Raw genomic sequence first — 72,089 nt, forward strand, 5'->3', positions numbered from 1 at the left:
TTGGCTATTGCTGAGCCCATTCACAACGTGGATTTGCCATTTTGCAAGCTCCGCAGCCTTGGTCTCATCAAGTATTGCCAAACACAACACAAACAATAACACCACACACTGCTTGGTCATACGTCTAGTTTTCATTTGGTTCATCATAATGCACTTGTAAACCACTTTGAGATTGCTTTTAAAATTGGGATGTTGCATGATCAATAGTGTAATGGATTTTTATACAACCTCATTTCAGAAAAAATCTATATAATAGCTGTTAGTTATAATATAGCAATATTTTTTGATAGGGATGTGTCTGTTTCACTAGAATAGCAGTCAATTATAAAATAACAATGTAGCTGCTATGGGGATATACATAAAAAAATAGGCAACTAGATTTCTTTTGATTTTTATACGTTGTTACAAGACTTTTTTAAAGGAGGGAAAGTTTCAAGAATTTAATTTATAAAAGATTATGTATTTTTCATTAGTTTAAATTGTGAGATTCTCTTCACAAAACTTATTCTCATTCAAATTTATTTTGTGTTTTTCATTTCTCTTTAATCATAGGGATGTCGACAACTTTATGTTTTGGGGTGGGAAGCTTGTATTGTGATGTTATACTATGCTTCATACCATTATTACTACTGGTACTCATAAAAAAACAAAAGAACGAAAAGAAAGAGACGCTTCTCCTTCTAGAATAAAATAGTATCCTTTGCAGTCATGACATTCTCCCATGTTTTCAAATTCGTGAAATGTTAACTTAGGAAGAAACTCTTATTAAACTTAAACCTATAGGGCCTTCCTTTGTTGTTCTTATCAAGTTGGATGTATAAGGTCATTTCAGAACGAAGAAGAGATCCCATTAGCTCATCAACTTTAATTTTAGCAATATCTTGATTCCCTTCAATAGCCACTTCCTGTCAAATCTTTTAGGCAGGGATCTAATAACTTTTCTAACATGCTTTCCTTCTTAATACGTCTCTCTCGAGACAAGTGATTCATTTGGAATATAAAGAAGACAAACATAAAATTCAACAATGGTCTAATCATCAAGCATTTTCAAGTTTTGATAATGTAAGGTAAGTAATTGAAGTTTTGACATTTTAACTTTGGATGTTCCCTCATGAGCTACATGTAGTATGTCTCAAGCTTCTTTTTCAAAGATGAATGAATTGATTAACGAAATGTAACTTTATCAACAACATTGAAAATAACACTAAGTCTTCATGAGCTTTAAGAGGAAGCTTCTTCTTAGGCTGCAATCCACTTCTTTTCCAGTTAGAGAGCATTAACACAATTTTAGTTTGCATCACTAGCGGAGTCCAACTATTGGGCTAACCACTCTTCACTAGGCCTAAATACTCAAGATCAACGCTGGAAGAATGAAGAAAAGGCTCGAAAATATTTTTTTCAAATCCTCGATACTTGAAACTCGATGCTCGATGAGAATTCCCTTCTTCGTCTGGAAAGTCTCTATTAAATCCTCGATGGAACTTGATGACAACTAAACTAATACTCATTCTTACTCGATGATTCTTGAATGATACTCGGTGCGACTTTAAGGTGAAAACGATCAAGTCGACGTAAATAGAGAAGATCGATGCACGATTGAACTTGATACTCAGATGATTCGATGCGATTTGAATGGTGAATGAATGGTGCGCAATTTGCAGTAAAGAAAGCGATCGTATGAATAAGAAAGATAAGGTGAGAAGGTGAGACATAGTGTTTACGTGGTTCAGTAAGATTGCCTACGTCTACAAGAAGATCTAAGTTCTTTACTAATGAAGATTGCGTACAATTTTTGTTGTTTATAGAAAAGTAGGAAAAATTATGATAACTCTCTATGTTTTCTTTTAAGAATAAGAGGTATTTATAGAGTATACTAGCTGTAAAGTTAGTTATAAAAAAAATAAAAAAACTAAGGTATTTAAGTCAAATCTTCTTCGAATTTTCCACCTTGACTCCACTGCCTTGCAATCTTCTAATCTTTCTGATTCTGGCCATTCTATCTACCCTGTGTCTGGAAGCTCAAAACTAACCTGTTCTACACATTTGAACAATTTAAGCTTTGAAATAGGTTTCGTTAACATGTCAGTTGCATTGTCTGAAGTATGAACCTTTAAAATTTCTATCTCCCCTGTCTCAATTTTATCTCTAATGAAATGATACTTGATATCAATGTGCTTAGTTCTAGTGTGGTATTTTAGGGTTTCAGGATAAATGGATAGCACTTTGGTTGTCACAGTAGAGTTTCACCACTGTTTTATCTATTCCAAAGTCTTTCAGCAATCCCTTAAGCCACAATGCCTCCTTGATTGCTTCTGTTAAAGCCATATATTCAATTTCAATTGTAGATAAGGCTACTATAGGCTATAGTGTTGCTTTCCAGCTAATTAGATTAGGATCATATAGGAAAAGGTAACCTGTTAAGGACCTCATTTTGTCCAAATCACCAACATAGTCAGCATCCACATATCCATAAAGTTCTAAGTTTTGTTCAGTTGATCTTTGGTAGACTAATCTTGAGTTTTTAGACCAGACCAAGTACCTTAGGATCCATTTAGTAGGCTCCAAGTGTCTCTTACCAGGATTAGACATATATCTACTAACTAAGCTAGCTGAATATGAGAGATCAGGTATGGTAGAAATCATTAAATACATTAGGCTTTCGACTGCTTTACTATAGGGTATGGCAACCATTTGTTTCTGATGTTATTGGTTAGAATCTTTAGGAGAGTTAGCTAAGGAAAGCTTAAAGTGTTGAGCAATAGGTAAGCTCAAAGGTTTTACATCATTCATGTTGAACCTGTTAAGGATCTTCTCATAGTAATTGGACTGATTGATGCTTAGGATAGACTCCTCTTTGTTCCTTTGGATCTCTATTCCTAGAACCTTGTTTGCTTCTCCCAAGTCCTTCATATCAAACTCCTTTTTTAAGAGGTTTTTAACATGGGTTAGACCTCCTTTGGACCTACCTGCCAGCAACATATCATCTACATATATGAGTTGGTAAACTTTTTCCTTGTAAGAACCTGTATTTACATAAACACATATGTCAAATGAACTTCTTTTGAATCTAATACTAGAATTATAGTCATTAACTCTCTTATACCAGCACCTAGGTGATTGTTTTAACCATATATAGACTTGTTGAGTAAGCAATAGAGATTTTCTTTTCCTTTTACTTCAAATCCTTTAGGTTGCATCATATAGATTGTCTCCTCTAGATGTCTATGAAGAAAAGCAGTTTCGACATCTAGTTGATACAATTCTAAATTATTTTGAGCAACTAAGGATAGAAGAAGTCTTATGGAGGTTTGTTTGACAACGGGAGAAAAAATCTCAGAATAGTCTATTCCTTCCCTTTGAAACCAATCTAGCTTTATACCTAGGATTTTGATCACAGGATACTCCTTCCTTAAGTTTGGAATTCCATTTAGAGGCAACAGGTTTGTAACCCTTTGGTAGAGGATCTAAAGACCAAGTGTCATTCACCTTTAGTGAATGCATCTCCTCATTCATAACTTTAATCCAATACCTTGCATTAGCACAACTTGTTACTTCCTCAAAGGTTGTTGGTTCTTGGTTAGTAGGAGCTAAAACAACATTCAAAACCAGATTCATATGGTTCATTTCAGTATATCTAGCTGGAAGTGTAATTGTTCTCCTTTGTCTATCCCTAGCTTGAAGGAAATTAAACGTGAGGATTTCCATGAGCAGCGGAAAGATTGTTCCAAATTCCATTTGAATTGAACATAAATAATTACAGTACAAGAATGGACACTAACAGGTCATGCCAACACAGAATTACAACATGCTAAATGATAGAATCAAGGGATAGAGTAGGCATACCTTTGAAAAACCATTCTTCAAACTCCCTCGATCAATCTACAAGCGTCCATACCAACACAGCCCTTGAACGCAATGACCGGTGCAACACGATCACGAGCACGAACACAACAAACACAATGATCATGAACCCAACGAACGGCCTTCGGCTCCTCGAAACCAATCGAGTTGAGTGAGGACACCACCAAAATGTTTACCTTGGTATTCTCGTGTGAGAATCCAGGAGTTGTGAGCTCTGTATGAACTTGGCTTCAAGATGAGATTGAAGGACAATGATGGTGTAGACGATCGAGCAAGTGGGAGATAGAAAGTTGTCTATCGTATAGACAATATGCTAGATTGTGTAGTAAATGGCAGCCTATCATATAGACAAAGTCAAGTGATTGTTTAGCAACGATCAGCTGAATGAACTATCGTATAGTCAAAGTCCATGATTGTTTAGTCTCTCTATAGCTATCGCTTAGTGAAACAATTTCACTTGATAGCTTCTCCGTGAGTTCTTTCCGTAAGTAGTAACCCTCTAAAATTAGGAAAACATTTTTTCTTTTATTTCACAGTTACCATAAAACCATCAATAACCTCCCACTCAATTGATTATTAGAGAAAAAGAAACTAATTATCAAATAATTAATATTATTATAAATAAATATGATAACCAATTTACCATGTTATATTTATAACCTATGGTTTTAATATTTCATCTCATGAATCATACAAACCATAATTCTTTTTCTATTTTATGGTACTTAATATAAATCATATTTACATTAATCCTCTACTTGATGTATCTCATACATCACACCAATTATATCATATATAATTGAATTTTCTCATGTTAATTTGAACACTTCAAATCAACCCCAAGAACTGATTATCAACTTGAATCCATTGAGCTACCAAGGGGACCTTATGGACCTGTAGCTTGAAGCTCCAACGGTACGTGAATAACTAACTAAACTCTTTAGTCACGAGATCCACCATCTGTTAACTACCGGACATTCCACTAAAAATCGATAGTTGCACTCTTCTCACTATAGACATATTTTTGTGTCAATATCAACCAATCAACAGTGCGATAACCCTTCACAAATCGCTCGTAAGTATAGTTGGGCCAATTTACCATTTTGTCCCTGTAGTTACATCTAACTCCTTAAGTACCACTGATTCCTCTAATGAACATAAGTCATAGTCCTACTATGACTGACTCTCTTCCAAAGAGAGGATGTGGCCACTATGTTCAAGACCCAAAATCAACCCTTAAGGGAGCAATCTATCTACTTACCCCTACTTTGACGAATGAGTGAATTCTATCTTGTGCAACTGAGTTCCTAACTCCCCAATTAGACAAATCCCCAAAAAGGTAGGCTTGTTGAGTTGGACCACCCTCAAAGGCAGGAGTTCCTAAAACACACAGGATTAAGATCATGTCACCTATGGTCATTTTAGGTGAGATGGAAGTCTCAAGTATCAACGGTAGAATATAAAGAGACGAATCATCTCGTGGTCCGATCTTATACAAACTCTTTGTATAGAACACTCCCGCTCGCATGTTGCCACATGAATGGTTAGGATCAGACCATCTGTAGTACTTCACAACACTTGTAAACCTCTACAAAGCAGGCTGTATCCGTAGTGTCACTAGGATAAGTTATCCCTCCTTAACACTTATACTACATACCTTTTAGATTATTACGTAAGGCATGATCCAGTTGTATATCTCATATACATGCTTAAGTTTACATACAATAACCACGGATCTTTGTTTATTGGATATGAGTAAATGCAAAATAAAATATCTCTTATTTTATTCATAACAATGTGTACAATGTTTACAAACTACGAGACTCTGGGAGAATTAGGACACCAATCCCAACATAGTTAAGACATACTCACTTAAATCAGGCTGTTCACTTGTTGTCTTCTCATGTTCCCCAACATCCTCCTCAGTTTCCCCTATGTCACTAGGTTGGCTAGACTCTATTGGTTGCTCAGTGGGTAACCCTACCTTAAAACTTTTGTTAGATGACTCTTCTTCATCCTCAAGCTTTTTCTCCTTTAGATGACTTTACTTCATCCTCAAGCTTTTTCTCCTTTTGCATAAACATCTTTTCTTCCCTAAAGGTGGTGTCTCTGCTCACTATGAACTTCCTCTCAACCGGATGCCACATTTTAAACCCTCTGACACCCTCTGTTAAGCCTACAAACTTGCACTTGACTGCTTTGACCTTTAACTTTCCCTTATTTTGGTGTACAAATCCTACACATCGAAAGACCTTGAGGTTATCTAGGTTAGGAGGATGATTAGTCCACTTTTCCTTAGGGGTAAGCAACTCTAAAGATGTGTGAAGGCATTTATTCAAGGTGTACACTACATAGGATGTAGCTTCTACCCAATTATTTTTCTCTAAGATAGCATCAAAGAGCAAACACCTAATCCTTTCCATTATGGTTCTATTTAACCTCTCAACAACCCTATTTTATTGAGGTGTATACCTCACTGTTCTATGCCTAGTTATACAATTCTCACTACAAAAATTATCAAAGTATTCATTGCAAAACTCAAGCCCATTATCAGTTCTAAAGTATTTTAACCTTTTCGATGTTTGATTTTCTATCATGGCTTTCCATTCCTTAAACTTTCCAAAAACTTGGTCCTTAGTTTTAAGAAAGTATAACCAACTCTTCCTAGAAAAGTCATCTATAAAGGTTAGAAAACACCTTGAGCCACTAAGGCTTAGTGTAGAAGATGGTCCCCATAGGTCAGAATGGACATAATCCAATGTTCCTTTGGTGGTATGATGAGATTTTGTAAAACTTTGTTCGATTGCTTTACCTAGAATGCAGTGTTCACAAAAGGAAAGGTGCTCACTGATACCTTTGGGCAGTATTCCTTGCTTGGACAGTGCTTGCATCCCTTTTTCACTAATATGGGATAGTCTTTTGTGCCACAAGTCAACCTCTATTAAGCTTGCTATTGAAACTGTGTAGGCACTCGTCATCATCTCTACTCCTCTCATAATATAAAAGTCATTGTTCTTTTCGTCAATTAGCACAACCTTGGAATCCTTGATCACCTCAAGAACTCCACATTTTCCTCTGCATTCACACCCAACGGAGTCCAACATGCCCAGAGATATCAAGTTTCGCTTGAGCAAAGGTATATGTCTCACATTTCTTAGAAGCTTAATTGATCCATCCTTTAGCTTCAAGGATACTGAACCAGCCCCTTTGATCTTGCAGGCTTCATTGTTTCCCATGTACACAAATTCTCCATCTACATCCTTATAAGTATTAAACCAAGGTCTGAAAGGTGTCATATGATAGGTACAATCGGAGTCAAGTACCCAATCATGCTTCCCAAGAGGACTAATTTGGTTGGTTTGATTTCTAGTGGAGGCTAAGGCATCAGAATAAAAATAGGAACCTTCAACCATTGAAGCTTCTGGTTGTTTTCCCTTCTGATCCTTCTTTTTTTCTTGATTTTTCCATTTCAGGCTATAAAAATCTCTCATCAAGTGACCTTTCTTCTTGCAATAGTTGCATCTCAGCTTGGTTTTAGGTTTGTGCTATTCACTTGACTGATTTTTATTCCCCTTAGACTGATTTTGCTTGTTCTTCCCCTTAACAAACAACCCCTCTACACTAGTCTGCTCCTTCTTGACTGACTGAAGCTCTAACTCTCTAGTTCTTAATGTTGAAATGATGGCATCAAAGGTAACTGATTCTCTGCTATATTTCAAGGCATTCTTCACCTTCTTGTAGGCTTCGGGTAGAGAGTTTAATAACACAAAAGCTTCATTTTCATCGCCAGTTTTCTCGCCAAGGCTCTTGATCTATGAAATTATTCTCTTAAACTCATCCAAATTATCTGAAAGAGGCTTGGAAGAATCCATCTTGAACGTGAAGAACTTCTCCCTTAGATACATCTTGTTGGGGACATCCTTGGTTGCAAAAGACCTTCCAGCTTGACCCACATCATGTAGGTCCTGTCTTGATCAATCACTTGTCTCAAAATATTATCATTAAGATTAAGAACCAGTGTCCCATATGTTGTAAGCTCCATGTCTTCCCTTTCTTGAGCTGATATAGTAGATGGTAGAGTTAACAGGTCTAAAAGGGCCTTTTGTGCTCTCTATTGTCCCAGAATAGCTTTGATCTTGGCCTTTCATAGGCCAAAACTTCCCTTCCCATCGAACTTCTCAATTTCATACCTTGCAACAACCATTCCTGATCTGATGGAGTATCGAGTCTAGACTTCTTGAGTATCTTGATGCTCCAAGAAAAATGACCTTGATGATTTTCAAATGCTCTGATACCACAAATTGTTGGGCTAGTCACTCTTCACAAGGCCCAAATACTCAAGATCAACGCTGGAAAGATGAAGAAAAGGCTCAGAAATATTCTGCCAAATCCTTGATACTCTGCTCAACGTCTTCCTACTAGATGCTACATGAGACTCGATCTTACTTGAAGATTCTTGAACCATACTCGGTCCGACTCGAAGGTGAAAACGATCAACTCAATGCAACGCGATAGAGAAGACTGATGCACGATTGAACTTGATACTCAGATTATTCGATGCGATTTGAATAGTGAATGAATGGCACACGATTTGCAGTAAAGAAAGCAATCGTTTGAACAAGAAAAATAAGGCAAGAAGGTGAGACACAGTGTTTACGTGGTTCGGCAAGATTTCCTATGTCCACGGGAATCTGAGTTCTTTACTAATGAAGATTACGTAAAGTTTTTATTATTTACAGAAAACTAGGAAAAATTATGATAACTCTCTCTATTTTGTTTTAAGGATCAAAGGTATTTATAGAGTATACCAGCTGACCATTTACAAAGTTAGTTATAAATAAATAAAAAAACCTGAGGTATTTGAGTCAAAGCTTCTTCACCAACATGCTATGGGGGGCAGTGTGACTAGAGAAAGATACTTCACTACAATAAAGTTAAGCAATTATAATGTCGTAATTATGTTATGAAAGGAAACATCTACATATACTAATAAATAACTTAACTTTAGTGGTATTGTGAGGGGTTTTATGTTGTGAATGATTCCTCCTTGTGTTTAACTCTTCATTTTGTCCAAATGATGACCCAAAACTTTGATTATACTTAAAATACTCAATAGGTGAACAATAAACAAATAAACTCATGAATGTAATGACGTTCGATAAAAGAAGCTTGCTTTCAGATGGTTTGTGGGGATAGTCTTCACTTTGAGAAGCAGTTTAAGATAAGCAAGAATGACATTGTTAGGTCTAGAGAATAGAAAAGAATACCAAGACCATCATGTGTTTAATTTAGATTTCAAATTTTGGGCCTAGGGCTTGAAACTTAAATCTTTATTTGGATGGTAACAAAAAAGGAATGTTGTAAGCTTGGTTTTTTAAACCTTTTTTAAATTGCATTTCAGTTTAGATTAATTAAATCTCTAATTTGATACAATCGATTTTAAAGTAAATTTGTAATTTATCATAAATAATAGATCAGTTATTATTTTCAAACAGGGGGTTTTTCAAAAATTAAAAAAAAAATAAACTATTTACACAAAATAGCAAAATTTTAGTCTTCTTTGATAGAGGCTGATAGGAGTCTATCAGTCTATTAGTGATAGAAACTGATAGAACTCTATCACTGATAGATACTGATAGAAGTCCATCAGTATCTATTATTGTTTGTTTTTTTTTTTTTTTCCTATTTCTGTAGATAGTTTGTCATTTTTCCTATTTTGAAAATGAACATGCAAATAATGGAAAAATGAAATGAAAAGAACAAAATGATTATGAGACATGTAAAGTTGAACAAGATTTTTAGTACAACAAGATTAATTTTCTTTTTGGTGAATACTAAACCTCTAAATTCCATTAAATTCCATTTAAGAGAAATAAGATGTACAAAATGGATGTAGATAATTTTCATTTTCTTTTTCCCTTCTATTTAGTGCAATAACACATATGAAGGTATGAACATTATGTAAACCTCCAACTTCAAGAAAAAAAATTACATGTCAATTATTTTTTAGATATCTTTACTCATATTTTGTTGATGCGGCCACTTAAACACACAGAAAAAAAAAACTTCACAGTACCCAAGACCTTAAATTGATCCAAACCAATCCTTTATAATAATGGAGTAATGTGTTTTTGGTGCATAGTTATTCCCACTTATGAATCAAGACATCTTTATGATTAGTGTTGTCTTTCGAATAAATTCCATCATCTTTAGCAAGCCAAATGCAATTAGAAATCCAAATTGATGTGCTCTCAATCCAAAAGGCTTGAATGATGAATGTTGTGCATTTGGCTTCTGCAAGTTTCAGATTTTCATTTGGTTCATCATATTGCACTTAGAAAACAACTTTGAGATTTTCTACAAAAATTTGGGATGTAGCATGACCATTAGTGTAATGGATTTTTATGCAATCTCGTTTGTAAAAAAAAATCTATATAAGTCTATACTATTAAGAGAAGTTAGTTATAAAATAACAACATTTTTGGATAGTAATGTGTTTGTTTCTCTAGTATAGCTTGTCAGTTATAAAAAAAAACAATGCAGCTGTTTATGGGGATATACGAAAACAAAAAATTAGGCGACTAGTTTTCTTTTGATTTTTATACGTTGTTATGAGACTTTTTTTAAAGGAGGGAAAGTTTCAAGAATTTAATTTATAAAAATATTATGTATTTTTCATTCTCTCCATATGATTCTCATTCCTATTTATTTTGTGTTCTTCATTTCTCTTTGATCATGGGGATGTCGACAACTTTGAGTTTGGGGGTGGGAAGCTTGTGATATTGTATTATACTTTATACCATTATTACTACTGAGACTCATTAAAAAAAAATCAAACAACCAAAAGAAAGAGACGCTCCTTCTTCTAGAGTAGAATGGTATCCTTTGTAGTCATGACATTCGCCCATGTTTTCAGCTACATGAAATGTTAACTTAGAAGAAACTCATAGTAAACTTAAACCTATAGGGTCTTCCTTTGTTGTTCTTCTCGGGTTGGATGTGCAAGGTCATATCAAAAGGGAGAAGAGATCCCATTAGCTCATCAACTTTAATTTTAGCAATATTTTGATTCCCTTCAATAGCCACTACCTTCATGTCAAATCATTTAGGCAGGGATCTAATAACTTTTCTAACAAGCTTTTCCTTCTTAACACTTCTCTCTTAAGACAAGTGATTCATATGGAATATAAAGAAGACAAACATAAAATTCAAAAATGGTCCAATCATCTAGCATTTTCAAGTTTTCGAAATGTAAGGTAAGTAATTGAAGTCTTGACATTTTAACTTTGGGTGTTCCCTCATGAGCTACATGTAGTATGTCTCAAGCTTCTTTTACAAAGATGAATGAATTGATTAACGAAACGTAATTTTATCAACACCATTGAAAATAGCACTGAGTCTTCATGAGCTTTAAGAGGATGCTTCTTCTTGAGCCTCCGTCTACTTCTTTTCCAGTTAGGGAGCATTAACACAATTTTGGTTTGCATCTTTAGCGAAGTCCAACTTATGTTTAGGGGACAATGTGACTACAGTAAGAAAATTCACTAAAATAAAGTTAAGCAATTACAACGTTATAATTATATTTTGGAAGGATATATCTATAGAGACTAATGAATAACATAACTTTAGTGGTACTGTGGGGGATTTTTATGTTGTGAATACTTCCTCCTTGTGTTAAACTCTTTTCATTTTATCCAAATTATCAACCAAAACGTTGATTGTACTTCAAATACTCAATACGTGTAAAATCAACAAATAAATTCATGAATGTAATGGATTTCATTGAAAGAAACTTGCTTTCAAATGGTTTGTGGGTATAGTTTTCACTCTGAAAAGCAGTTTAACACATGCAAGAATGACATTGTCAAGTCTTGGAACAAATACCAAGGCGATCATGTGTTTAATTTAGATTTTGAACTCTTTGGCCTAGGGCCTAAAACTTAATTCTTTAAATTGTATTTCAGTTTGGGTTAATTAAATCTCTAATTTGATACAACCGAGTTTAAAGTATATTTGTAATTTATCATAAATAATAGACCATTCATTATTTTCAAGTAGGGGGTTTTCCAAAAATACAAAAATAAGAAAAAATATTTACATTAAATAGAAAAATTTTAATCTTCTTTGATTGAGGCTCATAGAAGTCTATGAGTGTCTATCATTTTTTTTTTTTTTGCTATTACTGTAAATATTTTATCATTTTTTTTATCTGTGAAAATTTTTCTTTCAAATATCTGAATAATACATAACTCCTAAACGAAAATATTAAAACAGTTAAAAGATATGGAAATCATGCTGCCCATAACATACGACAAGACTAGCCTTATGAACCTGTAACTTAACCTTATATGTCTTTTTGTTTCAAAAGAAGTGAAATCGCTTATATGCAATTATGCCTCCTTAACATGACGTTCTTGATCCGCCACAGTCTTTACCAATAAAGTGTACCTTCCTTTTTAATAACTCAATTTTAGGAATTTCAAAGTTAAATATGTTTGCCTAAAAAATAAATTCTATGTTGTGAGATCTTTTGAGCATCTTCCACGAGAAGCAAATGAGTGTCAGATCAAAGAATACGATAAGGACTCGTGTTGAAAATGTCGAGGACATTAAAAAGAGAGAAAAAAGATGGGGCGAGGGCTTCTTTTTCCTTTTCCCTTTTTGTCTTCTTTTCCCCCTCATTTTCCATTTCTTTTTTTATTTAAAAAAATTCTTTGACAATTTTTCAAGTTATTTTCTAATTTATTGTCTCAAAATATTTGGATAAAAATTTTGAAACAATAAGATCGGGGTTTTAAATATTAAATTCTAATGCAACTAATATTACATTTCCAAGATTGTAAATTTAAGACGATTAAAATCTTCTTATCCTTAACTTAACCTCCTTAATTATTATTCACTTATAAAACAGTATTTCAAGTGACTAACAATTTTAAATTTACTCAATTTATATTGCTCTTAGATTAATACCATGAGAACCAAGAACTAGAAAGACAAATCAATGTACAAATAATGGAAAAATGAAATGAAAAGAAGAAAAGAATTGTGAGACGTGTAAAGTTGAACAAGATTTATAGTACAACAATAATAGTTTTCTTTTTTCTAAATACTAAACCTCTAAATTCCATTAAGAGAAATAAGATAGTATAAAAGAGATGTTAATTTTCATTTTCTTTTTCCCTTTTATTCATTGCAATAAACATACAAAGGTATGAACATTATGTAAACCTCCAATTTCAAGAAAAGAAATTACATGTTAATTACTTCTTAGTTATATTTACTCAAATTTCGTTGATATGGCCACTTAAACACCCAGGAAAAAAAAAACTTCACAGTAGTTAAAACTTTATATTGATCCAAACCAACCCTTTATAATAATGGAGCAATGTGTTTTTGGTGCATAGTCATTCCCACTTATGAATCAAAACATATTTATGATTAGTGTTGTCTTTTAAATAAACTCTGTCATCTTTAGCAATCCAAATGAAGTTAGAATCGTAGCACATATTATAGAGCCAAACTGATGTGCTCTCAATCCAAAAGGCTTGAAATGATAAATGTTGTGCATTTGGCTTCTGTAAGTAACACCAGAACAACATCGTATTCCAAAAGTTTACTCTAAATCTCCAATTGAATTCACTCCCAACATTTAGTTTGTGTTCTCCTAAATCATTTCTTTGGATTTACAATGAACATATAGGATTTGGCCATTCCTTAGCCCATTCACAATGTGGATTTTCCATTTTGCAAGCTCCACAGCCTTGGTCTCATCAAGTATTACCAAACACAATTCAATTGGGTTGTATGACCTAAAACTCGTAGTTTTTGTAAATAAGTAAATTTTAGTACATATGAAGTTATTCAAGTGAATTAATTGTTTATTCTAAATCCAATTAAACTACGAACCCTTGGCTATTATTATGAGTACTTGGACTTTATGTGGAGACATAAACAGGATCAAAGTTCGAGTAAGTAGCCTAAATAGTCTATAGTACATGGATCAAGTTAGGTACCTCTTCCTGGAGACACTATTGAATACGGCTCGCTTCATGATTGTTACAAATGTTGTAAGGTATCATAAATGAAGTGATCCTGATTTGTTCATGTAGAGACATGTGACCGGGGGTATTCGACATAATAAGATTGTGTAAGACTGACCCTGAAATAATCACTTTTATGTATTAACACCGTTTACGATTAACACTGATTAATTTCACTTAACGATGACTTAGATAACTTGATCTGAATCTTGAGCTATCTATGAACTCCTGTTTATTCAGAATTATCCCTTGATCTGCATAGGTGAGAGTAAGCTCAATAGCACTGCTTAATATTCCTCCCATTTTAGGGATAAGACTGGGTAAATAGCTGGAGACATAGAATTTGCAAGACGGAATTCACCCCTACCCAACTTAGGGATAGTAGAAAGGTCGTTCTCTTAAGTGCTATTCCCGGGTCTTGAACAAGGGGCCCCATCCTCTCACTGGCCCGAGAGGGAATGAATTTAGTGATTAGATCCTAAATCAATTATTCATTAAGTGGACAGTGGTACTTAAGGAGAAAAGACGTAACTCAGAGGTAAATCGGTAATTGGCTTAGCTGAAGTTATGAACGACCTATGAAGGATTGACTTATCGATGACGGTTATATCAAATGGACACAAATATATCTAGTGAGGAGAATGTAGCTACGGGCTTTAGTGGAGTGTCCCGTTAGTTAACGAATGTTGGTTAACTAGGTTAAAGAGTTTGGCCAGTTAATCTCGGATCGTTGGAGCTCATGATCTGTAGGTCCATTAGGTCCCTCTACTAGCTCATAAATGGACTAAAATCTTAGATAGTGTGGTGAATGAGTTTGAACCGTTCAAATCTTGACTTAAGGAATGAAAGTAAGATATATACGATTAGGAATTTAACGAAAAAATAGAGTTAATTATAATATTTAAATATAACTTAAATATTATTTATATGAATAGGGATTCATATCGTTTTTTTTAGAAAAATCGGGACAAGTGGGAAAAAAATAATATTATTTTATATTACAATAATATTATATTTAATTAAATTAATTAAATATTAAATTATTTGTATTTATTTAATTATTTAATTAATTATTTTTTAAAAAAAATTAAAATTCAATTTTAATTCAATTTTTGGAAATTCATTGAAAAATTGATTTTAAAATTGATTTTTGAAGATTGGATTTTCCCACTAATTTTCCCACTAACTAAGCTAGAAGCTTGGTTGTCTTCTTCACAATTAACCAACAAATTAACCATTTTGTGTTGTCAAATTTTGATGCAATTGGATTGCATTTTATTCTTTAATAAATAGAGATGATTTTGGCATAAAACTGGTTAAGAATTTTGTGAAATAAAAGGTTAATTTTGTAAAATTCAATCCATTGTTCATCTTCTTCCCAACCTTCATTCCTTCTCAAATTCACCACAAATTTGGATCCCACCATCCAATCTAAACCTAGACAATAGTAGAGAAGACTCTTGTGGTGGTCTACAACCAAGTGGTGCTGAAATTCATCAAGAATTGAAGGAGAATTTGGAGCTTCAAGTGTAAGTGTTCTTGAAACTTTGTTTTTCCTTTTTTAATTGCATGTTTAATCCTCTAAATTGAGCATCTTAGAGTGAAAATTGATCAAATCAACTTCTGTTGCATGCTCATTTATCCTGCAATTGGTATCAAAGCTAATTAATTTCACTCAATTTTCTTTGGTGGGGCTTAATTCATGAGATGAATGTTTATAGGAGCTAAATTGGTTTTTCTAGATTTGGCATTTTTTTTACCCTGCATTTGTGGTCAATTGTTGTAATTAATCTAGGCGTTTTGCTCGTTAATGAGTTGGGAAGAGTCTTTATTTTTCTCAAGATTTATCGAGTTGTAATTTGGCTGAATTTCAAAGAGAACCGAGAAGTGCTCATGAAGAAGGAAAACATAGCAGAATTTTTTTTTTCTTTTTCTTCTGGTTGAACTCACTGGAGGAAGAAGAAGATGAAGTTGACCGGTCAAAGGTCAAAGTTTGATCGGCTCAACCTTTTTTGGATCGGTTCAACCCTATTTCAGCCGGTTCAGCCCGTTTTCGAGGTGTTTCAAGCTGGTTCAAGTAGTTTTTTTTAAAAATTATTATTGTAATAATTTAGGTTTTTGCTTGCTAAAGATGCCAAAACTGGTCCAATTTAGCGTGTTTTAAATTTATTTATGCATTATGAATGTATGTTTAAGTAATTTAAATTTATTTGTGCATATAGTATGCCATATAGACTTAAATCCCCACCATAGGATAAACATGTTTCATGCATTTTATGTATGTTATAAATGTTATAATGTATTTTATGCATGATTATTTTAATTTCATGAGTGTTAATATAATTAGTTATATTAATTAATGAAATGTATATATATGTTATGGTTTTTTGAATTATTTATTTTATAATTGTTATAAAATAAATTAGAATTTTAAAATCTATAACAAAGATAATTGCAAAATTGTTAAAATTAGGTCGATATCTTGTAAAATTGTGTTTACAAAACTCACCCAACAAAATCCTGTCTAAGGCTGGAGGTATTTAAGTTGACGGTTTACGGAACACCTCCTACCTGGGATAGAGTTGACGTCTGAGTTAAGTTAACCCGATTAAAATGAGCATGCGAGAGCGGTGTAAGGTGAGTTAAAATGATTTAAATCACTTAAACATCATAGGTTAATACAAACCAGTATAAACGTTATACTTGGATTGTTCACATAGACTTAGGTTGTATATATTTAGCCGGAATATAACCAAGTAAATACCCAATTAAATTACAACACTTCAGTGGGAGATTAATAATGTATATGATACATTATCATTTCTCTCACGTCCCTAAGAGTTCAAACGTGAAATCCCATGCTCGGCTTCGAGTTGCTATTTGGGCAACCTCCCTTCGAAAAGTGTTTTCATGGGTCAATAACAAGGTGAATAGGGGAAGTATTTCATAGTAAGTGGGTGAAGGGTGTGTGTCAACACATCCTACGGTCTCTTCTATTAGGTCACACCGTGAGATTCCTATGTTGCACCTGCTTGGCGTTTATAGGCGCCTATCCCTTCGGAGGGTTTGTAACATAGGATTCGGAACTCCGTGAACTCCAAAAATGGATAGAGTTACTTAGGTCCATTTTTGTTTCTCCTTCAAGGGCTTGTTTTGATTCTGATCTTTGTGATTCGAAAATGGAGGGTATACACTTACAAGACTTACTAAGTGTTATTAAAGTTCTTGACCAAAGAAACGGTAACTAAATACTATAAGAATAAGAGTTAATTTGGTATTAGTATTTAGTCAATAGTTTCTTGATTCAGTGAAGGAGTGGTCGACTGCCCTTCGGTAGAGGCCATTCTGACTCACTGAAGTATCGTTGCAAAATAGATTATGAAATATGGGTACATTATTACTTGCTAAATCAATTGGATTAAAATTTAGAGTAAATTCACTAATTAAACTTGTTCATTTCTTTCAGCAATGAGTACATCTATAGTTCAACTATTAACTTCTGAGAAACTTAACGGTGATAACTATGGAACATGGAAATCTAATTTAAACACTATACTAGTTATTGACGATCTGAGGTTTGTTTTAATGGAGGAATGTCCTCTAGTTTCTGCTCAGAATGCAAACCGAACTGTTCGGGATGCTCATGAAAAATGGACTAAGGCTAATGAAAAAGCCAAAGTCTATATTTTGGCAAGTATATCAGATATACTATCCAAAAAGCATGAAAAAATGGTCACCGCTAAGGAGATCATGGACTCACTGCAAGCCCTATTTGGACAACCATCCTCCTCGGCTATGCATGATGCTATCAAATATGTTTACAATTGCCGGATGAAAGAAGGAATGAATGTTAGGGAACATGTTCTGGACATGATGGTCCACTTCAACATCGCGGAAGTAAACGGGGCTGTCATGAACAAGAAGAGCCAAGTAGGGTTCATCATGGAGTCTCTTCCGAAGAGCTTTTTCCAGTTCAGAACTAACACCATGATGAACAAAATAGATTATAATCTTACCCCTCTTCTCAATGAGTTACAGATTTACCAGTCCTTATTGAAAAATAAAGGTTCTGAGGCAGAGGCAAATGTTGCTACTACCTCAAAGAGGAGATTCCAAAAGGGATCTACCTCTGGAAATAAATTTGTCCCAAAGAATAAAGGTATTCAGAAGAAGAAAGGAAAAGGGAAAGGGAAAACACCTCCTACTACTACTGCAAGAGAAAAAAAAAGCCCGTTGCAGAGAAAGGAAAATATTTCTACTGCAACGGTGATGGGCACTGGAAAAGAACTGCCCAAAGTACCTTGCCGATAAGAAGGTTGGAAAAGAGAACCAAGGTAAATACGATTTACTGGTTCTAGAAACATGCATAGTTGAGAATAATAATTCTACTTGGATACTGGATTTAGGAACCACTAATCATGTTTGTTCTTCTTTTCAGGAAACTAGTTCCTGGAAACAACTAGAACGTGGTGAAATAACTCTTCAGGTTGGATCAGGGGAGCGTATCTCAGCTTTGGCAGTGGGAGATGTAAAGTTATTTTTTGGAAATAGATATATATACTTAGAAAATTTTCTGTATGTACCCTCTTGCAAGAGGAATTTAATATCTATTTCTTATTTGATTGAACATATGTACAGAGTTTCTTTTAAAATTAATGAAGCATTCATTACTAAAAGAGGTGTACAAATTTGTTCTGCAAACTTAAATAATAACTTATATAAGTTAAAACCAACCAGAGTTAAGGCTATTTACAATACTGAAATATTTAAAACGGCCGAAACTCAAAAACAACGGCGACGCGTTTCTTAAAGTACTTATCTTTGGCACTTAAGACTTGGTCACATTAATCTCAATAGGATTGAGAGATTGGTCAAGAATGGACTTCTAAACAAGTTAGAAGATAACTCTCTACTACCATGTGAGTCTTGTCTCAAGGGAAAAATGACAAAGAGATCTTTTATTGGAAAAGGTCTTCGAGCCAAAGAACCCATAGAACTCGTGCATTCAGACATTTGTGGACCAATGAATGTAAAGGCTCGATGAGGGTATGAATATTTCATCAGCTTTATTGATGATTATTTAAGGTACGGTTATATTTACCTAATGAATCATAAATCTGAAACCCTTGAAAAGTTCAAGGAATTTAAGATCGAGGTTGAGAACCAATTAGGTAAAACTATTAAAACACTTCGATCTGATCGAGGTGGGGAGTATATGGACATAAAATTCCAGGACTATATGATAGAACATGGAATTAAGTCTCAACTCTCTACACCTAGTACGCCACAGCAGAATGGTGTATCTGAAAGGAGAAAAAAAAACCTTGTTAGATATGGTTCATTCGATGATGAGTTACGCATCGTTGCCTAACTCCTTTTGGGGATTCGCAATGGAGACCGTGGTTTATATTCTGAATAACGTTCCCTCTAAGAGTGTTTCAGAAACACCCTATGAGTTATGGACAGGGCATAAAGCTAGTTTACGTCACTTCCGGATCTGGGGTTGCCCAGCACATGTATTGGTGCAAAATCCTAAAAAATTGGAACGTCGTTCAAAATTATGCCTATTTATAGGATACCTTAAAGAAACGAGAGGTGGGCTATTTTATGATCCTCAAGATGAAAAGGTAATTGTATCAATAAATGCCAAATTCCTAGAGGAAGACTACATACGTGATCATAAACCACGCAGTAAACTAGTATTAGAAGAGATTTCAAAAAATGCTACAGATAGATCAACAAGAGTTGCTGAGCAAACTGGCCAATCAACAAGAGTCGTTGATAGACCAAGCACATCTACTCCGTCACGTCAATCTCAAAAGTTGAGAGAGCCTCGACATAGTGGGAGGGTTGTTAGAAAGCCTGACCGCTATATAGGTTTAGCTGAAACCGAAGTCACCATACCTGATGATGGCTTAGAGGATCTATTGACCTATAAACAAGCAATGAATGATGTTGATCGAGATCAGTGGGTTAAAGTCATGGACCTCGAAATGGAGTCTATATACTTCAATTCAGTCTAGGAACTAGTAGATCAACCTGATGAGGTAAGACCTATCGATTGTAAATGGATTTACAAACGTAAACGAGACCATATGGGGAAGGTACAGACCTATAAAGCCTGATTAGTAGCAAAGGGTTATACCCAAGTAGAGAGGGTAGACTATGAAGAAACCTTCTCACCTGTTGCTATGATAAAATCAATAAGGTACTTTTATCCATTGCCACTTTTTATAATTATGAAATTTGGCAAATGGATGTCAAGACTGCCTTCCTAAATGACAATCTTGAAGAGAATATCCACATGGTCCAACCAGAAGGGTTCATAGACCAGGGTCAGGAGCAAAAGGTTTGCAAGCTGAATAGATCGATTTATGGATTAAAACAGGCATCTAGATCCTGGAATATGAGATTTGATGCTGCAGTCAAATCTTATGGCTTTGAACAAAACATTGATGAACCTTGTGTATACAAAAGGATCATCAACTCCACTGTAGCATTTCTTGTTCTATATGTAGAAGATATCTTACTTATTGGAAATAATGTAGGATACCTTATTGACATTAAGAATTGGCTAGCAACTCAATTTCAAATGAAAGATATGGGAGAAGCTCAATATATTCTTGGGATCCAAATAGTTCGGAACCGTAAGAACAGAAAGCTAGCTATGTCTCAAGCATCATATATAGACAAAGTGTTGTCTAGGTTTAAGATGCATGATTCCAAGAGAGGTCTTCTACCTTTCAGGTATGGAATACATTTGTCAAAGGAACAATGTCCTAAGACACCTCAAGAGGTTGAGGATATGAGACGAGTTCCCTACGCATCAGCTGTCGGGAGTCTGATGTATGTAATGCTATGTACACGACCAGACATTTGTTTTGCAGTAGGAATTGTCAGTAGGTATCAGTCCAATCCCAAGTTTGCACATTGGACTTCCATTAAGAATATCCTCAAGTATCAAGGAGAACAAGGAACTACGTGCTTGTGTATGGAAATAAGGATCTGATCCTTGCTAGATACACTGATTTCGATTTTCAAACCGATATAGACTCAAGGAGGTCTACTTCGGGATCGGTATTCACTCTTAAAGGAAGAGCAGTAGTATGGAGAAGTATTAAGCAGAGCTGCATTGCCGACTCCACAATGGAAGCAGAATATATTGTTGCATGCGAGGCAGCCAAAGAAGCAGTGTGGCTTAGAAAGTTCCTAAATGATCTGGAAGTTGTTCCAGACATGCATCTGCCAATCACTTTACATTGTGATAACAGTGGGGTAGTAGCGAACCAAAGAACCAAAAAGCCATAAGCGCGGAAAGCATATTGAGCGCAAATACCATCTCATTAGAGAAATTGTGCAAAGAGGAGACGTTATTGTGAGACAGATAGCATCTGAGCACAATATTGCTGATCCATTTACAAAGGCCCTCCTGGCTACTATTTTTTAGGGCCACCTGAAAAGTTTAGGACTACGAGTAGAATAAATAGGACAAGTGGGAGAAATTAAAATTGTGGGTATGGGATGCCCTAGTTTATTGTATTTCTTCCTGTACTCAACTTTGTTGTAACCCACTAGGAGTTTTAGTCCAAGTGAGAGTTTGTTGGGTTATATGTCCTAAAACTCGTAGTTTTTGTAAATAAGTGAATTTTAGTACATATGAAGTTATTCAAGTGAATTAATTGTTTATTCTAAATCCAATTAAACTACGAACCCTTGGCTATTATTATGAGTACTTGGACTTTATGTGGAGACATAAATAGGATCAAAGTTCGAGTAAGTAGCCTAAATAGTCTATAGTACATGGATCAAGTTAGGTACCTCTTCCTGGAGACACTATTGAATACGGCCCGCTTCATGATTGTTACAAATGTTGTAAGGTATCATAAATGAAGTGATCCTGATTTGTTCATGTAGAGACATGTGACCGGGGGTATTCGACATAATAAGATTGTGTAAGACTGACCCTGAAATAATCACTTTTATGTATTAACACCGTTTACGATTAACACTGATTAATTTCACTTAACGATGACTTAGATAACTTGATCTGAATCTTGAGCTATCTATGAACTCCTGTTTATTCAGAATTATCCCTTGATCTGCATAGGTGAGAGTAAGCTCAATAGCACTGCTTAATATTCCTCCCATTTTAGGGGTAAATAACTGGAGACATAGAATTTGCAAGACGGAATTCACCCCTACCCAACTTAGGGATAGTAGAAAGGTCGTTCTCTTAAGTGCTATTCCCGGGTCTTGAACAAGGGGCCCCATCCTCTCACTGGCCCGAGAGGGAATGAATTTAGTGATTAGATCCTAAATCAATTATTCATTAAGTGGACAGTGGTACTTAAGGAGAAAAGACGTAACTCAGAGGTAAATCGGTAATTGGCTTAGCTGAAGTTATGAACGACCTATGAAGGATTGACTTATCGATGACGGTTATATCAAATGGACACAAATATATCTAGTGAGGAGAATGTAGCTACGGGCTTTAGTGGAGTGTCCCGTTAGTTAACGAATGTTGGTTAACTAGGTTAAAGAGTTTGGCCAGTTAATCTCGGATCGTTGGAGCTCATGATCTGTAGGTCCATTAGGTCCCTCTACTAGCTCATAAATGGACTAAAATCTTAGATAGTGTGGTGAATGAGTTTGAACCGTTCAAATCTTGGCTTAAGGAATGAAAGTAAGATATATACTATATATCGACGTTTAATTACGAATTTAACGGACAAATAGAGTTAATTATAATATTTAAATATTAATTATATGAATAGGGATTCATATCTTTTTTTTAGAAAAATTAGGACAAGTGGGAAAAAATAATATTATTTTATATTAAAATAATATTATATTTAATAAATTGAATTAAATATTAAATTATTTGTATTTATTTAATTATTTAATTAATTATTTTTTAAAAAAATTAAAAATCAATTTTAATTCAATTTTTGGAAATGCATTGAAAATTTGATTTTAAAATTAATTTTTGAAGATTGGATTTTCGCACTAACTAAGCTAGAAGCTTGGTTGTCTTCTTCACAATTAACCAACAAATTAACCATTTTGTGTTGTCAAATTTTGATGAAATTGGATTGCATGTTATTATTTAATAAATAAAGATGATTTTGGCATAAAAATGGTTAAGAATTTTGTGAAATAAAAGGTTAATTTTACAAAATTCAATCCATTTTTCATCTTCTTCCCAACCTTCATTCATTATCAAATTCACCACAAATTTGGATCCCACCATCCAATCTAAACCTAGAGAATAGTAGAGAAGACTCTTGTGGTGGTCTATAACCAAGTGATGCTGAAATTCATCAAGAATTGAAAGAGAATTTGGAGCTTCAAGGGTAAGTGTTCTTGAAACTTTGTTTTTCCTTTTTTAATTGCATGTTTAATCCTCTAAATTGAGCATCTTAGTGTGAAAATTGATCAAATCAACTTCCACTGCATGCTCATTTATCCTACAGTTCAAACGAGGAATTCTCCCAAACTACTCGTGAAAATCTGGTGATTCTTGAGCCAAAATCTCCGAAATTGAGTGTAGTTTCTGTATGGGGTGGAAAGAAAATCTAAGAGAAGGGCTATCAAAATCAAAGGAAACCGAGATGTGTTTGCAGAATCGGGGACAACTGAGCAAGGTAGGGTAATCTTAAGCTATTGTTTTGGAATTTGAAGCTCAAATTTTAACTTTAGTAAGTTAAGGCATTTCTAAACAAATTTGTAGAAGAAGGTGTCTGAAAATAAGGTCTAGATTAATGAGTAATCTGAGCTTTAAATGAAAATGGAAACTAGGGTTCGAAGAAGAAGCTAAGAGAAACCTAGGAACTTGCGAGGAAAGAAGGATTCCTACAAATAAACTGTGGGCAGTATTCTTTTAAGGTCTCAAACATATATTTAAGATTATATGTTTATATTGTGAATGAGTAGTTAGAACAAGCATGAGAATATATGGGTCGGGATGGTCAGGGCATCAGCAGACCTAGTTCCTGAGCCCGAAGCAAAATCTCATGGAATGGTCAGGGGGCCATGAGGTCTAGTTCCTAAGCCTATGGGAGGAACCTCATATGAGATGGTCAGAAGGTCGACGAGCCTAGATTTTGAGCCAATAAGAGGAGAAACTATGTGCACAAAGGAGATAGAGCGGATATGTTGAGTTTTAGTTTTAACTATCTATCGTGTGTGTAGGTTGAGAGGAAATAAGACTCGTTAGGCGTGCAAAAGTTGGGAAAGAAAAGGTGAACGCATGGGACATTCATGGGTGAGAATTTGACTAAGGTTGGACAACTCGTTAGATACACACCCAAATAGGGGCATGTTGGACGCATAGGGTGTGGAAAAGGAGTATTTGGATGCATGTTTTAAGAAGGGGGCACAATTGAACGTGTGTTGGAAGAGGAATTGGGATATACTTGCACTAGTTGAGCCAAAAATCTAAGGACGAGGAAGCTAACTCGGAGGTGGACACCTTAAGAAGTTAAGTGGCAACATGATGTGATTTTGACTAAGTGTCAAAGCATGAGGTGGACTCCCAAGGTATGAAGCATGCAAAGTGTAGGAATGACACTTCAAAAGGGAATCATGCATTGGCTGGAGGTAGGAGGAGACATCTAAGCTTTTCATGCAAGTAAGAGGTGTAAAAGGCTTAATGTTGGATCTTGCATGAGGAAGACACTGTTGGATTTTATGTCCTAAAACTCGTAGTTTGTAAATTAATAAACATATTCTGCTTTGTTTTTCAATAAAGTTGTTATTGAAATTGTAATCTTGAATCCAATAAACTAAGATCCTGAGGCTATTTAATGTAGTTTGAACTTTATGTAGTGACATAAATATGGATCAAGTTCAAATATATAACCAAAATGGTCTATAGTATATGAATGAGGTTGGGCGCCTTATTCTGGGGACACTATGGATGCAGCCCACTTTGTAGTTAGTACAAATGATGTGATCCTGAATCGTTCATATAGAGATATGTGAGTGGAGGCATCCTATGCAATGAGTTTTCATAAGATTGAACCATTAAATAGTCACTTTTTACATTCTAAATGTCGTTCTATGTATAAAACTGACTATTTCGTTAATTGATGACCTAGGTAACTTAATCTTAATCCTGAGCTAACTATGAACTCCTATTCACTCGAAATTATCCTTAGATCTGCATAGGTGTGGGCAGCTCATCATTGTTCGCCTAATAAGCCTCCCATTTCAGGGATAAGATCAGATGGATAATTGGGAACATAGGGTGCAAGATGGAATTCACTCCTACCCGTTATAGGAATAGTAGATAGGTTATTCCCTTTAGTACTGAATCCAGGTCTTAAACAAGGGGCCCTACCCTCTCCTTGGCCCAAGAGGGGTTCGGTTTATAGGTTGGACCTTAAACCAATTGTTCATTAGAGGATCAGTGGAACTTAAGGAACAAGATGTAGTCTTGAGGATAAAATGGTTTTTATGACCCAGCCGAGATTACGAACAACCTGTGAAGAATTAGCTTACTAATCATGGTTATATTAAATGGACACAAATATATCTATAGTGAGGGGAGTGCAACTACGGGACTATAGTAGAATGACCTATTAGTTAACGATTGTTGATTAACTCCATCTAAAGAATTCAGCCAGCTAATTTTGGATCGTTGGAGCCCATGATCTATAGGTCCATTAGGTTCCCCTACTAGCTCATATGGAATAAACTTAGAACAGTATGATAGAATGATTTGAATTGTTCGAATTAGGTGAAGAGAGAGAAACCGACAAGTATATGTGATATAGTAGTCGGTTTTCAGTTTAGAGATACAACTTTAATATTTAAATGTGATTTAAAATCAAGAATATGAATACGTTCATATTCGAAAGCTCGGAAATAATGGAAATGGTCAAAGATGTAAAAGTCAAAGAGTTGACTTTTTACTTTGAAAAGTCAAACTTTGACCGACCTTAAATTCAAATATGATTTGAATTTTGAGAAAATGAATGCGGATTCATGCTCGGGAGGTCAAAATTAGTCAACACGGAAAAAATCATAAAAAAGTCAAAGTGTTGACTTTTTTGTCAAAGTTTGACTTCGACAAAATGACTATTTTGCTTTTGACTAAAGTTAGTGAGAAAATCCAAACTTTTGTTGGATAATTCTACTAACAAAATAGTGGGCTAGGTGTTGGCTTATAGTGGAGACATTAAGCTCACTTAGATAGTGGATTCTAGATGTTGGGTTTTGATGAATTGATTTCATGTAATTGTTGCATGACCCTTTTCTATAAATTGGGCTTTCATTTTGAATGAAAAAACTTTTGACATTTTGCAAAATTGTTTTCTACAATTTGGACTGAAAAAAGGAAAACCCAAAAACCAAAAAGGAAAATCCATTTCTTTTTCCATCTCTTTCTCTCTCTCATTTTCTTCATCCACTGGGTCCCACAATCCGGTTTTGAGTCCAGAGGATAGTAGGTCAACTCTAGTGGTGGTCCGGAAGAGTTTGGGTCAAGATTCAGCAAGGAAAAGCGATTTTCGGGAGCTACAAAGGTTGTATCCTATCCTATTAATTTACTATTTTTTTCCTTGATTTGCATACTAGTTTCCTTTTAATTAAAAGCAATTAGAGTGTAATTAAATCCTAATTCTATTGTGTATGTCTCGTGTTCCATCAGACACTTGAATTTTCTTGAACTAGGTGGTGTCATGCGTTGGGAGCTTGAGGTGATGATGAGGATAGTTTTCTAAAGGCCTATAAATACCCCAAGGGAGCCTCATTTCCTATCCCAACTCAAAATCTCCTAAAGAGGACTCAAAATGGGAAGTGTTGGAGAGGATTAGGGTTCCGGGGGTATGGTATGCATTGGAATGGACCAACCATCCGTCCATGAAGGTGTCCAGGCATGCAAAGTGTTGTTCTGGGCGTCGAGATCAACCCAGGCGTTGGGGAAAGTTCTCACAGCATAAAGTCTTGCTGTAACACCAAGTTTAAACGAGGAGTTCTCCCAAACTACTCGTGAAAATCAGGTGATTTTTTAGCCAAAATCTCAGAAATTGAGTTTAGTTTTTATGTGAGGGCTGACGCAAAGAAAATCTAAAAGAATGGCTGTCAAAATCAAAGGAAATCGAGGGGTGTTCAAAGAATCAGGAATAGTCAAGCAAGGTGGAGTAATCTTGAGCTTCTGAGCTCCTTAGTTGGAATTTGAAGCTCAAATTTTAAGGTTAGAGACATTTCTAAACAGGTTTGTAGAAGAAAGTGTCTCAAAATAAGGTATGTAATGATGAGTAGTCTGAGCTTCAAAATGAAACTGGAAACTAGGGCTCGGAGGAGGAGCCAGAAGAAACCAATGAACTTACAAGGAAAGAAGGATTCCTGCGAATAAACTGTGAGTGGTACTTTTTTAAGGTCTCAAGCATATATTTTAGATTATATGTTTATATTGTGAATGAGTAGCCAAAACGAGCATGAGAATATGCGGGCCATAATGGTCAGGGGGTCAGCAGACCTAGTTCCTGAGCCCGAAGTAGAATCTCACATGATGGTCAGGGGGCCATGAGACCCAGTTCCTGAGCCTGTGGGAGGAACCTTATATGGGATGGTCAGAGAGCCGAAGGGCCTAGATTTTGAGCCCATAAGAGGAGAAACTATGTGCACATAGGAGATAAAGCAGATATGTTGAGTTTTAGCTTTAACTATCTACCGTGCGTATAGGTTGAGAAGAGATCGGACTCATTCAAGGTTGAGGTTTCAGCACTACCCTCGTATTGTGATATGCTTGTATTGTTATGAGTTGAAAGAGACTCTATAAGTTGTTTACCACTTACTAGGCTTCTTGAAACTCATTCTTTTCTTTCATGTCTTCTTCCCAAGTGGCGAAAGATGAGGAGTTCCATGGTGCTGTTAGGTCAAGGTCTGTCACGCCATAGCCTACTTTTGATTTTAACTTCTTGTTATAAATATTTATAGTTAAGTCTGGAAGTTGTATAAGCGTTATACTTTTTGTAATAAAATAAGTTTAGCCAACTAGTTGTTGCTTATTTCCTTGCCTTAAAGTTTAATGAGCTCAAGAGGGAGTGTGATACCGTCTGTGTGTCAGGTCACTGTTAGGTGTACCAAATTCACATGATGAGAAGGAAGTTGTGGACTCCATCCATGATTTAGGGTAATCTTGTAGCGGGTCCATGATTAACTACCTCATTTTCGTCAATACTTTCTGCTTAATCCTATTTTTGTCAATAATTATTAGAATAACGTTATTTTAAAAAAAAAAAAAAATCCTCCTTGGTAGGCGGTAGAAAAATCATCCTTTGAGTAATATTCTACTACGCACACCTTCCAAATTCTTTCATCTGTTCCATCAATTCTCATGACTTCAAATTCCAAACAACGGTCTTCCATGGAAATCCAATTACTCGAACGCCTTTCCAATTACTTCTTCCTTCTTCAATTAAATTCTACCATCTTCCAAACTTTCTCTCGAGAAGGCTTCAAGGGCCGCGTCGATGATCGGAGTACTAATCCTACTCTCCCTGTAACTACTCTATCATAATCTCTTCATCTTTTTCACTTCAAGTTTATCATCTTATTCAAAAGCCTAATCAATTAATGTTTTTGCCGATTAATCGTTTTAGATGATCATTGATTTGTTTAATTTCTCTCAGAGTCTCCACTTCATCGGCGCAGGGCGGCGGCGGAAATCCAACCTCCATCTTAATCGTTTTCTGTAAGTACTTATCTCTAATTTAATCCTGAGATTAGAAGCTATTAAATCTAATCTAAGCCTAATTTTAACTATTTGGCCTGTAGCCGTGGTTGGTTCTGTGGTTGGATTCCTCATTCTTATGGCGATTGCTATATTCTCTTACAAATTTGCCAAGAATGTTGTACCGGATGTCGTAAAAGAATGGAGAAACACATCTACTCCGGCACCGGCAGAGATTTGGGGAGAAGATACACCGGAAATAGAGAAATTCCTCCGAGAAATCGCTGATGAAAGTCCGATCAGATTCACTGCTCAGCAACTCAACGCCTTCACTAGCAACTACTCAACGCGGCTAGGTTCTGGCGGTTTCGGCGATGTTTACAAAGGCCAGTTCCCAAACGGATTGAAGATCGCAGTGAAGATTCTCAAGAGAAACTCCAACAAAAAAGCTGAAAATCAATTCATGGCGGAAATCGAAACAATCGGAAGAACTCGCCATCGAAATCTTCTTAGGTTGTACGGATTCTGTTATGACGAATTCATGAGCGCGCTGGTTTTGGATTACATGGAGAACGGATCGCTCGACAGATTCTTGTACGGAAAAATCAAGAACGAACTCGATTGGGAGAAATTGCAGGAAATTGCGATTGGAACCGCTAGAGGAATAGCCTATATGCACGAAGAATGTCAGAGGAAAATCATTCATTACGATATCAAACCTGCGAACATTCTATTAGATGAAAATTTCTCACCGAAAATCGGCGATTTCGGACTTGCGAATCTCTGCAACAAAGACAACACGCATGTATCTCTCACAGAGTATCGAGGAACTCCGGGATATTCGGCACCGGAGCTCTTGAGGTTCAATTTTCCGGTGACTAACAAGTGCGATGTGTACAGTTTTGGAATGGTGCTGTTTGAGATGGTGGGAAGGAGGAAGAACGCTGCCGTCGGTCCGTCGGGGACCATCGATTGGTTTCCGATTCAGGTATGGGAGGGGTTTGAGAAAGGGGAATTAGTGAATATAAGCGGCGACTGTGATGTTGAAGAAGAAGATGGAGAGAGGAAAACGGCGATTGAGAGGATGTGTGTGGTAGCTCTTTGGTGCGTGCAGGATTTGCCGGAGGATCGGCCGCCGATGAGTGCGGTGCAGAAGATGCTGGAAGGAAGCGTTGAGATAATGCCGCCGCCGAAGCCGTTTCAGTATATGTTTCCGATTTCTACGGATACCAGCGCCGTCACCGTCGCCATGGATTCCGAGCAAATGAGCTCTGGCTCAACTTCGAGCTATTCGATGAGTAAAGGAAGTCTTCCGATTTGGTATAAGGGCTCTGCGTCGCCCACAATTTTGAGAACTTGAAGAAGAGAATCGTTTTAATTTTATATATATTTTTATACTGAAATACCTTATTTTTCTTTATTTGTGAAGATGCTGATGCTATTATAAATATCATAATAAAAGGTGTCTGATGTTTAGTGCCTTAGAAGTCATTCTACATCTTATTTGTCACTTTATATAAACAGTGAAGTAGATTTAGAAATCCACTTCAAAATTACATTAATTTTCATATCCAATTTTATAATTTTAGTTATTTTATTTTATATTATATTTATTATTATTATTATTATATAAATATATCATTATATTATATTTTCTTTATATACGTGTTCTCGTCGTGCTCCTCAATTTCACAACACGTTATCATCACGAGTTCCTGTTGTTTCCATCTCTGAACCTATGTCCTAAAGATCTGTCGATTTTTTTTCTTTATTATAATTAACAAATTAAATGTTATTTTGCATATTTAGTACATATTAAATTTCTAATATAAATGCAATATTTTGTGATAGTGATATCATGACAAATCTTACAAAATTAGAATTCACGGCCCTTGACATTAATGATAATAATTATTTGGCATGGGTGTTCGATACCAAAATTCACCTAGATGCTATGAACTTGGGAGAAACAATTAAAGAAATAAATACGACATCCAATCAGACAAAGCAAAAGCTATGATTTTCTTTCGTCATCATCTTCACAAGAGATTAAAAATTGAATATCTTACCATAAAAGAACTCGTATCTTGTGAACAAATTTGAAAGAAAGGTATGGTCATCAAAAGACAGTTATTCTCCCTAAATCTCGTTATGAGTGGATGCATTTGAGGCTATAAGATTTTAAATCAGTAAGTGATTACAATTTTGTATTATTTAAAATCAATTCAAATTTGTTGTTATGCAGAGAAAAAATTACTGATGTTGTTATGTTAGATAATACATTTTCTACATTTCATGTCTCGAATATGCTTCTGTAGCAGCAATATTGAGAGAAATATTTTAACCAATATTCTAAACTAATTAACATGTCTTCTCATGGCTGAACAAAATAATGAGTTATTGATGAAGAACCACGAATCTCGACCAACTGGAATAACATCATTCCTTGAATTGAATGTTGTGAATGTTAATAATTGTGATCGAGGTTATGACCGTCGTAGAGTAAGAAATAATTATGATTTTCATGATGATCGTTCTAATCATTTAAATTTCAAAAGAAACACACAAAATGATGATCACAAAGAAAAAGCTCCTAAGTTCAAAGATTGTTGAAAATAAATGGTTTCGATATGAAATGACTGGGCATTGGTCATGTACCTATCATATGTCAAAATACTTAGTTGACCTCTATCAAGTCTCCCTGAAGGAAAAAGAGAAAAATGTAGAAGTAAATTTTGCATAACAGGATAATGACATATTTGACCCATCCCACATGACAAATTTGGATGTGGCGGACTGTACAGTTGGTGGAACATCAAGTGTTTCTTTTGACTTTGAGAATATCTAGACTTAGTGTTGTTGTTTTCTTTTATCTATCATCATATTTTTTTAGTAAATTTTTTTATATTTTAAGTGTTGCTTTTCTTATTGTAATTATTTTCTTTTAATAAAGAAACATGGATCATTTTCATATGTTGGGTGTTTAAAAATGAGCAAAGAATATCTATGTCTGGCAAATAGTGCAACTAGACACACAATACTTACAAATAAAAAATACTTTTCCAAATTGATAATGCTAAAAACAAAAGAAAATACAATATCAGGTTCTGTAAACTTAATCGAAGGTTTTGGAAAAGCAAATATTATTTTACTTAGAGGAACAAAATTTACAATTGACAATGTATTGTTCTCTAGTCAATTAAAGAGAAATCTTCTAAGATTTAAAGATATATGTTGCAATGGTTATCATAATGAGACTAATCGTAAAAATAATGTGGAATATCTATATATTGTCTCTACTGTCTCAAAGGAAAAACATATATTGGAAAAGTTGTCTGCTTTATCTTCTAAATTGTATTATACTTATATACGAGTAATTGAAACATATGCAATAATGAATCTAAAGTTCATGAATCCAAATATATTTTCTATCTGGCATGATAGATTGGGTTATCCAAGGTCTATAATGATGAGAAGAATTATTGAGAATTCAAGTGGATTTGAAAAACCTAAAGACTCTTCAATTTAATGAATTATCATGTAATGCTTGCTCTCTAGGCAAATTAAGAATTATATCATCACTAGCTAAAGTGGGAACTAAATCACTTGCAATTTTAGAACGAATTCATAGAGATATATGTGGACCTATTAACCCACCAAGTGGACCATTTAAATATTTAATGGTATTAATAAATACATCCGATAGATGGTCATATGTTTGCTTATTATCAAGTCGAAATCTTGCATTTGCAAGATTAATTGCTCAAATATTAAGTAAAAAGCATAATTTTCTAATTATACAATTAAGATCATTCGTCTTAATAATTCTGGTGAATTTACATCCCAAGCTTTTGATAATTATTATATGTAAATTAGGATAAGTGTTGAACATCCTATATCTCATGTTCACACACAAAATGGTTTAGCAGAATCATTCAAAAAAACGTTTGTAATTAATTGCAAGACCATTACTTATGAGAGCTAAGCTTTCTTCTGAAGGAACCCTATGAAGGTACCATAAGCGGAATTGATGGATCATCCCAATCTTCCCCAATTTTACAGAGACAAAAAGAACATATGCATTTAACCCATAAATTATAGAATGCATTAAACAAATTACAAAATAAAATAAAATGGGTTAGAAAATCCTAACCTTTGAAGAATTCTTCAATTGTAAATCCCTCGATCTCCAAATTGGGCACCACCATGAAGGAAACCTTGGTATTCTCGGGGATGAGAACCTATAAGGAGTGGGGCTCTTGCTAGTTTGGTTTTGAGAGGGAATAGAGAATTGAGAGAAGAGAAGAAGGGAGGGTGGATTTTTTCACAGAACGTTTTCTATGTCGAGAGAATCTGTGAAAACTCTTTTCACATCAACTGCACAGAATGAGGAGAGCCCATCCCACTCTCACATCTGAGAGAGAAAAAGGTGGGGAGGGGGTTACAACTCCCTCCAAAAATTAGTTTTTCCTTCTTTTTTTAAATAAAAAAACATATTAAAATTAATAAAATTAATTTTAGTAACAAACTTTAATATATATATATATATATAATAACCATTTTATCATATAATATATATTAAACTATATGTTTATCAAATATAACATATAACCTATAGTTCAATATTGTATCAAATACAATATAACCTATGGTTTAATTCTCTCAACAACGATATTTAATATACATCTCATTTATATTATATTTAATTATATGAATCCAATTCTCATAATTAATATTTGAATCATATTCAAATATTTAATTTCATTTTACTTAATATTATAATGTATCAAATACATCATAGTAATTATATCATATATAATTAAAATTTAATTAATTTTATCATATATAATTAATTCCCTTAAATAATTTGAACAATTCAAATTAATCAAAAAATTGATTATCATTAAATCCCCTTGAGCTACTGAGAGGACCCCATGGACCTATAGCTTGAAGCTCCAATGGTATGTGAATAATTAATTAAACAGTTTAATTAATTATTCACCATCCGTTAACTGTCAAGCATTCCACTAAAGATCGACAGCTGTATTCTTCGCACTACAGATATATTTTTGTGTCCATTGAATATAACCAATCAATAGTATAATGACCATTTACAAATTGCTCATAAGTATAACTAGACCAAAATTACCATTTTGCCCCTATAATTACATCTAACTCCTTTAGTATCACTGATCCCTCTAATGAATAATAAATCATAGGCCAACTATGATTAAACCCCTCTCGATCCAAAAGAGGGTGTGGCGCCACATTGTTCAAGCCTCGGAATCAGCCCTTAAGGGAGCAATTTATCTACTGGCCCTGATATTGGGGAAAGAGTGAATTCCTTCTTGTGTAGTTGTGTTCCCAACTCCCTAATCAGACGAGTTTCCAAAATGGTAGGTTTATTAAGTCGACGATCTAGCCACTCTCACCTATACAAATCAAAGGATCGCCTTCATAGGCAGGAGTTCACACCTTACTCCAGAATTCAGGTCATGATACCTATGGTCATCCTGGTGAAATGTAAATCTCTATTATGAATGGCATTATATAATGAGACTAAACATTTTGTGGTCCGGTCTTATACAAACTCCTTTATATAAAATACCCCCACTCACATGTCTCCACATGAATGATCAGAATCACATCATTTGTAGCACTTTATAATAATTGTAACATCTACAAAGTGGGTCATACTCGTAGTGTCACCAGGATAAGGTATCTAGCCTTATCCATCTACAACAGACCATTTAGGTTATCACTTAAACATCATCCACTCGTATGTCTCTACAGACATGTTTAAGCTACAAGATAACCTTGGATGTTAGTTTATTGGTTTGTGGTTACTGCAACTAATTTTGAAAGAAAACATCATATATTTTATTACATAAATAAAATGTTTGTACAATACAATTACAAACTATAGAATCCTACGAGATTTAGGACATCAACCCCAACAATCTCCTATTTGACCTAAACCTAGTGGGGTATACAATGTAAAAGTCAAACTAAAATACAAAGTATACAAATCAATAAACTAGGGCATAACACGTGCCCAGTACAAATCTTCCACTTGCCCTAGTCTAAATGTGGCATGTCCCATAAACCCATACTCTGCAGGTGACCCTCAAACACCTTAGTTGTGAGGGCCTTTGTAAATGAATCAGCAACGTTATGCTCTGAAGCTATCTGCGTGACAATCACGTCCCTTCAATGCACAATCTCTCGGATGAGATGATACTTTCGCTCTATGTGTTTCCCGCGCTTTTGACTCTTAGGCTATCGGGAATTAGCCACAGCACCACTATTATCACAATAAAGTGTGATGGGCTTTGTGTTGGGATTTGTGTCCTAATTCTCCCGGGGCTCTTGTAGTTTGTAAATATTTTGTACACATTGTTATTAATAAAATAAGTTTTATTTTATTAGCATTTATTCAATCCAATAAACTAAGATCCGTGGTTATTTTATGTAATTTAAGCATGTATGTGAGATATACAAGTGGACCATGGCTTAAGTAATAACCTAAATGGTCTGTAGTAGATGAATAAATGAGGAATACCTTATCCTGGTGACACTACGGATACGACCCGCTTTGTAGATATTACAAATGTTGTAAAGTGCTACAAATGATATGATCCTAACAATTCATGTGGAGACATGTGAGGGGTATCCTATACAAAAAGTTTGTATAAGACCGGACCATGAAATGATTAGTCTCGTTATATAACGTTGTTGAAAATTGAGACTTACATTTCACTAAAATGACCATAGGTGACATGACCTTAAGCCTAAGTGAGTTGGGAACTCCTTCTCATGAGGGTGGTCCTTTAATTAGTATGGGTGAGAGTGGGCAGATTGCCAACTCAAAAAGCCTACCTTTTTGGGGATTCGTCTGATTGGGAAGCTAGAAACTCAGCTACATAAAATGGAATTCACTTCTTTCCCCCCAGCAGGGGTAAGTAGATAAATTGCCCCCTTAGAGGCTGATTCCGGGTCTTGAACATAGTGGCCATACCATCTCTTGGGAAGAGAGGACTCAGTCATAGTGGGACTATGACTTATTGTTCATTAGAGGAATCAGTGGTACTTAAGGAGTTAGATGTAACTACAGGGAAAAAACGGTAAATTGGCCCAACTGTACTTACGAGCGATTTGTGAAGGGTCATTGCACTGTTGATTGGTTATATGGACACAGAAATATATCTGTAGTGCAAAAAGTGCAGCTGTCTGTCTTTAGTGGACTGACCAACAGTTAACGGATGGTGGATCTCGTGACTAAAGAGTTTAGCCAGTTATTCACGTACCATTAGAGCTTCAAGCTACAGGTCCATGAGGTTCCCTTGGTAGCTCAATGGGTTCAAGTTGAGAATCATATTTTAGGTTAGTTTGAAGTGTTCAAATTAACAAAAAGAAATTCAATTATATGTGATATAATTGATATGTTGTATTAGATACATTAATTGGAGGAATTAATATAAATATGATTTATATTAAATACCATAAAATAGAAAAAGTACTATGATTTATATGTTTCATATGATGAAATATTAAAACTATATGTTATAAATATAATATGAGAAGTTGGTTATCATATTTATTTATAATATATTAATTATATGATAATTAATTCTTTTTCTCTAATAACCGAATTGAGTGGGAGGTTATTGGAAGTTTTATAGTAACTGTGAGATAAAAGGAAAATGGTTTTTCGAAATTAGAATGATGATTCATTTGGAAATAATCTCATGAAAAAGGCTATCAAGTAAAAAGTGTTTTTACTAAGTGATAGCGTTGAGAGCGTATACAATCAAGCTACAAGTTTATTATACGATAGTTACTCGCTTAATCGTTGCTACATGATCGAGTAGTAAAGTCTATACGATAGGCTTTATCTTCTAAACGATTGAGTACATCATTTATACGATAAACAGTCTTCATCTCCCACTTACTCGATCGTCTACTCAATCATCTACCTTCTATCTTCCTTAATCCAAGATCATACAGAGCCTACAACTCCTGGATTCTCACACCGAGAATACCAACGTAAGCGTCATGGTGGTGTTATAAATTCGTTCGTGGATCGAGTTGGAGTCGATTGGGTTTTAGGTTCATTCAGACGTTCATTGAGATCATATTCTATTCATTGCATTCGAGTTTGTGCTATCAATCTTTTACTAAATGATCGAGGGATACTTGAAGAAGAGTTCTTCAAAGGTATGCATATTCTATCCTTTGTTTGTTCCTTTTTTAAGTAGCATGCTGTAATTTCCATTTATGCATAATTTGTTTCTGTTAAGACTGTAATTATTTGTGTTCATTCTTAATGGAATTTGGAACATTCCACTTTCGCTGCTCATGGAGATCTTTGTTTAGATTTCCTTTACTTTGAAATGTCTGGAACAACTTTCAGATTAGTCAAGAATTTCCTAAGCCAAACGTCTTTCTTAGCAGCTTTACAAGCCGCTACATACTTAGCCTCACCCTTACTTAGTGCTCCTCCAAACTACTGCTCCTCCGTTAAGAGTGAACACTGATCTTGATGTGAATTTCCTAGAATCTTTATCAGTCTGAAAATCAGACTCTGTGTATTCTATAAGGATCAAATCCTTAGAACCGTACACGAGCATGTAGTCCTTCATTCTCCGTAGATACTTGAGGATATTCTTAAGGGCAGTCCAGTGATCATATCTGGGATTAGACTGATATATACTAATTATCTCCATTGCAGATGTCAGGTCTAGTACATAACATCACATACATTAGGCTGCCAATAGCCGATGCGTAGAGAATCCATCTCATTTCCTTAACTTCTTGAGGTGGCTTAGGGCATTGTTCCTTACAAAATATTACTCCATGCCTGAAAGGTAGTAAGCCTCTCTTGGAGTTCTATATCGAATACTTGACAAGCATCTTGTCAATGTATGACGCTTGAGACAAAGCTAGCCTTTTGTTCTTTTGATCGCTAAAGATCTGAATGTCTAGAAAAAACTGAGCCTTTCATAAATCTTTCATTTGGAATTGGGTTATTAGCCAATTCTTAACTTCAGTCAGTAGACCTACATCATTCCCAATGAGCAGGATATTGTCTACATATAATATTAGGAAAGCTACTGAACTGTTGATGATCCTCTTGTATACACAAGGCTCATCAACATTCTAATTAAAACCATAATATTTTATCGTAGTACCAAATCTTATGTTCCAAGATCGAGAAGATTGCTTCAATCCATAAATGGACCGATTAAGCCTGCAAACCTTTTGCTCTGATGAGAAAGTCTCCTCATAATCCCCTCAACTTGAGTATAACCCTTTGCCACTAGTTTAGCCTTGAAGGTTTGCACCTTCTCATCAGTACCCCATTTTCTCTTGTAGATCCATTTATAACCTATAGGTTTTACCCCATCAGGTAGATCTACAAGATCCCAAACTGAATTGAAGTACATCGACTTTATCTCTAGATCCATAGCTTTAATCCACTCATCTTTGTCAATATCCTCCATTGCTTTCTTAAAAGACAATGGACCTTCCATATCTCCGTCAGTTATCATAGTTAGAATTTCTATTAAATCCATGTAACGGACAGGTGGGTTCGTAACTCTCCCATTGCATCGAGGTTCCCTTAACACATGAGATGGATTTAACCTACTAGATGATCCAACTTCAACAACTCTTGTTGAGGTGTTGAGTTCTTCAATAACTTTTGTTTAAGGTTCAGTAGATTCATTGGAAAGTTCATTCAACACAACCTTATTGTGGGGCTTGTGCTCCTTTATATGGTCTTCTTCCAGAAAAGTAGCATTTTTCGATACAAACACTTTATTTTCATTAGGGTCAAGAAGTAACCACCTTTCATTCCTTTGGGGTAGCCTACAAATAGGCACAGTTTTGAACTAGGTTCCAGTTTCTTAGGATTTTCCTCAAACACATGTTCTGGGCAACCCCAAATCTTGAAATAATGTAAACTAGCTCTAGATCATTCCATAATTTCAAAGGTGTTCTGGTAACACTTTTAGATGGAACACAATTCAAAATGTATGTTGTAATCTGTACTGTAAAACCCCAAAACAAATCAGGTAAGGAAGCGTAACTCATCATAGATCGAATTATGTCCAACAGGGTTTAATTTCTCCTTTCTGCTACACCATTATGTTGAGGTGTACCAGATGCTGAGAGTTGGGATACAATTCCATAATCTATCAAATAGTTCTGGAATGTTAGATAAAAAAAATATGCACCTCGATCAGATCGAAATGTCTTAAAAGTTCTATTTAATACATTTTCAACTTCAGTCTTGAATTCTTTGAACTCTTCAAAAGATTCAGACTTATGTTGCATTAAATAAACATAACCATATCTTGAATAATCATCAGTAAAAGGGATGAAATATTCAAAACCTCCCCTTGCTTTAACATTCATCGAATCACAGAGGTATGAATGTACTAGCTCTAGAGATTCTTTGGCCCTATGACCTTTTTTCAGTAAATGGTCTTTTAGTCATTTTTCCTCCAAGGCATGACTCACACAAAGGTAAAGAATTTTCTTCTAACTCACTTAGAAGTCCAGAAGTCCATTGTTCACCAACCTCTCAATTCTATTGATATTGATGTGTCCTAATCTCAGGTGCCAAAGTTTGACATTTTCTTTAGGAGAAATTTTAAGCCTTTTATGTTGAGTTACCACAGTTTTAAATATTTCAGTGTTATGGAGGGATTTAGTTGCTTACAGCCTTAGTACATATAAATTATTTTCCAGTTAGCTGAACAAATATTGACACCATTCTTTAAAATAAACATTTTATTTACAGAGAAATTTATACAATATGATTGTTCAAGTAACAACTTTACAGAAATTAAGTACCTCTTTGATGCGTTATTTTATGCGATGAAATAATGATAAGGATTGCGTTGATGGAAATGTGTTGAGCATGCAAGTTTTCTCAGTAAGATCCAAGTATAAATCCTACTGAGTTGTTTGGTAAGCCCAGGGTCGAACTCAGGGACTAAGGAAAACAATATGTGGTGGTAATTTTTAGATCACTTTGCGATAACAATTAAATCAATGGTTTGATTGGTTTGTTGTTTAAGGTATAAAAACTATGCGGTAGATTTGAGAAAAGAGTAATTATGTGACAGATACACTGAGTATGCGGCAGAATGGGTTGAGAAGGTCTTTAGCTAGTGTTTCCCGAGAATACGTTCAAGCTATGTGATCACACTACACTCATGCGACAGCAAATCATTTTCCAATGCAAATGTGATGGCTCCTAATTTTAGGACACATGCGATTAATGCGATAATGTCTATAGAGCTTATTCCTAAGTCTCTACTTCTTGACTATGCGATGATGCAAGATGCACACAAGGACAAGGTGATCGCAAACAATCATAACCTATCTCTAGGGTGCATGCGATGCGTTAGTAGCAAACATAGCTTATTCCTAAGCTTCTATCTCTTGATTATGCGTTTCTAATCTGACTCTCTCGAGCCTAGATTCTAATCTGACTTTTCCAAGCCTAGACTCTATCCTTAGACTACCCTCCCGTGTATCTCTAATGATGCATACATAATACAAGATAATCGCATAGAATGAAGATCCCAAGTTATGCTAGCTAAGTGCTTCTTGATCCATTTGACAGATTTAGCTACTCATGCATAATGTATAGAGAGTGAATAGATATAAAGATGGAATTTCCATTTCTGTAAATAAGTTCAGAGTACAAAATGACAATGGAAAATAAGGGTAGAGAGTCTGGTAGCAATTCCTCGCTTCCCAAGGCTTTTACACTGTTATCTTTATTCTGCTCAAAAGATGTTCTTGCTTCCGCAAGAGTTGGCCCTCTCTCTGATTTCGACGCTCTCGGCACTCTTCCGAGTTCACCGGGACGATCTCTCGGTGTAATCTCCCTTCACTCGCTTCCGCCTTCTAAGTAAAATAAAAACTATGAACAAGGCTACTTCTATCTATAGGAAAAATTCTGTAAAACTGAGCGAACCCCTTCACTGAAGGTGGCCTTTGGTATTTGTAGAGCTTCGGGGTGAAAGGCTTCTTCTTTCTTATGATTGCACTAATGGGATGACATTAATTCTATGTCTGATGTGCCGAATATTTGTCACCAAAAAGTTGAGTGTACTTGCTACAGTAGGTCGTTAACGGCTTGTCAACTTAATTCGAAATAGACCATCATCAGCTTTCTGTCCCATCGTGATTTATTATGCTTTTTACCCAGATGCGCCGACTCTATGCAGCCATCTTCTTGAGCAGATATTCGCGAGCGCAAATGATTGCATTGTAGGATTGTATCAATTGCAAGGAAGCACAAGGATCATCTAAGCATTCAAATTCACTAATTTTGGCATAATATAAAGCATGCTTCTGCAGAAAAATGGATTTCAAGACGTACCTCTTGAAGAACTTCTTCAAAGCTCCATCTTCAGCTGCAATCTTCTCCATATCTTGTTGTAGACCACCTCAAGATCTTCCCCATTATTCTCTTGGTGCTCTAGATTGAGTTGTGGAACTCAAAATAAGCTTGAAACAAGGGATGAAGGAGAAAAGCTCACTGCTGCAACAAGGTTGAAGGACCTTACTTCAAACCAGTTTTTCTCTCAAAAACCTTTTGATTGCATGCCCGATTTTCACTCCAGTTTTCTTATTATATTGCAGATCAACATGCAAAGAGAAGAGCTGCATGAGTTGCAGCTCATGCTTAGAGAAGACAAGGCCAAAATGGTTGCTTCATGAGTGAGCTAATTAAGTGATGGATAATGGGAAAATCCATTTTTCCATTTAAATGTGTTTTTGTTTTCTTTTTCAATTTTATCTAAAAATAAAAATTTGATTTAATAAGTCTATTTGATTTTAAAAATGAAAAATTAATTAATTTCATAAATTAATTAATTAATAAATAAAACTTAATTAATTTAATATCAAATATTAAATTAATTTTAACACATATTCATCTTTATATATTTAAATCATATTTAAATATATAAATTCTCCTATACCGTTTAATTCTAAAATTAAACATAATTATATCTCATACAATTACTAATTCCCTTAATTCTAATTTGAACGTTTCAAATTAACTTATCACGCTATTCTAGAGATAGTCCGTTACAAGCTAGTAGGGGGACCTTGCGGACCTATAGATCATGGGCTCCAATGATCCGAGATTAATTGGCTAAACTCATTAGATCAAATTAATCCCTATTCGTTAACTAATGGGTCATTTCACTAAAGCCCATAGTTGCACTCCTCTCACTGTAGATATATTATGTCTACATGATTTAACCATAATCAGCAAGTCGACCTTTCACAGGTTGTTCGTAATAACGGTTGGGTCAAATATCTGTTTTACCCCGAGAATACGTCTTATTTCTCAAGTCCCTACTGATTCTCTAATATACAACTGGTTTGTGATCCAATCACCAAATCAAACTCTCTCAGCCCAGTGAGAGGGTGGGGCCCCTTGTTCAAGACCTGGATTCAGTACTTGAGAGAACAACCTTTCTCCTATCCCTAAATCGGGTAGGTGTGAACTCCGTCTTGCACCCTATGTCCCCAGCTATCTATTCGATCTTACCCCTGAAATGGGAGTCTTATTGAGCCGGCGCTATTAAGCCAACCCTCAACTATGCAAATCTAAGGGCAATCCCGAATAAACAAAAGTTCATAGTTAGCTCAAAATTAAGATCGAGTTACCTAGGTCATCTAGGTGAAATAGTCAGTCTTAAATAGTAAACAACGTTATAAAGTAAGAGTGACTTATTTCTTGGTCTCGATATTATGCAAACTCATTGCATAGGACGCCCCCACTCCTCATGTCATAACATGAACGAATTAGGATCACATCGTATGTAGCACTTTACAACTCTTTATAACAACTATAAAGTAGGTCGTATCCAATGGTGTTACCAGAATAAGGTACCCAACCTCATTCATGTACCATAGATCATTTTGACTATTTACTCGAACCTGATCCACTCTTATGTCTCCACAAAAAGTTCAAGTACTCATACAATAGTCATGGGTCTTAGTTTATTGGATTTAGACTTTCATACAATTTATGAGATCAATAACAAGTATATTGATAATAGAAAATGTTTATCATTTTACAAACTGCGAGTTTTTTAGGACATAAAACCCAAGAATACTCCCACTTGGACTAAAACTCCAGTGGATCAATATATACAAATATATACAATGTTGAGTTTACATGGAGAGAATAAAAAGTACAAATACAATAAAATAGGGCATCAAAATACCCATCAATTATCCCACTTTCCCTAATGATTCAAAACTCATAGACCTAATCCTACTAGGTGACCCTCGAACACTTTAGCCGATAGGGTTTCGTAAATGGATCAGCTAAGTTGTATTGGGAAACAATCTGAACGACAATGACGTCTCCTCTGTGTACAAACTCCCTGATGAGATGGTACTTCCGTTCGATATGCTTTCCCCTTTTATGACTTCGTGGTTCCTTTGAATTTGCAACTGTTTCACTATTGTCACAATAGAGAGTGACAGGTAGGTGCATGTTAGGAACTACTTCCAGATCTGTCAGGAACTTTCTGAGCCATACTACTTCTTTTGCTGCTTCACTTGCAGCTACATACTCAGCTTCCATTGTGGAGTCCACAATACAACTCTGTTTAATGCTCCTCTACACAACTGCTCCTCCGTTAAGAGTGAATACTGACCCTGAAGTTGATTTCCTTGAATCAATATCGGTCTGAAAGTCAGAATTAGTGTATCCAGTAAGGATCAGATCCTTAGGACCATACACGAGCATATAATCTCTCATTCTCCGAAGATACTTGAGAATGTTTTTAACAGTAGTCTAATGGTCATGACCAAGATTGGACTGAAATCTGCTGACAATTCCTACGGCATAGCATATATCGGGACGAGTACACAACATTGCATACATCAAACTCCCAACTGCAGATGCATATGGAATTCAATTCATCACCTCAACCTCTTGAGATGTCTTAGGACTCTACTCCTTAGACAAGTGAATTCTATGCCTGAAAGGTAAAGATCCTTTCTTGGAATTTTACATTTTATACCTAGACAACATCTTGTCTATATAAGATGCTTGAGATAATGCCAATGTTCTGTTCTTGCGATTTCGAACTATTTGGATTCCAAGAACATACTGTGCTTCTCCCAAATCTTTCATTTGAAATTGTGAAGCTAGTCATCTCTTAACTTCAGCTAGATATTCTACCTCATTCCCAATGAGTAGAATATCATCAACATACACCACCAGAAAAGCGACAGTTTTGTTGACAATCTTCTTGTATACACATGGTTCATCAACATTTTGTTCAAAGCCATAAGATTTTATCGCAGTGTCAAATCTCATATTCTAGGATCTAGAAGCTTGTTTTAATCCATAAATGGATCGATTAAGCTTGCAAACTCTTTTCTCTTGACCCTGCTGTATAAACCTTTCTGGTTGAAACATATAGATACCTTCTTCAAGATAGCCATTCAGAAAAGCTGTCTTGACATCCATATGCTATATTTCATAATCATAAAATGTGGCTATGGACAAGAATATTTTAATAGATTTTATCATGGCAACTGGAGAGAAGGTTTCTTCAAAATCTAACCCCTCTCTTTAGGTAAACCCTTTTGCCACTAGTCTAGCTTTATAGGTCTATACCTTACCAGCTTGGTCTCGTTTTCTCTTGTAGATCCACTTACAACCAATAGATTTTACCCCTTCTGGTTGATCTACAAGATCCCAGACAGAATTGAAATACATAGATTCCATTTCAAGGTCCATGAATCTAATCCATTGGTCTTTGTCCACATCGTTCATTGCTTGATTAAAAGATAATGGATCCTCTAAACCATCATCTGGTATGATGACTTGAGTTTCAGTTAAACCCATGTACTGGTCAAGTTGTTGCACAACCCTCCCACTACGACGAGGCATTCTCAACTCTTGAGAAAGATGTGAAGTATTAGTTTTATCAACAACTCTTGTTGACAGACCTGCTCGATCAACAACTCTTGTTGATACATTTGTCGTTTCTCTGGACATTTCTTCTATTACTAGCTTACTGCGAGGTTGATGGTTATTTATATAATCTTCCTCTAGGAAGGTTGCATTTGTCGATACAAATACTTTATCTTCCTGAGGATTATAAAAGAGACCACCTTTTGTTTCTTTTGGGTAGCCTACAAATAGGCATACTTTTGAACTATGTTCCAGTTTTTTAGGATTCTGCACCAACACATGTGCTGGACAACCCCAAATCCTGAAGTGACGTAAATTTCCTTTACGTCCCATCCAGAGCTTGTAAGGCGTTTTAGAAATGCTTTCGAGGGAACTATGTTCAAAATATACACCGCATTCTCAATTGCGTGTCCCCAAAAAAGAATTTGGTAACTGAGTGTAACTCATCATGGAACGAACCATGTCCAACAAGATTCTGTTTCTCCTCTCTGCCACACCGTTCTGCTTGGATGTGCCAGGGGCTATGAGTTGAGACTTAATTCCATGTTCTATCAAATAGTTCTGGAATTTTGTGTCCAAGTACTCACCACCTCGATCCGATCGAAATGTTTTAATCTTTTTACCTAATTGGTTTTCAACCTCAGCCTTATACTCTTTGAACTTTTCAAAAGTTTCAGACTTTTGGTGCATTAGGTAAATATGCCCATAACTTGAATAATCATCTATAAAACTGATGAAATATTCAAACCCTCCTCTTGCTCTAACATTTAGAGGCCGACAAAGGTCTGAGTGAATCAGCTCTAGGGGTTCTTTGGCTCTAAGACCTTTTCTAGAAAAATATATTTTTTTCATTTTACCCTCAAGACAAGACTCAAATGATGGTAATGAATTGTCTTCCAACTTATTTAGATGACCGTTCTTAACCAATCTCTCAATCCTGTTGAGATTTATGTGACCCAGTCTCAAGTGCTAAAGATAGGCATTTGGAGAAATCTTCCTCTTCTTATGAGTCCCAGCAGTTTTAAACATCTCTATGTTCAAAACAACTTTGACCTCAGTTGGTTTTAACATATACAAGTTATTTTCTAATTTTGCAGAGCAAATCTGTTTATTTCCCATATTGATGAACACTTCACCATTTTCGAAATAAATTTTATAATTTTATTCTAGCAAACAGGAGACAGATATTAGATTCCTTTTCATAGAAGGAATATAATATACATTTTTCAAATAAATGTACTTATCTCCTATAAATAACTTCATATCTCCCACTGCTTTGGCTGAAACAATCTCCTCGGTCCCTACCTTAAAGATTGTTTCACCTCCTATCAACTATCTCCAGGAACTTGTTTCTTATGAGATAGTGCACACATGATTAGCGACATCTGAATCAATTATCCAAATTTTATCGTTTTCCACAAACATGCTTCGATAACAAGTAAATCATATTTATCCTGTTGTTCAAATTCAGCATTCTCATCTACATAATTCATAATTTCAGATGAGTTGGGAGATAGAGGACAATCCTCTGTTAAAACTCTTTTGGTATAATTAACCGCTAGTAGTTTGTTTGTTGATTTGATTTTACTGTTATGTACATTGGAAGCAAGTATACTAGAATTCGACATGCTGATAAAATTCAAACAAATTATAATTAGGAAATTGTAACTAAATCCAAAGTCATGTTTTAGCAAAAAGTAATAATGTACCCATAACCATTATTTATTTGCAACGATATTTTAGTGAGTCAGAATATGTGTTACTAATAACGGGCAGAAATGCACGTTATCATAGTGCTAAGTTCTTAAACAATGTTGGATTGCATTGATGAAATATGTTAACTTTTGTCCATTAAGCATAAATTTCATAATATTGCTGTCTCATGCGTTCAGCGCATTAGAACAGTTGATCTTTGTATTTTTGTGCAAAATATGCGTTAACGCAATGTAAAAATTGCGATCATAGGAAATCATTGGTCAAGCGCAACTTCACCGCAAGGCTTTGCGTTGATCGTGCTCGCAAACATTCGCCCAAGAAGGATCGCCACAACTTGGTCAGTGCAACATGGTGGGCGCATCTGGGTGAAAGGCCAATTAAGCGTGATGGGGACAGAAAGCTGTTGACAGTCGAATCCAAATTATGTTAACAGTCGATAACAGTCACAAAGTACATTCAGCTTTTTCAGTGACAATTATTCGGCGCATCAATCAGGAATTAAAGTTGTCCCATCTGTACAACCAGGAGAGAGAAGCCGCCTTTCACCATGGATGCTCTATAAATACCAAGGGCATTCTTCAGAAAAAAGGGTTCACCATTTTTACAATCTTTTGTTCCATAAGTTCACGCCTCTATCCATAGTTTTCCTTTTTATTTTAAGCCGGAGCAAGATAAGAGTGGTGGCGCCAAAGATCGCTCAGGGCAACTCGAGAGAGAACCTTAGGGCATAAAAGCAGAGAGTGGGCCGACTCTCACGAGAGCGAGATTATCTTTTGAGCACGAGTAGAAAAACAGTGTAAACACCTGGCAGCAAGAGATTGCTACCAGGCTCTTTATTCTATACTTGCATTGTTATTTTGTACTTCATCTTCATATTTATAAAATGGAAGTTCTATTTCTACATCTGTTCACTCTCTTAATATGCATGGATAGCTAAACTAGTCGAATGGGTTGAGAAGAACTAAGCTAACATGACCTAGGAAGTTCATTGCTTGCGATTGCCTTGTTTTATGTTGTGCAAAATACCCCTTTAGAGTTACTCGAGAGAGAGTCTAAAGAAAGAACCTAATGACTCGAGAGAGCTAGGTTAGAATCTGGACTCGAAAGAGCAAGATTAGGCTTGCATAAACAAGAGATATGTACTTAGAGATAAGCTCTGTTTGTCAACTTGGATCGCATGCATCCTAGAGATAGGAATGATATTATGTGGTCGCCTTATTTGTGTGTGTGCTATTTTGTCATCGCATAAATAAGAATAGAGGCTTATGTGTAGGTCCTATAGACTTATTGCATATATCACATGCATTTTAGTATTAGAAGCCGTAGCATTTGCATTGAGAGATGGTTTACTATTGTATGCATGTTGCATGATCGCAAAGCATGAACGCATTCTAGGAAGTGTTAGCTGAAACCCTTCTCAACCCGTTCACCGCATATTCATCGCATCTCCCGTTTACCAACTCTTTTCAAACTCCGCCGCATTTGTTATTTATTTTTCATCAATGCAAACAACAAACCCAACAATTTATTTATTTAACCGGTTACCACAAAGTCTTCATAAAAATTACCAACGCAATCTATTTTCACAAGTCCCTGTGTTCGACCCTGGACTTATCAGGAAACTCAGAGGAATTTACACTTGAATTTCACTGGAGAAACTTGAGTGCACAACGCAATTCCATCAACGCATAGCATCCTCATTTCCACTTCATAAAAACAAGCATCAGTTACCGTGGGGCAGCCAGATACTCCTTCACTAAAACAAACAATTTTGACCAAACACTATCCCTGGAATAACTCTTATTCCTATAGTCGTTTAGTTATCGTTTTCGGTCAAGATCTTTACTAAAAACTTAGTAATTCTTGTAAGTGTGACCCGCCATTTTAAAATCTTATAGGATGGTATGAATTTGCCTCCGAAATAGAAGATAACATCCAAGACAGAACTATAAGACCCTATTCATTTTATTGAAGCCTGTGTTGTTCCGAATCCTATGTTACAACTCTCCGTGGGGATAGCCGTCGCTAAACGACTAGCAAAGGGCCACTTAAACCTAACCAGCAGGCGCAACATAGGAATCTCATGGTTCAGACTAATGGAAGAGACCGTAGGATATATTGACACATATCCTTCACCCACTTACTATGAACTACTTCCTCCATTTACCTTGATATTGACTCATACAAAACACTTTCCGTAGGGAGGTCACTCCCAGGGTGACACGAAGCATCATATGAATCTCAAGATGTAAACTATATGGAGACGTGGCAGTTGAAATCGATTTATCGTATAATAGACTTATATTTGAACAACTTCCTCTTATCCACCGAAATCTAGATTTAAGCTAAAAAATACTCTCCGTACGAAGGTCACTCCCAGGGTGACACGAAGTACCGCTTAAATATGGATTGTGAACTCTTAGAAACGTGAGAGCTAAAAATAACGTATCGTATATGTTATTAATCCCACTGAAGTTTTCTAATAACTCTATCATATAGAAGTTATTAAACTACCATTGAAGTGTTCTATTTTGGGTAGATTTATACTTGGGTTCTTTTCGGCTAATAAAACAACCCTAAGTCTATGTGGTTTATCCAAGTATAACTCTTATAATTGGATTTTAACTTATGTTGTCTAGGTGATAAACCATTTTATTACCTCACATCACTTACGTATGCTCATAAAACCAGTTACCAACGCTCAATAATTCGGCCATAATCCCAAAGTAGGAGGTGTTCCATAAACCGTCAACTTAAGTACCCCCAGCCTTAGACAGGATTATATACCGGTTGAGTTTGTAACCTAGGTTTTATAAGTTTTGACAATTAAAACAGGTGGTCAACCTACGTGAGCATGTAGCTGTTGTTTATAGATTTTAAATGTCTAACCCAATTTTATAACACATTATAAAACTTTAGACATGCTATACATCCATAACATACTTGAGGCATTCAAGTTTAATATAACATTTATATTAAATACAAGAAACCCTAACATGCATACTATATATTATAACAATTATAACATACTTTCAATGCATGTTACATGCTTCCTATGGTGGGATTTTAAATCTAAATGGCATACTATATGTACATACAAGATTTATTTAATTATAACATAGATCAAATGCAAATAATTAAACACAGACTGATATGGTTCTAGTTTTGGCAAAAAAAACAAGCAAACAAAAGCCTAACTATTACAAAATAGCTTCTAGACCGCTCCCGGACCGCTCGAACCACTCCAAAACGAACTCAAGTAGCTTGAACCAAACCCGAACCGTCTGAACCGAACCAGCCAAGAACCATTCGAAGCTAAACAGGACAAGACCACAAGAGAACCGGTCGAACCGGCATACCTTTCACATGTTCAACATCTCGCTAAGCCTCATCGTTTAGCAATGACGACCATCGTCTAGCATTTTGCCAAATCGTTTAGTAAATGCTTGATCGTTTAGCGCACGAAAAGGTAAACGTTCGTCTAATGCCATTGCATAGCATTTAACCCATCGCCTAGTTACCGCATAAAGGTAAATGATCACGTAGTGCTATCACATAGCAACTCAACGCATCGTTTAGCTCCCGATCAAAGATAAATGATCGTAGTAAACGATCGTTCAGGGCTATCGTATAGCTCTTCATAACTATCGCTTAGTTCTATCATATAAAACCAAACGATCGCTTAACACCATCGTTTAGCACTGCATGTCATCGTTCAGTATCCGCCGTGTAGCTAAACGATCGCTTAACTCCATCGTATAGAACATCATCGCATTGTTCAGCATCGTAGGTAAATGATTTGTTTAGTTCCATCGCATAGAAACTTCAACGCATCGCTTAGCACTTCATCTACACGATCGCTTCGCTCCACATCTAAACGATTGCTCAGTGTTATTGCATAGCACTTCATCGCATCGCTTAGAGTGCATCGTTGCTAAATGATCATATAGTACCATCGTATAATAAATTCAACATATCGTTTAGTTCCCACGCCAAAGCTAAACGATCGCTTAATGCTATCGTATAGCAAATTGAACGCACCGTTTAGCTCCCTTAGGTACATGATCATCTAGTGTTCAACATCACAGCGACCAGCACCCATTGCTATACGATCGTCTAGCTTTTCTTCACATCGTGTAGCATCTAGAGCTAGACGATCATTTAGCAACTAGAACCTCAGCGACGACAAGAACAGAGGCTGATTTTTCTGGAACTGCAACTCGGCCTCTTCGCTTGTTTCTTCGATTTACAGCTTAATTTCAACTCTAATAACTCCAAATAAATTACAGACTCTTGAGAACACATTAAAGCTCATCAAGCAAGAGCCAATTACAAATTTAATTGAGAAATTAAAGAGAATTAAGCAACCAAAACTCAGAAAATCATATCAGTGCATCAGTTTCATATTTCTCATATAAACACCCACCAGACCAAAATTAAACCGAATTGAATACTTATTTAATGCTCTGATACTAATTGTAGGATTGTATCAATTGCAGCGGAAGCACAAGGATCATATAAACATTCAAATTCACTAATTTTGGCATAATATAAAGCATGCTTCTACATAAAAATAGGTTTCAAGACATACCTCTTGAAGAACTTCATTAAAGCTCCATCTTCCGCTGCAATCTTCCCCATATCTCTTGTTGTAGACCACCTCAAGATCTTCTCCACTATTCCTTTGGTGCTCTAGATTCAATTGTGGGACTCAAAACAAACTTGAATCAAGAGATGAAGGAGAAAAGCTCACTGCTGCAATAAGTTAAAGAACCTTTCTTCAAACCAGTTTTTCTCTCAAAAACCTTTTGATTGCATGCCCGATTTTCACTCCAATCTTCTTATTATATTGCAGATCAACATGCAAAGAGAAGAGTTGCATGAGTTGCAGCTCATGCTTAGAGAAGACAAGACCAAAATGGTTGATTCATGAGTGAGCTAATTAAGTGATGGATAATGGAAAAATCCATTTTTCCAATTAAATGTGTTTTTGTTTTCTTTTTCAATTTTATCTAAAAATAAAAATTTGATTTAATAAATCTATTTGATTTTTAAAATGAAAAATTAATTAATTTCATAAATTAATTAATTAATAAATAAAACTTAATTAATTTAATATCAAATATTAAATTAATTTTAACATATATCCATATAAATTCTCCTATACCGTTTAATTCTAAAAATAAACATAATTATATCTCATATAATTACTAATTCCCTTAATTCTAATTTGAATGTTTCAAATTAACTTATCACGCTATTCTAAAGCTAGTCCGTTACGAGCTAGTAGGGGGACCTCGGGGACCTACAGATCATGGGCTCCAACGATCCGAGATTAAGGCTAAACTCATTAGACCAAGTTAATCTCCATTCGTTAACTAATAGATCATTCCACTAAAGCCCATAATTGCATTTCCCTCACTGTAGATATATTATGTCCACTGTAAATAAACAAGTCGACCCTTCATAGGTTGTTCGTAATAATGGCTGGGTCAAACATCTGTTTTACCCCCGAGATTACGTCATATTCCTCAAGTCCCTACTGATCCTCTAATGAACAACTGGTTTGTGATCCAATCACCAAACCAAACTCTCTCAGCCCAGTGAGAGGGTGGGGCCCCTTGTTCAAGACTTAGATTCAGTACTTGAGAAAACAAACTTTCTCCTATCCCTAAATCGGGTAAGTGTGAACTTGATGACATAAATTTAATGTCTTTAACTTTAAGCATGTGGACAAATATGAATATGAATGAATGAACAAATATATGCGTTAAAGAGAATTTTATGTGATACTACGTCTAAATATATGCATTATTAATGCTATGCTCGTAGTATGTAATGGAGTAATGCGTGTCACAAGTTTCCTTGCTCTGAAACCAAGTATAATTCCAACGCAAGTTCCTCAGAATAATCTAAGGTCGAACACAGGGATTTTTTTCGTTAATGTGTTACCAATGTGGTATATGCGACTGGTTTTTACAATTAATAAAGAATGGTTGTTTATATAGTAATGTAAATTGCATTGATAAAATAAAACCTAAACTAATATGATACAAGATACAAGATACATGATACATGATACTGAGTTCGAGAACTGACTGTGAAGTTGTACAAAGAATCGTGGGATGCGATGGCAAGCCTTTATGAATGAATCAGAAAGGGAAAGAGTACATAGTAAAAACATCGCAAGTTTGTTAATTGCGTTAAAGATGCAACTAAGGTTCCGCTTTCCCTTGGCATACACCTCTCTGTGATCGGCCGTGTTCCCATATCTCTATGGTAAAATAGGGATGGACGTGATGAACGCAAGGTTGCTTCCATCTTTGGAAGTACTTTTCGCTTTAGTTAACGCATTCTTCCAACTTTCTCTCGATAGGCGGAATAACATCTTCACTTATGCTCTAACAGGTGAAGATGTCACCGAGCATGCTTTAGCTAAACTTAATTATTTCTTTAACACAATTCACTCACTCACTTAATTCTTTCTATTTACCTAGGGAATTAGGAAAACATCATGGAGAAAATGGATTATGGATGAATGGAAATAGACAAAGAGATGAGAATGGTAATTATCATAACATTTAATTATAGAATTAAGCGTTCGATACATGGTATGAATGAAAGATTTAAGAAGATGACTACAGATGATGAAAAAGAGATTAGAAACAAATACAGAAGAAGTGTCAACATCTTGACATAGATTCCGAACAGAGGTTTTTCTTGCCGGCGTGTGGTAGTAATGAAGAGGAGAGCTTCCCTCTCAGGCTTGCTCTTCTGGTAGAAATGACCTTCGCACAGAGCTTCAACGGTGGGGATTGGAAGGATTCCTTGCTCAGAGACTCACCTCTCGGTCTTTTCTCTGGACTATCCCTGATCTACTCTGGACAGTCACTTCAGACCAGTCTCTCTCTCAGAATCAATATATGCACGTCTCTATGTATTCATGTATATTTTTCAATTAATTTGCAGAAGCAATTTATAGGTAAAGCTCGGCTCTTTCACTGTGTGGTCCCCACTTTATGGTTATGGTAGTTCCTAAAATGGAAGAGTGAATATTTCTTCTGTTACGCAATCAACCCGTCAGAAATGCACAACTGAAAGCTGTACATTTGTCAGAATCCTCCGCAAATGCGTTGCTCTTTACATCTTCGGTTGATCGCCGCATGCGATGTTGTTTTTTATTACCGCATGCGGTTGAATTTGCGTTGATCGCTAAGCTCTTGATCGATTGTCGCATGCGCCGTCATTGTGTTGATCATCTCTTCATTCTTGAATGATGGGCGCAATGCGACGTAGATGCATTGTTTATTTTATCTTTGAGCCATGAACGCATGCGGTGACTGATTTTCTGCAAAACAGAAATTGAAACACTCTATTCTACCATCGCAATTGTGTTAGTGGGTGTATTGATGACATTTTATAATTTTCACATTTCTTAGCCAATTTCTATACTATCGACGCAACTTTTCTTTCTTTTAGCCGAAATATCTAAATAAAATACTATAAATAACTTGTATTTCTACAAGTTATCATACCCCCAAATTTAGATATATGCTTGTCCTCAAACATATCTTCTACTAAGACAATATTGCTCAATTCCTATCCTAACTTTGCGTCGATTGGTTGCTCTGAATGCTCCACCTAGGCAACATTACTTAACAACGCAATTTTCTTCTATCCTTGATAATTCATAAACATGCCCTACTTTATTCTTTTATACAACAAATCTCTACTCGAAAATCCCCTTCTTGTTTTAAAAAGAATGTTTACCTCTTCTTACAAAAACAACTTGGTACGACTTGAATGCGGTGGTCGTGTTGCGTTATTTTATTAGAGACTGTTGATCATGGTTACACCCTTCGTTTTGGCTTGTTCCCACGAGTGTCATGCGAACATCCAACTACGGTTGTGTGCAATCTCAACTTCAACTCTTGATTTTCAGCTAAGTTTAACTTTTTCTGGTCAGAGGAGTTGTCTCTTATATTATTTTATTTTCCTCTCATTTTTTTCTCTTTTCATATTGCGTCGTTCTTGGAAACCCACCTTCGTTTTGGCTTGCTCCCACGGGTATCATGCGAACATCCAACTATGAGCAAGTCCCTTTCACAACTTAACTCTTATCAGGTTGGGATTATTTTGGAACTTCCCTTGCTCTGACATTGGAGTTTGTATGATTTTTTTTTTTTTTACAATGAACGCATTTTTCTAATGACCGCATCCACTTGATCGCATCTGCTCAGACCTTCCCCACCCCCAAATTTAGAGATGCGCAAGGTTCTTATTGCGTTGTTTTGGACAGAATAGACAAACACTTAGTCAAAATTTTGAAAAGAAGTTTGAGCAGAATTTTGAAGGATAAAAGGTAAAGCAGTACTATTGCTACGAATTATCTAAGTGTTAGTCAGAAAATACAAAGTGTGAGAAATGTTTCTAAGGGTATGCATATAACTCATCATGGCAGCACAATGAATAATGAAAAATATAAGATAAAGAACATCGCAATAATTGACAAAGAATGATAAAGAAGAGGCTAATGCATATGGAAAGAATTGTTACTCAGTTGTATTAAAAATTAACCAAGTATACAAAGAATTACAAATAACGCAATACAAAATTTGAGCATGTACAAAGAATCAAGAAATAGCTTCTATACATAGAAATTAAATTATCTTTTGTATTTGATTCAAACAGTGCAAGATTAAAGGTTAACACCATGTTTCCATTAACGCAAATGCATATTTGCAGAGGACGGGCAACAACGCATGTATCATCGCAACACACCCCTCAACTCAGTGCATTTCTGGAGGACAGGCGCACGGTATTTCTACTGGTGCAACACTACCTCAACATAGTGTGTTTTTGCTAAAAACGGGCGAAAAATACATACGAGCGCAACACACCCCTCAGTGCAATGCAGTTGGGTTGGATGGACACAAAATGTATCTTGTAATTGCAAGATGCACCCATCATCGCAGTGCATACCAATCTTTATTTTTCTTTTTAATTCATCAAACACGCAAGTCGATAAGACTTTACGATGTTCATCGTTTTATTCAGTCATTCACAGAAATTTTAAGAACAAGGCTACTAATGCATAAAAGTAAAGAAATTAAACATGACATGGAAATACACAACTGAATTAAATTAAAAGTAAACACATAAAGCAGTAAAGACTAATTCTAATAAGCAATAAATAACGCAATTTAAAAATCAGTAGATGAAAGCTGTAAAGAAAGCACTTAAACATAGATATAGGGATGCTAATTGAAAGAAGTTTTTCAGAGTTACCGCAATAGCATCCCCACAAGTGGTCAAATCTACTTGCCTAAGTCGATGGTCTCCATGCGGCATTCCACATCACCTCCATAGTAGGGCTTAATTCGTTGACCATTGACTTTAAATGCATTGTTTCCATCTTCAGTTGTTAGCTCCACTGCGCCATGAGGAAAGATAGTCTTGATGCGGAATGGCCTAGACCAGCGAGATTTCAACTTCCCTGGAAACAATCGCAAACGCACGTTAAACAGAAGTACCTATTGACCCTCGAAGAATGTCTGGTTGCTTGTGCGGTCATCATGCCACTTTTTGGTTTTCTCCTTATAGAGCTTGGCATTTTCGTAGGCATTCATTCTCCACTCAACCAGCTCGTTCAGCTGCAACTTTTGGACTTTCCCCGCGCTTGCTAGATCAAAGTTCAGCTTCTTGCTTGCCCACATTGCCTTATGTTCCAACTCACGAGGCAGATGACAAGCTTTTTCGAAGACCAGAGCATATGGGGACATGCCAATTGAAGTTTTGAAGGCAGTCCTATATGCCCACAATGTTTCATCGAGTTTGGGTGACCAATCCTTCCTGGAGGTACTGACTACCTTCTTCAAGATAGTCTTGATCTTTGTGTTAGAAATTTCTGCCTACCCATTGGTTTGTGGGTGATAGGCGGTTGCAACTCTATGGCTGACATTAAACTTGGTCAACAGGTTGGTGATGATTTGGTTGATGAAATGTGAGCCTTCATCGCTGATTAAGGCATGGGGCATTCCATATCGGGTAAAGATATTCTTCTTGAGAAATTTCGCCACCGTGGCCGCATCGTTCTTAGCACATGCAATGGCCTTAACCCACTTCGATACATAGTCAATGGCGACCAGAATGTATTGACGACCTTCTGAAGGCGAAAATGGGCCCATAAAGTCGATTCCTCATACATCAACTAATTCGATTTCCAAGATTGAAGTCAAGGGCATCTCATTTCTTTTAGACATGTTCCCTGTTCTCTAGCATCTATCACATTGCACAACATGGGCATGGGCGTCCTTGAATAGTGTTGGCCAAAAATAGCCACTCTGTAGGACTTTTGCGACAGTCCGCTGCCCCCCAAAATGTCCTCCATAAGGGGACTCATGACAAAGCTCCAAAATGTGCTTGGCCTCATGCTCAGGAACGCATCGACGCAAGATATGATCAAGTCCAAGTCGATACAAAAAGAGGTCATCCCAGAAATAAAACTTGACGTCATGTCTCAGCTTCTTCTTCTACTGGTACGTGTAGTCTTCTACTACTTGACTGCAAATGATGAAGTTTACAATGTCCGCATACCATGGAACACTAATGCATTCTGACATCAGTAGTTCGTCAGGGAATCTTTCTTCTATGTCTTTTTCTTTCTCCTGAACCTCGCAATTTTCTAATCTTGACAGATGATCTGTGACTTGGTTCTCGATACCTTTTCGATCCTTAATATCTAGGTCAAATTCTTGCAGGAGCAAAACCCACCTTATCAGTCTTGGTTTCGCATCCTTCTTTGTCATAAGGTATTTGATCGTAGAATGATCAGTATACACCACAACATTTGTTCCAATCAAGTACTGTCGAAACTTCTCCAGCACAAATACCACTGCGAGCATTTCTTTTTCTGTGGTTGTATAATTTTCCTACGCATCATTCAACGTTTTACTAGCATAATAGATAGGATGCAAAACCTTATCTTTGCGCTGACTCAAGACTGTGCCCACTGCATATCCACTAGCATCACACGTCAACGCAAAAGGTTACGTCCAATCCGGCGCAATCAGAATGGGTGAGGTGATGAGCGCATTTTTCAGCGTGTGAAATGCTTTGGCGCATGCGTCATCAAAATCATATTCGTGGTCATTCTCGAGGAATGCACTTAAGGGCCTTGCAATCTGAGAAAAGTTGCGGATAAATCTTCGATAAAACCCCGCATGTTCTAGAAAACTCCTAAGTGTTTTCACATTGACTGGTGGTGGTAACTTAGAAATTGCGTCGATTTTTGCTTGATCAACTTCCAGTCCTGCCTTTGATATTTTGTGACCTAGGACAATTCCTTCTTCAACCATAAAGTAGCATTTCTCCCAGTTCAGAACGAGATTTGTTTCAACACATCTCTTTAAGACTCTTTCAAGATTTGATAAACAGGAGTCATAAGTATTGCCAAAAACTGAAAAGTCATCCATAAATACCTCGGCTGACTCCTCCAAGAAATCTAAAAATATTACCATTATACACCTCTGGAAGGTACCCGGTGCATTATAGAGTCCAAACGGCATGCGAGGAATGCAAATGTGCCGAATGGGCACATGAAATTTGTCTTATCTTGATCTTCTGGCGCAATCACAATTTAGTTATACCCTGAGTAGCCGTCAAGAAAACAAAAGAATTCATTCCCAGTAAGTTGATCTAACATCTGATCAATAAAAGGGAGTGGAAAGTGGTCATTCTTTATGGCCAGATTTAATTTGCAGTAATTCATACAGATTCTCCACCCCGTAGTTGTCCTTGTAGGAATTAACTCATTCTTGCTATTGGTGACGACAGTCATCCCCCCTTTCTTTGGAACACATTGCACTGGGCTTACCCAGCTGCTATCTGATATAGGGTAAATGATGCCTGCATCAAGCCACTTCACTATCTCTTTCTTCACAACCTCCCTCATGGCAGGGTTCAAATGACGTTGCCTTTCTATAAGTCCTGTTTTTCCTTCTTTCAAATGAATCTTATACATAAAATACGAAGGACTAATCCCTCGAATATCCGCTAAGGTCCACCCCAAAGTTTTTGCGTTGTTTTTCAGGATCTGGATAAGTGCGTCCTCCTTCTCTTTGCTCAGCGAGGCAGATATAATAACCGGTAAAGTGTTATTGCCTCCTAAATAAACATATTTGAGGTGCACTGGCAACGGCTTCAACTCTAACATGGGTGGTTCTTCTAAAGATGGCTTGGTACGTTGCGTTGTTCGTTCAGATAACTTGATTGTTTCAAAATCTGACTCAATTTGAATTGCGGTACAATTCTCCTCCCACATTGTGCCGATCCCAAAATCTTCTTCCTTCGATTCTTTTAGGGGCTCGTGCCAATGTTCTTCCTGCAATTCCTCAACGTATTGATAATTTTCCATATCACTCGGGTATTTCAACGCATCGAGAACGTTGAATTTAACTTGCTGATCATCGACCCTTATGGTAAGCTCTTCTTTCTGTACGTCGATCAGTGCTCGCCCTGTTGCAAGAAATGGGCGACCCAAGATGATAGGCACCTCGATGTCAGCTTCTAATCTAATATGATAAAGTCAGCAGGGAAGATAAACTTATCTACTTGCATAAGTACATCCTCTATTTTTCCCTCGGGATGCGTTATTGATCTATCGGCCAACTGCAATGTAATTGTGGTTGGTCTTGCGTTGCCGATATTTAGCTTTTTGAAGATTGACAAGGGCATTAGGTTTATACTTCCCCCCAAATCACACAACGCATTTCCGACTTCTTTACCCCCTATTGAGCAGGGCCATGTGAAACTCCCGGGATCTTTCATTTTGGTAGGGATGTTGTTCTGAAACAACGCACTACATTCATATGTTAACGCAACACTTTCGTTCTCCCCGACCTTCCTCTTATTGGCAAGTATGTCCTTGAGGAATGTCACATAGCTCGGCATCTATTCCAACGCTTCTATCAAGGGAATGTTAAAATGTAATTGTTGGAGAACATCCAGGAACCTCTGGAATTGTTTGTTGTCATCTTTCTTCCTTAGCCTGGATGGGAAAGGTGGAGGATCCTGTCGTACTTCCTGTTCAATTGGTTATTCATTGAGGTCCTATGCTCGTTGTGTTTTAGGAGCCGGAGGTTGCGTAGACTTTGCATTGGAGTCTTGCTGAGATTCATTCCTTGTAGATGTACTTTCTTCTGAACTGGTAACTCTGTCATTAATGGTTGATTGGTCATCGTTGATGGTTAAATCTCCTGGTCTTGTTACTAAATCTGGTACAGGTGACACGGGGACCGTTGTTTTGCCACTTTTCAATGTCACTGCTTAACATTGTTCTTTACCACATGGCCCCGATACTCCTGAGCTGCTAGGCAGCATACCAGGCACTTTATTCTTAAGTTCGATCGTAAGTTGTTCAATCTGCTCCTCCAAATTTCTAAGGGAGGAAGCTTGCGATTGCTTGATTGTCTCGTTCTTCTCAATATAATGTTTCAATAATGTCTCCAAAGACGAGGTACTGCAAGAGGTGTTAGAAAAGTTCGGATGGTCATAGGGTGGTATACTCTGAAGATTACCTGGGTTGTGATTCTGATTAATGAAAATCGGGGGACTGCCTTGATTCCCAGGATGACAGCTTTGATGATTACTTTGGCTCCCCTGGTTGTGATTCCCGTCCCAACTGAAAGTTGGGTGATTTCGCCAACTAGGGTTGTAAATGTTGCCAAATGGTTCATTATGGATGGAGTATACGAATTGTTGATTCAACGGGCAGACTTCCACTGAGTGTCCCTCTCCGCATTGAACGCAATTTACTGCGGCCACGTGTGTCAACGCATTGGCTTGCGCTGAACTTTGAGAGAGATGTCCTTGCTGAATAGCCATAGTCTGAAGTAGCAAGGTCATTGTGGTCATCTGGTCTACCAGGGTTTTCATTGTATCAATTGGTACAATGGCACCTTCTACTCTTCTTTGCTCCGAACCTCTTTCCTCATACCCATTATAAAACCATTCATCTGTATTTCGCGAAATGCGGTCCAAGATGATCTTTGCTTCCGTATACGTCTTGTCTATTAATCCTTCTGCTGTGGAGGCATCAGCAACTACTTGCATTGATCGATCCAAGCCATTATAACAAGTTTCCATCAGAACGCAATTGGGAATCCCGATGTGCAGACAGTTCTTCACTAATTGCCTGAATCGCACCCAAGCGGTGCTCAAAGTTTCATAACCCTTTTGTTCAAAATTCAACACATCCCTCCATCTTCTTACATTGACAGCTGAAGGGAAGAATTTATTCATAAACCTCTCAACCAATTGATCCCATGCATTGATTTCATTTGGCTCTAGTGACTGAGCCCACCTCCTTGCCTCATCCCGCAGTGTATACGGGAAGATATACAATCTAATTCCTTCTGGAGACACACTAGGTATGGAGAATGTGTTGCATATTTCTACAAAATGGGTCAAATGAGCATGCGGGTCTTCTCCTTGTAGACCTCCGAATTTTCCCGCATTTTGAATCATTTGAAGCATTATCGACCTTATCTTAAAACTTGCATTCTCCTCAACCGTGGGTCTTGAAATTTCGGGCAAGAAGTTATAAAAATTTGGCGCCGCATAGTTCCTCATTGGGATGTTGCGGTCAGCAGCAAGAAATACAGGGTCTTACACTGGCTGGTATACCCATTGATACCCTTTGGGTGCCTCATTGTTATTGTTGCCTGCCATATTGACTCTTTTATGCCTTGCTCTGTTCTGGCGTGCCCTTGGGCGAAAAGTACGCTCGATCTCTAGGTCAGCTTCGAATTCTCGATCAGTTCCAGTACTCATAAACTGTCAGCCTATTTTTCACGTTAAACAGACAGTACAGAGAGATCTGTCCTGCAAAATACGACAAAAGTACTCAACACTAACCGTTACCAATCCCCGACAATGGCGCCATGAACTTGATGACATAAATTTAATGTCTTTAACTTTAAGCATGTGGACAAATATGAATATGAATGAATGAACAAATATATGTGTTAAAGGAGTGAAAGAAGATTCATCCTAATAATCTTCATATGTTATGGAAGTAAGGGCCATTGCGTAATTATGACCTGAGGTAGCGAACGAGACCGCAAATGGATGGAAATTCTTGTTGCATAAAGCCTCAATAAAGTCTCTTACAGAGAGTCGTCTTAATCCCCCCGATCCCTATAGAGCGAAAAAGTTGCCTGGTGATCCCTAGGTTGCATTTCATGATTCTTGCCCCTTATCTAATTACCAGTACCGTAGTGTGCGCTTTAGTTTTCGAATATGTCGTTCAGCCTCACGAGTCTATTCACTTGCTTATCGTAGAGGCTATCAGTCGGAGAATGGGCTGTGACTCCTGCCGTTGCGTCATGTCAGGTTTTCACTCAAGCTATTTCTTTAAAAAGAGGATCACCCGATAAGAATGTGGAGAAGAACTAAAATAGAATGGTTCCACATCCCAAACCCAAGCTCTATTCTTCTTCAACAAATCAGTGAGCAGGCACAATAGCCATAGAGTCAACCCCTGGACCCGGTTCATACTTTACACTCGTAATGTGTGCCGCTTACACTCCTTAATCTTATGCCTAAGAACTCTTGTGATTCGGAATGAACCTTTCTCGGTGGAAGAAAAGGAATAACGATGTATCAAACTCTAAAAAGAGGTTGTTTTCTTGCAATTGAATCAAAAGGAATGTTTAAATATATGCGTTATTAATGTTATGCTCGTAGTATGCAATGGAGTAATGCGTGTCACAAGTTTCCTTGCGCTAAAACCAAGTATAATTCCAACGCAAGTTTCTCAGAATAATCTAAGGTCGAACACAGGGATTGTTTTCGTTAATGTGTTATTGATGTGGTATATACGACCGATTTTTACAATTAATAAAGAATGGTTGTTTATACAATAATGTAAATTACAATGAAATAAAATTGCGTTGATAAAATAAAACCTAAACTAATATGATACAAGATATAAGATACATGATACATGATACTGAGTTCGAGAACTGACTGTGAAATTGTACAAGTCTTTATGAATGAATCAGAAAGGGAAAGAGTACATAGTAAAAACATCGCAAGTTTGTTAATTACGTTAAAGATGCAACTAAGGTTTCGCTTTCCCTTGGCGTACACTTCTCGGTGATCGGCCGCGTTCCCATATCTCTATGGTGAAACAGGGATGGACATGATGAACACAAGGTTGCTTCCATCTCTGGAAGTACTTCTCGCTTTAGTTAACGCATTCTTCCAACCTTCTCTCGATAGGCGGAATAACATCTTCACTTCTGCTTGCACAGGTGAAAATGTCGTCGAGCATGCTTTAGCTAAACTTAATTATTTCTTTAACACAATTAACTCACTCGCTTAATTCTTTCTATTTACCCAAGGAATTAGGAAACATCATGGAGAAAATGGATTATGGATGAACGGAAATAGACAGAGAGATGATAATGTTAATTATCATAACATTTAATTATAGAATTAAGCGTTCGATACATGGTGTGAATGAAAGATTAGAGAAGATGACTACAGATGATGAAAAAGAGATTAGAAACAAATACAGAAGAAGTGTCAACGTTTTGACATAGATTACGAATGGAGGTTTTGCTTGCCAGTGTGTGGTAGTAATGGAGAGGAGAGCTTCCCTCTCAGGCTTGCTCTTCTGGTATAAATGACCTTCGCACAGAGTTTCAACTGCGGGGATTAGAAGGATTCCTTGCTCGGAGACTCACCTCTCAGTCTTGTCTCTTGATTATCCTGGATCTACTCTGGACAGTCGCTTCAGTCCAGTTTCTCTCTCAGAATCAATATATGCACGTCTCTATGTATTCATGTATATTTTTCAGTGAATTTGCAGAAGCTATTTATAGGTAAAGCTAGGCTCTTAAACTTCGTGGTCCCCACTTTATGGTTATGGTATTTCCTGAAATGGCAGAGTGAATATTTCTTTTATTACGCAATCAACCCGTCAGAAATGCACAACTGAAAGCTTACATTTTTCAGAACCCTCCGTAATTGCGTTGCTCTTTACATCTTCGATCGATCGCCGCATGCGGTGTTGTTTTTTATTATCGCATGCGGTTGAATTTGCGTTGATCGCTAAGCTCTTGATCGATTGTCGCATGCGCCGTCATTGCGTTGATCATCTCTTCATTCCTGAATGATGGGTGCAATACGACGTAGATGCATTGTTTATTTTATTTTTGAGCCATGAACGCATGTGATGACTGATTTCCTGTAAAACAGAAAATGAAACATTCTATTCTACCATCACAGTAGTTTTAGTGGGTGTATTGATGACATTTTATAATTTTCGCATTTCTTAGCCAATTTCTATACTATCGACACAACTTTTCTTTCTTTTAGCCGCAATATCTAAATAAAATAGTGTAAATAACTTGTATTTCTACAAGTTATCAGAACTCCGTCTTGCACCCTATGTCCCCAGCTATCTATCTGGTCTTACCCCTGAAATGGGAGTCTTATTGAGCCGGCATTGTTGAGCCAACCCTCAACTATGCAAATCTAAGGGCAATCTCGAATAAACAGGAGTTCATAGTTAGCTCAAGATTAAGATCGAGTTATCTAGGTCATCTAGGTGAAATAGTCAGTCTTAAATAGTAAACAACGTTATAAAGTAAGAGTGACTTATTTCTTGGTCCTGATCTTATGCAAACTCATTGCCTGGGACGCCCCCACTCCTCATGTCATAACATGTACGAATTAGGATCACATCGTATGTAGCACTTTACAACTCTTTGTAACAACTATAAAGTAGGCACATCCAATGGTGTTACCAGAATAAGGTACCCAACCTTATTCATGTACTATAGATCATTTTGACTATTTACTCGAACCTGATCCACTCTTATGTCTCCACATAAAGTTCAAGTACTCATAAAATAGTCATGGGTCTTAGTTTATTGGATTTAGACTTTCATACAATTTGTGAGATCAATAACAAGTATATTGATAATAGAAAATGTTTATCATTTAACAAACTGCGAGTTTTTTATGACATAAAACCCAACACACATAGCCTTGCGTCAACGCAATCTCTTAATGCTCTCGGACGTTAATTTCTTTGGATCGTATTTTCACCTTGCAACAACGCATTTTCTGCACAAAAACATAAGTTAGTTGTTTTAATGCGATGGACAAATACGATCACAATGTTGTGAATTTAATGCTTTTGGACGCAATATTGTATATTTTTAGCATTGCAATTTTGCATTGCTTTATGACTTTGCATTGTAATAACGTGCATTTCTGTCAATTATCACTCTTCAAACCAAGAACTACATATACATTTTCTAGTAAAATATATCTATTATGTAAAGTTAACTAAATACCTCCCACTGCCAAAACTGAGACAACGTGCCCAGTTCTAACCTACATCATCACCTCTCCAGCTCCTAGTTTCTGCCAAGAACTAATTTCCTAAAATGAAAAACAAACGTGGTTAGTGGCACCCGAATCAATTATCCAGGCTGAATCATCATTCTCCACAAAACAAGTTTCCAAAACAAGCAAATCATATTTACCTTGCATGACCTTCTTCTTTTCTGTCAAGTACTTGGGACAGTTCCTCTTCCAATGTCCCTTCTGGTTGCAATGGAAACAGATTCCTTTTCCAACCTTGGATTTCTTGCCCTTTTGGGTAGTAGCTAGTGGGTTAGCTTTCCCTTTTTCACCTTTCTCTTCCACTTTCTGGTACTGGAAGAAGAAGGCACATACTTTGTCCCAAAGGTCGAACCTCTGTGGAACTTTTTAGAAGATAAAGCAACATTTGCTTCACTCTTCCATTCCTTTTTCACCAAGGATTGGAAGTTCTGTAGCTCGTTGAGCATGATGGTTAGGTTGTAGTCAATCTTGTTCATAACAGCATTGCTATGGAACTGTAGGAAACTTGTAGGTAAATATTAAAAAATGAAGCTAACCTAACTGGCTTCATCGATGACGGACCCATTCATCTCCGCCACGTTGAAATGGACCATCATGTTGAGAACATGTTCTCGAACAGATGCCTCTTCTTGCATACGGGCATTGAAGATGTGTTTCAGAGCATCGTGTCTGAATTGTGCAAACAGTTGTCCGAACATTCCCTTCAGGAACTCCATAATCTCACAAGTCATGAGTATGGACTCATACTTTTTGGCCAAAACTTCGGAAAGGCTTACAAAGATGTACGCTCGGGCCTTCTCGTTTTCCCGTGTCCATCGCTCATACACTTCTCGAACATTTCAAGCAGCATTGAGAGCTGAAAATAAAGGACAGACCTCCATAAGGACAAAACGTAGGTCATTGATGATAAGGATTGTGTTGATCGTATTTTTCCAAGAAGTGTAGTTTTTGCCCGTTAATTTGTCAGCGTCAAGTAAATTTAGGGTTGCAGAAGTCATATTTAAAGAAGTTTGTTGAAACCATACAAATTATTTCTAATTAGTCTATTTGCATTAAACCATCAAGACAACCAATCAATTTTAGCAAAATAGTCTAGTGTACCCTAAGTGACATCTATTTTGCAATGATGTTTCAGTGAGGTAGGAAAAAGTCACCGTAGGGTGATCAAGTGCCCATCACTAAAATGAGACAATCTCAACTAATAGATAGAACAACTCATTGTTACTTGATAACGAGCAGAAATGCACGTTATCATAGTGCTAAGTTCTTAAACAATATTGGATTGCGTTGATGAAATATGTTAATTTGCGTCCATTAAGCATCAATTTCTTAATATTGCGATCGCATGTATCAAATGCATTAGAACAGTTGATCTTTATATTTTTGTGCAGAATATGCATTAACGCAATGCAAAGATTGCGATCATAGGAATTCATTGGTCGAGCACAACTTCACCGCAAGGCTTTGCGTTGATTGTGCTCGCACACATTCTCCCGAGAAGGATCGCCGCAACTTGGTCAGCGCAACATGGTGGGCACATCTGAGTGAAAGGATAAATAAGAGTGATGGGACAGAAAGCTGATGACAGTCGGATCCAAATTAAGTTGACAGTCGATAACGGTCAAGAAGTACATTCAGCTTTATCGGTACCAATTATCCGGCGCATCAATTGGGAATTAAAGTTGTCCCATCTGTACAACCAGGAGAGAGAAGCCGCCTTTCACCATGGAAGCTCTATAAATACCAAGTGCATTCTTCAGAGAAGGGGTTAATCAGTTCACCATGTTCACGACTTTTACAATCTTTTGTTTCACAAGTTCACGCCCTAGTCTATAGTTTTCTTTCATTTTAAGGCGAACGCGAGGAAGAAAGTTGAGGAGGTAGATCGTTCCGTTAAGCTTGGGAAAGTGCTGGAAGCTCCAAGACAGAGAGAGGGCCGATGCCTGCAGAAGCGGGAACATTTGTAGATCATAATAGAGATTTGGTGTAAAAAGCCTCGGTCAGCAAGGAATTGCTACCAGGCTCTCTACCTTTACTTTCCATTGTCATTTTTTACTCAACTCATTTATAAGAATGGAATTTCTTTATCTATATCTGTTCACTCTCTGTTATTCATGCATGAGTAGCTAAATTAGTTGAATGGGTTGAGAAGCAATTAGCTAGCATAATGAGGGAATCTTCATTCTTTGCGATTATCTTGTTTATGTATGCTTCATTCGTCTATTAGAGATACCCGGGAGGGTAGTCTAAGGACAGGATCTAGATTTGGGAAGGTCAGGTTAGAATCTAGGTTTGGAAGAACCAAATTATAACGCATAAACGAGAGATAGGCGCTTAGGGATGAGCACTATTTTTTATTAACGCATCACATGCATCTTAGCGATAAGATATGATTGTATGCGGTCACCTTGCTTTCATGCATTTTGAATCAACGCATAGGACAAGAGTAGAGACTTAGGGATAAGCTCTATGGACACTTTTCATTCAACACATGCGTCCTAGACTTAGGAACATCGCATTCACATTGGAAAATGATTTGTTATGCATGGTTATAACATGATCGCATAGTCAAACGCATTCCCGAGTAACGCTAGTTAAAAATCCTCTCAACTCGTTCATCGCATACTCATTGCATCTATCAACACAACTATCTTTCTCAAATCCGCCACCTTTATTTATTTCTCTATTTTTATCAACGCAACAACATACCCAACACTTTATCTATTTACTTGGTTACCACAAAGTTTTCATAAAAATTACCAACATAACCTATTTTCATAAGTCCCTGTGTTCGACCCTGCACTTACCAAGAAACACAGAGGAATTTACACTTGAATTCCACTGGGGAAACTTGAGTGCACAACGCAAATCCATCAACGCATATCATCCATATTTCCACTACATAATTTTGAGCATCAAGTTTTTGGCGCCGTTGCTGGGAACTTGGGCAAAATAGTTTGTTAACGGTAATTTTTGTGATTTCTTTGCAGAACTCTCAATTTCTGGTGAACTACAACCCAGAGATTGAGAGAATGTTTTGAAAGAGACTAAGAGACCACCAACAGCAACCATAATCAGACAAAGAAGAGATGGCAGAGCAGCCTGGAAATGGAACACCAAACGATAATAATGTCATGGCAAATCCGATTCTGTTGGCAAACAATCGCAATAGACCAATTAGGGACTGTGCATTGCCAAACCTCTATGATTTCTCCCTGGGAATCATGAGGCCTGCTCTCAACGGAAGTAGATTCGAGAAGAAACCGATGATGCTGCAGATGATCCAGACTATAGGTCAATTCGGAGGAAGGCATGGCGAGGACCTGCACGCTGACCTTCGAAGTTTTATTGAAATCTGTAATACTTTTGTGTTCTCGAACATCTCTATTGAAGAATTTCGACAACGTTGTTTCTATTTTCTCTCTGCGATCAAGCTAGGAAATGGGCTTATTCGTTCGAACTAGGAGAGATCACTTCTTGGGAGTAGGTGGTGGAGAAATTCATGAAGAAGTATTTTCCACCTACCGAGAACATAAGGCGAAGGAAGCTTATTACTAATTTTGAACAATATATAAACGAATCACTCAGCGAGGCTTGGGCGAGGTTTAAAAGGTTGGTCCGGGATTGTCCGCATAATGGGTTACCAGACTACCTTCAAATGGAAATTTTCTATCACGGTTTGAATCTCGCTTCGCAGACCGCTGCCAATGCGGCAGCTGCTAGTGGTCTGCTTGACAAAACATACGATGAGGCGAAGAATATCTTGGACCGCATCTCCAAGAACCATGAAGACTAGAGGGAAAGTGACCAGAGATTGAGACTTAAAGATTCTGACACAAATAACGGTGCCATTGTTTCATTACAAAACCAAATGACCGCAATGATGAATTTGATTCAAGGAATGGCAATCAGTAGCCCAACACCGCAAGGTGGACAAATCAACACAATAAGTCAAAACACCGCAAGGGGTGCGACTTGCGGTGATGGGTATGCGATGGAGGATTGTTCGCAAAATCCACAATCTGTATATTTTGTAAAGAATAATCCCTTTTCAAACACTTATAACCCCGGGTGGAGAAACCACCCCAATTTTGCCTGGAAAAATCAACAACAAAATTTTCAATCTGTGGCGCAAAAAAGAAGGGCCACCAGGATTCTTCCAACGCAACAACGGTCAACAGAGAAATCAAGCAAGTAGCTCACGACAACCAACGCAATCTTCTTCTCTAGAGAGCCTATTGAAGCAATATATAGAGAAAAACGAGACAGTGCTTCAGAGTCAGGCTACGTCCATCCGCAACCTCGAATTGAAAATGGGCCAGATTGCGAGTGAGCTAAAAAGTAGACCGCAAGGGGCGTTGCCAAGTTCAATCGAGCTTTCACGCAACCTAGGGGGATCAGGTAAGGAGCAATGTCAGGTTGTGACATTGCGCAATGGAAAGATTGTGGAGGGAGAAAAGGAGGAGCAAAATAGACCAACTTCCATCGCAATTGAGCCTGAGATTGCAACAACGCAAGAAGAAGAAAGAGAAAATGAAGCAGTAGAACTTGAGGTTGCATCAACCTCGAAGTTAAATGAAACGGGAACCATGAAAGTTCAGTTACCACCTTTCCCACAAAGACTAAGGAAGAAGAAAAATGAAGAGGTACAGTACCAACGCTTCTTATCTATGTTAAAGCAATTACATGTTAACATTCCTTTCAGTGAAGCGATTGAGGAAATGCCTGCCTATGCCAAGTTTTTGAAGACATGGTAACTAAGAAGAGAGGTGCTAAGAAATTTACCACGGTGGCATTAACGCAAAGTTCCAAATCTATTATCCCACCGAAGATGAGCGATCCTGGGAGCTTCACTATTCCTTGCTCCATAGGAGGACTCTATATTGGGCAAGCCCTGTGTGACTTGGGGGCTAGCATAAATTTGATACCGTTGTCAAGATTTTTAGACAATTAAATGTGGGGCATGCCCACATCAGTGACTCTCCAATTGGCTGACAGATCTCTGGTTCATTCAGAAGGTAAGGTGAAGGATGTGCTGATCACGATTGATAAATTTATTTTGCCAGCTGACTTCATCATTCTAAATTATGAGGCCGACAAAGATATGCCCATCATTTTGGGGCAACCTTTCCTATCAATGGGTCGTGCTCAAATTGATGTGCACAAGGGATAAATCACTTTGAGTATAAACGGGCAGACGCTCAAATTTAATATAATTCGTGCCATGAAATTTTTGGATGAAGAAGACCTGCAAGATTCTGATGATAACCTAAATTTGATTGAAAAAGAAAAGTCTGATGAAGAGTGTGAAGAAGAAGATGCCAACGCATCCATAGCTACCTGCAATGTGATCATAGCAAAAATAAACAAAGAAGAAGAAATGATCGCAACGTAAAAAGAAGAGCCAAAAGAAGAAAGAAAAACAACGCAACCTTCCCTCGTGGAACCACCAACACTTGAACTGAAGACCCTACCAACCCATTTGAAGTACGCATTTCTAGGGCAGAATGAGAAGCTCCCAGTGATCATTTCCTCTGCGCTCAACAAAGATCAAGAGAATGTGTTGATGAGCATTCTCAAGAAACATATGCGAGTAATTGGCTGGACACTCGCCGACATTAGAGAAATTAGCCTTGGGTACTGCATGCACCACATTCATCTTGAGGACGACCACAAGGCAACAATTGAAAATCAACATAAACTTAACCCTGCGATGAAGGAGGTCGTCAAAAAGAATATTATCAAGTGGTTGGATGCGGGCATTATCTATCCCATAGCAGATAGCACGTAGGTCAGCCCTGTGCAATGTATGTCGAAGAAGGGCGGAATGGCGGTAGTCCCAAATGAGCACAATGAATTAATACCACAAAGGACCATCACTGGATGGCACATATGCATGGACTACCGCAAGTTGAATGCAGCCACAAAGAAAGATCATTTCCCTCTGCCATTTATTGATCAAATGCTAGACAGACTAGCAGGGAATGATTTTTATTGCTTCTTGGATGGGTATGCCAGATACAATCAAATCATGATAGCTTCTGAAGACCAAGACAAGACCACATTCACCTGCCCATATGGGACATTTGCTTTTCGCCGAATGCCATTTGGCCTCTGTAATGCGCCAAGCACGTTCCAAAGGAGCATGATGGCAATCTTTTCAGATTATCTCGAGGACTCAGTAGAAATATTTATGGATGACTGCTCCATTTATGGGAACACTTATGAAGTCTGCCTAGCCAATTTGGAGAAAATTCTGAAGAGATGTGAAGAGACAAATTTGGTGCTCAACTAGGAAAAATGTCATATCATGGTGAAAAAGGGTATAGTGTTGGGACACAAAGTCTCTTGGGAAGGGTTGGAGTTGGACAAAGCAAAGATTGAAGCAATTGAAAAACTTCCACCACTAACCAGCGTAAAGGTTGTGTGAAGCTCTTGGGGCATGCTGGATTCTATAGACGATTTGTCAAGGACTTTTCTAAGATAGCACGACCACTAAGTGCGTTGTTATAAACGAACAAAAATTTTGAATTTGACAACAACTGCCTCAACGCATTCAAAGTTTTAAAAGATGTGCTGATTACCACACCCGTCTTGATTGCGCCGGATTGGACACTACCGTTTGAAATCATGTGCGATGCAAGCGGGTATGCGATGGGTGCAGCCTTAGTGCAAAAGAAGAAAACAATTTTGCACCCCATCGCATATGCGAGTAAAACTCTAAACCCTGCTCAAATAAATTATACCACCATTGAGAAAGAACCCTTGGCTGTGATTTTTGAGTTGGAGAAATTTAGGGCATATCTGTTGGGAACCAAGGTACTCATTCACACTGATCACTAGGCAATCAAATATTTAATGACAAAGAAGGATGCAAAGCCGAGGTTGATCAGATGGGTTCTCTTCCTTCAAGAATTTTATATCGAAATAATTGATCGGAAGAGGATAGAGAATCAAGTTGCGGATCACTTGTCTAAATTGGAAAATCCCGAGGTTGACCGCAAGGAATATGAGGTGAGTTCATGTTCTCGGATGAGCAGCCATTCCACATAGAAGAATTGCCCTTGTATGCAGACATCGTTAATTATTTGGTTTGTGAGCAATTTTCTGAAGATTACACCTACCATCAACAGAAGAAGCTCAAGCATGAATGCAAACATTATTATTGGGATGAGCCGAATCTGTATAAAAGAGGTGCAGACCAAATCATTCGATTATGCGTACCAAATGCTGCTCAACAATGCATATTGTCACAGTGCCACGATTCGCCATATGGAGGGCACTTTGGAGCGCAACGCACTGCAGCCAAAGTTTTGCAAAGTGGATTCTTTTGGCCTTCATTATTTAAGGATGTTGCTGACTATGCAATGAAATGTGATCGATGTCAACGCAC

General features: G+C 36.7%; 1 protein-coding gene and 1 pseudogene across 1 annotated transcript; one reads left to right on the forward strand and one right to left on the reverse strand.

Annotated features, from left to right (window-relative positions):
- Positions 1-28,174: 28,174 nt before the first annotated feature.
- LOC120086291 (PR5-like receptor kinase) lies at positions 28,175-30,065 on the forward strand. The gene is made up of 3 exons (XM_039042851.2): positions 28,175-28,410; positions 28,541-28,602; positions 28,686-30,065. Exons 1-3 carry the CDS (start codon positions 28,382-28,384, stop codon positions 29,939-29,941), a joined length of 1,347 nt encoding a protein of 448 aa, XP_038898779.1. The 5' UTR covers positions 28,175-28,381; the 3' UTR covers positions 29,942-30,065.
- A 26,740-nt stretch (positions 30,066-56,805) lies between these two features.
- Positions 56,806-59,224, reverse strand: LOC150034054 (uncharacterized; annotated as a pseudogene).
- Positions 59,225-72,089: the final 12,865 nt, after the last annotated feature.

This window comes from Benincasa hispida, chromosome 9 (genome assembly GCF_027475165.1).
Source record: "Benincasa hispida cultivar pf3 chromosome 9, pf3_genome.v1.1, whole genome shotgun sequence".
Classification (NCBI taxonomy): Eukaryota; Viridiplantae; Streptophyta; class Magnoliopsida; order Cucurbitales; family Cucurbitaceae; genus Benincasa; species Benincasa hispida.

What these genes read in the sequence shown, in the direction of transcription:
- LOC120086291 (XM_039042851.2), top strand. Translation starts at nt 28,382, where the DNA reads ATGATCGGAGTACTAATCCTACTCTCCCT. An exon ending in GTACTAATCCTACTCTCCCT is followed by an intron (nt 28,411 to 28,540) that starts GTAACTACTCTA and finishes AATTTCTCTCAG; the next exon opens with AGTCTCCACTTCATCGGCGC. An exon ending in CTCCATCTTAATCGTTTTCT is followed by an intron (nt 28,603 to 28,685) that starts GTAAGTACTTAT and finishes TTTGGCCTGTAG; the next exon opens with CCGTGGTTGGTTCTGTGGTT.